General features: G+C 38.0%; 3 protein-coding genes across 3 annotated transcripts; 2 read left to right on the forward strand and 1 right to left on the reverse strand.

Moving 5' to 3' along the window:
- Positions 1 to 8,193: 8,193 nt before the first annotated feature.
- On the forward strand, positions 8,194 to 9,888 carry LOC145765671 (uncharacterized). The gene is made up of 4 exons (XM_082577493.1): positions 8,194 to 8,555; positions 8,882 to 9,005; positions 9,132 to 9,279; positions 9,589 to 9,888. The coding sequence occupies exons 1-4, from the start codon at positions 8,477 to 8,479 to the stop codon at positions 9,886 to 9,888; spliced, it is 651 nt and encodes a 216-aa protein (XP_082433619.1). The 5' UTR covers positions 8,194 to 8,476.
- Positions 9,889 to 24,775: 14,887 nt separating this feature from the next.
- On the forward strand, positions 24,776 to 38,975 carry LOC145773755 (uncharacterized). The gene is made up of 17 exons (XM_082584889.1): positions 24,776 to 24,884; positions 25,396 to 25,541; positions 28,007 to 28,099; positions 28,414 to 28,533; positions 28,785 to 28,902; positions 31,655 to 31,737; positions 32,359 to 32,473; positions 32,796 to 32,878; positions 33,394 to 33,504; positions 34,223 to 34,301; positions 34,947 to 35,076; positions 35,443 to 35,560; positions 35,785 to 35,864; positions 36,417 to 36,535; positions 36,668 to 36,822; positions 37,610 to 37,737; positions 38,141 to 38,975. Exons 2-17 carry the CDS (start codon positions 25,464 to 25,466, stop codon positions 38,220 to 38,222), a joined length of 1,692 nt encoding a protein of 563 aa, XP_082441015.1. The 5' UTR covers positions 24,776 to 24,884; positions 25,396 to 25,463; the 3' UTR covers positions 38,223 to 38,975.
- A 1,322-nt stretch (positions 38,976 to 40,297) lies between these two features.
- Positions 40,298 to 41,893, reverse strand: LOC145771809 (actin-related protein 2/3 complex subunit 4). The gene has a single exon (XM_082583543.1). It carries the CDS (start codon positions 41,842 to 41,844, stop codon positions 41,338 to 41,340), a length of 507 nt encoding a protein of 168 aa, XP_082439669.1. The 5' UTR covers positions 41,845 to 41,893; the 3' UTR covers positions 40,298 to 41,337.
- Positions 41,894 to 50,784: the final 8,891 nt, after the last annotated feature.

The raw sequence follows: 50,784 nt of genomic DNA on the forward strand, positions 1-50,784 counted from the left end.
AAACTACAAACAGTCGCGTGAAGGAAATTTGTTGCTAATTAACTCAGTAGGAGGAATTGGAGAAGCCTACAAGGTTTTTACAATTTATATAAGTTACCAAGAGACCTAAATTAGCCGCATATTGAAATAGAGAAAAAAGCCATGAAGCTGCTTGCACTTAACAGTATTGAGTTCCACAATCCCTTGAAAAATTTATTTTGATACATTTTAACCTTCAGGGCAACATGTGTTTAAAATTGGGCAATCAAATGTGTTTAATCATTTTTCTTTAGAAATAACCCTGAAATAAAGGGCAGAAAGTGCAACTCGAGTTTGAGCTATCATTTGGGGAAATTTTGTACAATGCAACTCTATGATTAACTCTGTCCACAGTAGTTTTTTAAATTACTTTTTAATGGACACTTCACGCCTTCAGTGGAAATAAACTTTTTCAACTTTCTTTCCAAACGCGGTTAAGCCATACCTCACACTTCGACATTTGAGCTGCTGCAGTAAAATTTTCTTGTAGACTATGTAATCACCCATTGTTTGATCGAGTTCTCACGAGTGTTAATTACTGTAATGTAATTACCAGACTAGTTACATCTATTCATGGTGCAGTAATCAGCAACGCTGTAAATACTGCTTGAACGTGTGAACCATGTGGCAATTGAATTATCCAAACAAAAAGTTGCTCGAGAATAGATTATTATAGAAAGAGGTGACAAACTCACCAATCAGAGGATGACTCGTAACAAATACTATTGAGTTCTTGCCCAGACAGCAAACCAGTCGCTGTTTCACAATGTAAAAACGACTGACTTGCTGCCTGGGTACTTCTCGAGATAAACTTCTTTTGAACAGCACTAGAATATGAACATACTTGAACAATCAAGAAATGAAATATCTTCTGACAGGTGTCAAACCATCGATGGTCAAGCCCACAACAGTGCTTGATACCAACGACTCGATTACATGTCTCATAATACCAACTACACTTGTTTGGCATCATTGTAATTGTATTATTACTGCATCAATATTTGCCAGTGATATCTCAAAGGTTGCAAAGAATCTAAATCTTGAAATTATTGTGTTGTTCTGTGTGTTTCACATCATACGCGCTACGTTGCGGCAACAAATTACAATTTGTCCACTTTCACTCTTTCAAAGTTTGTTTTAACCCTGTCACAACAAAACGTTAGTTTGTTGGATTGAGATTTTTACAGTTAATCGTGGTAAAAAATGAGATAAGTATTTCCACACAAATTACATGGATGTTTCGTTTATGCACTTGTGCCTTTTCGGTTGCTCTTATGTTTTGACTCAAATCGATGACAACCCAGAAACAGCAATATGAGTATGACCAGACCACACAATACAGACTTGCTGACAGCAACTCTGATTAAAAATTGCAGAACAGCGTTGTGATGTGTGACAAAACCTGGAAATAAAGGCAACAGAGCGCTTAATCCCAGACGGAAAATGACGTTAAATCAAAGTAAAAATGGATTGATTTGCTGCTGGATGGGAAACGTCTACCACCAGTAGTTCTGGAAGAAAAAATAGTGCATGACTGCAATTGCGTCATGTGCGGTTGTACTGAGCTTGGTGTGTTTAAGAAATCCAATATTTATTGTTCGTTCTCAACAAGCCATTCATAAAAACACACTGTTGTTAAATCTAGTTTTGTGAATGACCAATCGATATCACCTCAGGTATCGCAATGTGGAGGTTGTGATAGGACGAAAACCAATGAGCTCAAGCACCTTTGTCAAAGCCAACCCGTCCAATGATGGCTCCAGAATATGTAGTTTGGCTATGGTTCAATTCAATTCCTATTTTATGTGTCATGTTTCGTCAGGAAGCGCCGAATCAACGTTAAAGCTTAGTATAGGTAGCCTAAACAGCAAACTTGTACTTTTTTACATTGATTCAACGTCAACAAAAAATGGATTTCCATAGAAAGATTTGCAACGTCTGCAAAAGATTTGCCGGTTGGGGAAATACCAGCTCAAAACTGTGCTTGGGCAGAGTAGTGAGAGTACTCTCAGGACAAGAACCAAACAACAAATAAAGTTGTTGGTGAATTGTTTTGATGGTCTTCGCACATGTAAAGTCATAGTAAAGTAGGCTGCGTGTTTTAAGCTTGAATGTTGATTCTGTGCTTTGTGACAAAATGGAAAACAAAAAATACGAAGTAAACCATAATAAAAACAACGTACATACAATTAAAGAGGCAATTATATAAGGTGCCATGCAATCTTCAGAACACACTATATCGATCAAAATTACACACTTCCGGTTTAGCACTCAGGGGAGAAGAACATTAATTAATTATTTAATGCGGCACGCCGGTGCAGATGTCACCTGTGTCATGCTTAGCTTATCACAGGACAAGAAACCTGAACTTCCCAGGCAGCAAAATCCGCCATATTTAAATTTATTTAACGTCTGCACAGTGCACACAAATAGTATCAAAAAGTGAAAAAATCGTCCTGATAATCTATGATGCTGACTATTTTGGTAACTACTACTACTACTCGTGGTTTACTGCCTACTTTGGTGCTGACTACCAAACTTTTTAACACTGAGCAACTCCACGAAAGTGACAACAAACAAAATTAATGAAACAAACAATTTTTTTGTGATCAGTGAAATAAAAGTACTGGAGGTCTGGTATTATATATACAATAACAACATATATATATGAATGGTAATTTCTGTCTCTTTGGAAGTTTGAAAAGGGTTATATCATTGTGGAAAATAAAATACACATACAACAAAAATGTTAAGGGAGAGATGAAAATTGTGATGAAAGGCATTAGTTATGGCAAAATAGAGAGCAGAAGATGGGTATGGCGGACGAGAAAAGAGCAATGGACATGCCAAGACATAAAACAAACTAACTTATCTCAATAGGATAGAAGGTTATTAATTGATGTATCAAACAAAATGCCTTGGGAATTCTTAACAACACTTCACCCAAACTTCAAGAGGATATATATGATATAAATAACCCACTAATGCTTTATGGGTCTTTCAGTTCAAAGCCAGTCTAACCACAGCCAGGAAGGCACAAATCTCCAGAGAAATATAACACATTGGCTATAGTGTTAACATTTTTGCATCAATCTAACTGTATATTCCTGAATTTTTTTGTTTTTGTCACTAACCTATTCGACCATGCATTGTGTCTCTATGTAACATTGTGTCTTCTGTGCCACAAGTTTCAAATAAAATGCAATAAGTGAACAACACTAATTTAAGAAAAGTTAAATTTAGATTCTTTTGATATTACGAATCTTTACACCACAATAATATGGTAGTTTAAACACAAATAGCGATATAGAAAGAAATCCTAAACTCATTCAGTAAAAGCATCAAGAGGCACCACTAAATGGAGGAAATGCGGAAGATTCCTTGGCGCAAAATAGTGCGTTGTTCACAGAAGTGAAAAACTAATGCCAATGTAAAAAAGGCGGAAATCCGACCTTGGCATCTAGGCTGTATTGTACAACATATAGCAATGAAGCCAGGTTAAGTAACAGCAGGCAATTCAAAATGATTTATACTTTAAAGGCAAAAAAAAATCAATCAGAAAATACAAAGAAGGAAAGTACAACGTTTGCTGTGTTGAAATAAAATCCTGGTTCTGCCTGGTTCACAACTATAGAAAAGTATAACCTAAATGAATCCATGCAGCCATAAAACGATGTTTATTTTTTTCAACATCACTTTATTGCTGTGTTGTACATTTGTACAATATAGACGCTAAGACCAAATTTCCGTCTTTTAAATCGGCATTAATTCTTCACTTTTGTGGATAATGCACCATTTTATGCAGAGGAATTTTCCGCATTTCCACCTTCTAGTGGTGCCCCGCATCATGCCTGTAAAAGGGTACCATATGCATTGTACAGCAGATATTAGGTAGTCTAAAATGAAAAGGTGAGTATGAAATGAATGCAAAGATAAAATAACCCTAAACCAAATGATTTTTGTTGAAAAGGCTGATGCTAAAAAATACTCCACAATGCAATACTATAACAAATTAATAGCTTAGAACAGTGCTTTCCAACCGGTGGGATGGTGTGCACTTCTGCAGATGAAAAAAATTGTAATGCAGATGACAAACCTAGTGCGGATGAGAATTGTGCATGACTTTGACTTTTCGTTATGTGCAATAATTCAAATAAGCTGTATTGTAACGAGCAATAGTTATTGATTTCCTCATGCTAATTCAGTCTTATATGCGGTTAACTTTATTGCAGGGTTGCCGGTTCCGATATTTTTTTGCGGAATAGGACTAGTTTTGATTTGAAATCATGAAAAAAACTCAGCAGTAGTCAAGAGTTCCACGTTTTTGGGCTAGTTTTGCTTTTTGGTTACAGTTTTGTGGTCTATGATTTAGAAGTGTGCTACTTGTTCAAGTTTGGGCCTACATAAAAAAAACGTGTCAAGTCAGTTTATGTTGCTTCAATACCACCACATATACACAAACAAGCAGAGTAAATGAAAAGTAAAAATACTGCATTGGCAGTTACAGCTGTTGATTAGACTATGGCGAAATCAGGATGGTAGCGAAAGATCATAAGTCATCATCTTGTAAGTCACAACCCCCATATTTCCATAACAATAAATCTAACTAGTTACACATTCATGCACACAGATGTGCACAGGCACTCTACTTCCGTAAATAAAATGGTTTAGCCGCTGACATTAAAAAACAAATTATTGTACAATGAACACTTGCAACAGGGACGATTATGGCGGTGTAGCTGTTTTGCAACACGTTTACAAGGCGAATGGTGTTTTTAACAGTAGAAACCATGCTGAATTTTAGGTTGGAACTGTGGATGGATTTTGAGAGACCTGGCCATCCAAGCACTCGAAGCTCCTATGCAAAATCCCAATACTTAGGCGACTTGTCTGAAAAGAAGTCTATTGCACCTCAGTTAATATTAAAACGAGAAAAAAAATTGTCTTATTAATTAGACACTTGATGACCTTATGCGAGAGGCTTTGCAGAAAGAAGTTGTGCCTAACTAGTCTGAAATTTCCAAAAACGTTCAGCAGCAAAAGAATCATTAATATATTATACTTAGATAAATAAATAAAAAATTGATAATTCTCTTAATGTAACACATTTTCCGTTATTGCTGTTAATAAAACAAAATTTCTTTCAGGTGCAAATTAGCAACAGTAGCAATTAAATTAAACAGACTTGAAATCAAATCAATCCATTGCAACTTATCCATTTAAAACAGAAAATTACATTAAATGTCTACTGAATAGAAATTTATGTTCTCTTGTAGACTGGTCCTATGGTGTAACCTAGACATGTGCAACTTGGGCCAGTGGGCCACACTGCAACCCGTTACCTTATTTCACTCAGCAATCAGCATGTTACAAGAGTATTTATCATAGAGTCGGTTAGGATAGAGAGCAATAAATTGCAAAGTATTTTGGATAATACAGTGATATCATGAGTCTGTGATAATTCAGAAGTGTCAATTAGAAAACAAGCCATTTTGAAGATGACCAATGTTTTGATTTGAGTTGGCCGTATAAGTGAGTTTAGATTGTGAAGGATATCAGTTCCATTCAGTCCGGAAACATTTTTTTTTAATTGATTCAAATTTGAAGCGACTCAATCAATTTAAGAATTACTGTGGGTAAGCTTTCGTTTGACAAAAGGGGATGTAATCACGTTTGCCAAACAAACTTGCACATGATCTTTACGATGTATGTACAGTAACTGTGTTATCGTGATCAAATTTTCTTCCTAACTTGGTTGAAAGTTTAAAGAATTAAATGAAAGTAGTTTGAAGAAATAAATGTTTAAATGCAGTAGATTTTTACTGTTAACTGGTAAGTATGATAGCTTTTTAAGAACTTAGCAAAAGCCTACCTGTTTCAAAATAAAATAGTTTTATCAATGCATTGAGTATTGACTAATTTGAAGGTTTTAATTTTGTAATTGTTTTATTGCTGCCGCCTTTGTGCATTTATTATGCATGCGTGACTTTCTGTTTCGCAAAAAGATAAAATATGAAGCTGACCTGGACAACATACCTGAAGGCATATTGAGGTCAAACATCTTGCTTGAGTAAACAGAGAAATATAGCCTCAAAGGCTACATTCACAACCTAGCGTAAATATAGTCTCTACCAAAGAAAATATATATATATACAAAATGCAATGACTACAAATAATTCATACAACAAGGATGGCAGCAAAAGAACAAAAAGTCACCAAAAAGTCACCAAAAAGTCACTAGACAGCATAATTGGTCAGTACCATTTCCCAACCAGAACAACATTTTCATACAGCAATTATCCATATATCATAATCATCGCTAGTTCAACTCTTTAGTTGGCGGCCTTGACTTTCAAATGTTTAAAAACATTTTAATTTATTAATTTTGTTAAGACAACACCTTAAAAACCAAACTGGCTGAGTGAAGAAGCAAATCATCAGAGAAATCAAAATATCTTTTTAAGCAATATGTATATACCGGTGGCGATATCAGTTTTCCTTGGGTGAAAAATAAAACTGTCAACCACCAGTATTCCGCTGGCAATGATGACCTTACTGAAAGTTCATAACTCGGATATGCCACTTCTCTCTGGGAACTGGGCAGCCTAATAAATGAAAAAGCTAGGCATAAATCCACTCAAGATAACACACCAATCCCGCATTGCGTAGTCTGCCATAGTCAGAATAATAGGCCTCGCAAATTTATTAGTCAGCAAGGCATGTACACCAATTTGTTACGCCATTGTGTTCAAGTGGAAGCTGATACTCATGCCATTCAGGGGATTTCAAAATAACAACCACCTTTAAAAAAGCGTCTTTCTCTCTTTGCAAGTGCAAGTTTGACCGAGGAGAAACCCTAAGCAAATTTTTTCAATGAGTTGCCGCTTATCTTTATGGTAAGAACCACAAGTGAAGCATGTCGCGCAACGATGCATGAATGCAGTGAAAAAATAATTTAGATTTTAGATTTGACAAACTAAATCAATCTAGTCTGAGCGTAAAATGCGAAAATATAGGGCCGCCTGGAATAAATTGCGACCTTAACAAATTTGGTATCGTTGGAAAGCTTAATTCCTCTAGTTTAGGATTATCACTCTCCTCTAACCAGGGACCCTTGGCAAAAAAAGTTGTGGCCGTTTTTTAAGCAACACCTTGCGCCGCTAGTGGCGCAACTAATCTAGCTATGTTTTCAGCAGAAACAGCAAGCCGTGTAAAATTCTGGCAGTCGAAGTTGCTCCGGTGACCACTGACCAGCTTATTAGCCATGTAGTGGTATCCATCTTGAACTCTGAGCGTTGCGCAAAAAGAAAAAAAAATAGTCATGAGGTTTGTAAGTAACTAGGCAGTAGCCTACTGAGTAGGTTTGGGACAGCAAAGATTCTTGATCTACCACTCTGCACTGGCTGCAGTACTAGCCTAAATATCACAGAACTGAGTACCGTACCAGGCAAGCCTACCGTAGTTTAATTTGTTTTGGGAACTGTTTGCAAGAACATCATTATCGGTACCGTAAGTTATGTCAGGTTATTCATTTAATTTGGTTTGCAACAGAAGTCAAAACGTTAGATAGGGTACCGGGCAGCAGGCGATACACATTACACACACAGGTGCACTAGGCCTATAACAGTTACACAGGCCTATAACAGTGTACAGTACGGTATGCTGGGCTATGATGAAAGTTAAAGGAAACAGGTCTAAATGTTTTTTACATGCAGCATGTCTTATCATCTCTAGCTTATGTTAAATTTTTGAATTTACTGTTGTTCTTTTAGTTGAGTTCTCTTTCATTTAACATCTTGGATTTTAAATGGCATTGCATGCAGGTGTGAAGTATTTGTACCAATGAATGCAGTATGGTAGTAGTAGTAGGCCACTGTTACCAGTGCACTGGTGCACAAACTGACAAAGGAAAGGTGTTTATTGAGACCTGGTAGCTTCTAGTGATATCCATGCAACAATACGTTTTCTGGTAATTGCACACACTATCAGTTAAATAAGGAGGCCAGCCTACCAGTAGGAGCTATGGTTCTTGTTACTTCTGAGACCACCTGTAAAGGCTATAACATATTCAGATATAGATTAAGTTTGAAAGAGCAAATGTTCTGTGTGGCCATTTTTTTCCTAGGTCTGATGTTAGTTTTCTCTCTTTACAGCTTTAAAGATTTTTATGAAATACCGGTAATGATTTCTAAGTTGTATAGCTTAGTTTATTAAACAGTTAGAATTGATAGACTAGTTTTCAGATGTTATGGAGATAATTGAATAATGGAAAATCAGAATCAAGCTTTTTGTAATGAAAGTTTATGCATCAAATGCCAATCTCATAATTTATCAAAGCTACAAGAAGTGAAACGAGGTGGACTGAAGACATTAATCAGCTATGCACAAAACATTGGTGACAGTCATCTTTATCAATATCTAAAAGAAAAAGAAGAGAGCGAAAGTAGTTGTAAGGTGCATGAGGTGTGTCAAAAATTACTTGCTGTTTGCTCATGCTTGGAGTGGATGTGATACAACTTCTGCAATATATCAACAAGGTACGGTACCAATATAATTAATCAGCTTTGGCAGCAGTACATTTTAATCTTGCTTTCAGTGTTTTATCTATAGTGTTTGTTACAGTGTTTTATATATTTCTGAACTGCTTACCATGCTTGTCTGAAAGTACATTTTTACCATTTTCTGATCAGCTTTTAAAAGATATGCAAGAATTCAGATGGCAGTCATTACCAAATCCACTCAATATTATTCTAATATTGTAATACTTTTATTTGGAATGCCAATGTATGGAGTGTATGCACACATAATGGAAAATCGGTTATTGGTGACAATGATTAATTATGTCATCTGTCTTGTTGCTTAGGAAAGCTAAAGATGTTCAATTACCTGAAGAAGGAAGAATTTCAACAATCTGCTGATGTATTTGGGAGATTAGATTCTACACGTGAGCAAATAGCTGATGCTGGAAGAGATTTGTTATTGAAAAGGTTAGTTACTGGGACTGTATTGGTGCACAGTTAATTAAATAAGAAGAAATGAAAATGTTGCTGAGTAGCCTACCAGTCTGAATGAGATTCACCGATAGTAATGCTATATTTTGTTGATCCATCAAGCTTTAGTGCAAAACCTGCCGATTCACTTGGCCAACTACGGTACGTCAAGTACATGCAGATGGTTGCAACAGCTTCCACTGTTCATCCTGAAAGATTGCCACCCACCGAAGCTGCAATTCGTTTTCATTCCTTCAGAGTACATTTGCAGGTGAAATAATAGTGCGTAGCCTAATGGTATTGTAACACAATACCCGTAATCATTTAGTATAAAAGCGTCTTTGCTCTATAGATTATACCACTTGAAGATATTTTTCAAGAATTGTTTATTGTCGGTAACTTCAAAATATTACAGCAAATTGCGCTATTAAACTGCGGTAAGGAAAAGATGCAAGTTATAGCAAAACAAGTTGCGTTACAATATGACTAGCATAAACATGTGGTGTAGGCTACTACAAATCAAAAATTTTATGGCAGCAAGACTTGATTTATCTAAGTTGATATAAAACTGTTGCTTCAGGTATGTCAGTGGAAGCATCTTGACACTGAAATCTTGGATCTCGCACAATGGGGATGGAAAGCTGACGCAGCAGGTGCAGTTATGCCAATAAAGGCCAATTTAGATCCGGCACCAGAATGGCTATTGAACGTTGTACGATGCAAATGCAAAGAAGGAACAAAAAATCAATGTGGTACAATGTCTTGCAGCTGCACAAAACATGGCTTAAAGTGCGTACAGCATGTGGAGAGTGTCGTGAGGAAACTTGTTGCAATCTCAGTTGTGTACAAGAAGACTGCTCTGAGGATTGCGACGGTTTGATCATGTTTCAATAAATGATCTGTTCTGCCAACAAATTAAAATCAAAATTTTACAAATGCTCCAGTGATATTAAAAACGTTCTATTCCGTTCATATTGTACTCCAATGTATGCATGTCATCTGTGGGAAAATTATCATCAACGTAACATTAATCGCCTGCGTGTTGCCTTCAATAATGCATTTAGAATTATACACAATTTGCCTAAACATTATAGCGTACGTAAACATCAAGTCTTGTGCAACATTATAACATTTGATGCATTACTTCGGAAATATGTTTTTTCTTTTGTTGGAAGATGCGAAGTATCCGAGTGGTTAGCGCGTTGGGCTCGCATTCGAGAGCCTGCATGTTCGACTCCAGCCACCCGCACTTGCTATTGTTTCTCTGGGCAAGAAACTTTACGATCATTGCCTCTACCCAGTGATCGATTTCGAGTAATGGGTAGTACCAAATTTAAGTGATAAGTAGAGTAGACAACCGGAAACAGACATTGCCGTCGGCTGCAGCGTGGGTCAGGTGTATGTCGGAAGGCGTACACCGATGCATAGCGCTCAAGTCCGCTTTCCCGCAATGCAGGATAAAAATAAACAAACAAACTCTATTGTTGCCTCCCTGATGAGGTCCGATTGCCATCGTATATCAAATTATCGTCTTCATTATAATAATTCTATGTATGCTGATATCTAGTTTTGATGGCTGCCATGTCATCTGATTGTTTTTATCGTTCTGAATACTTTCAGTTCTTCTAACTTGCAACACTACCGTACCATTGTCTGTAAACTTGTAACATTAGATAGTAGGATGTTTCATTTTTTCACGATTTTTGAAACTGAAAATGCTTGGGGTCTAATCAGATCGGATTTTGGCCACATATAGCCGATCCAAAATATTTTTTCAATCGGACGACTTTTAAAGGGTGCGCGGCCCCCCCAAAGTTTGAAAATTTGAACCATGGGAAAATTTTCAGGAATATGCGATATCTCGGTAACGGAAGGAGATAGGAAGACGGGCAAGGTGTCAACTTGTTCGGAATGGCCAACTTCCTATCTGTGCTTAATACATTTTACTACCCTATCTGCAACGGAAAAAAAATTACTTGCAAAAACTGTTTTTTTCACATTTTTGATGTTTTCTTCCCAGTTCTACAGAAGCAAAACCCTTCCAGTAACTGCAGTGATGACAAATGACATTTTTTACGAACAACAGGTTTTGTTAAATGTACTATGACCTAACAATGCAGGTGGACGACTTGTAGAATATTATACTGTGCTTTTTAAGTTTTCAGAACTACATTCTTGTTCGAGTTTGTACAGTAGAATTCGCCTATAGTGACACCTGAAGGGACCGCGAAAAAAGTGTCACCATAACCGAAATGTCACTATAGCCGAATGCTACTCAACTGTTGCGTATGCAAACGAGACTTTGCAACAGGTGTCACTATAGGCGAAGTGTCACTATAGCCAAAGTCACTATAGGCGAATTCTACTGTAGTAAGAAGATTCGTTAGTTGTAATGTATAGGGTTGTTTTGAGAAGCTCCCGTTGCAGATTGAGTCGATGTCATTCGCCATCTGCTGTTTTAATTTACCACGAATTGTCATTGCAGGTGTTAAGATTTAAGTATTGGCTATTTGTACCCAGAAGTAGTTAGTTCAATTGCTATTATGCCAGAAACAAGACTTGACGCCAGTGAGACATTGCAGAAATTTGAAAAGCTGCCAGGGAATGTATTACCCACAAACATAAGCGTTCTTCACCACTACAATTTTTTATGCAAGCAATGCAGTGAAACGAATCTCAAGTTCTTTAAGAAGCCTCCATGTTTTGCTGATGTCAAGGGACAGTTGATAAATGATATAGTTCATGTTTGGGTTAGTGCCAGCCTTCCGGTGATAAGCATCATTCGAGTTGAGACCAGGTTAAAACTGCTCATAAACAAATTTAAGGCAATCAAGAAAAGAAAACGGCCACAGATGGGAGCGACAGAAGGTATATTCCATGAGCTGTTTGATATTTGCAAGTGTAAATGTGCCATTCCATCACAGGTGAAGTTTTACAACGGCAGACTTTCTTGTAGCTGTCAACGGATGCCCCGTATCCCAGAAGAGTTTCAAGTATCCCAGAAGACTTTCTTGTAGCTGTCAACGGATGCACCGTATCCCAGAAGAGGAGGTTGAGTTTTTGCAAGATCAAAGGTCTGCCAGAAAGATGTTTATTACTGCATCTCGCGACAGATCTTTTACTTTAAGGGTAAAAAATAGATTGAGTCATCAGAGTTTTTACCAGCAAAAGTTACCAAGTGAAGATGAACCATCTTGCTCTTATTCAACCAGCTCAGAAACTTCCAACCTGGTAGCACAGGAGAGGCTAAGGCGAAGACCTGCAGGTATGATTACACCTGATATAACCGTTTCCAGCAGTGAGTCTTAGGAAGATGAGACACGAGGCTTAATTCTTGATCCTGATTTCGCCAAGAAAGCAGTAACAGGTGGCAAGATGTACACAAAAAAACGAAAAATTGCCGTAAGTTCTTTAAGCTGTATGTTAGCTGACAGGCGAAACACTTCTATTCGCCAACAATCTGACCAGTTGCTTGCATGTGCTGGTGACGATATTGCTGCCTCACCGACTACCGTGTATAGATGTAGGGAGAAAACAAGAAAGCTGTGTTTAGAAAAATGTGATGATGACATCTCTGCTTCCGATTTTCTGCAGCTTCATTATGATGGTCGAAATGTGAATGGTATGGATCGTTATGTGTGTTTGGTTCAAACGCATGATCTAGCAAAGAACAAAACTATGGAAAGAGTTATCGGAGTAAAGTCTGCGATTATTGGTGCATGTGGTGAAATATGGTAAATATGCTGCAACAAAGACAATCGAACCTGAAGCATTTCTTCACTGTTCAAAGCAAGCAAGCACCCTGTGTTTTGTTTGGGAACAGGCAGTTCTTGAAGAGCGTCAACAACCACAATAGATCAAATGAGAGGGAAATAGGGAAGCTCAAAGAATTGCTACAACGAAAGAAGATTATTGACAACTCTGATCAACAAAGCAAAGTTGATGTTAGACTGAGGTTGTATTTAAGCAATGCTGAAGAATAATCATTAAGTGTTACATGCCGGCAGTAATTTTTATTCTTGGGTAACATGCCCGATTTTTCGTTCTACATGATATTGCTTATTTGTTTTGCTTTCACTGGTCATGACTGGGGAGTGGGGATGACTGGGGAACATACTGTTGAATTTATGATTTTCTTTGCGTTCACATGGTGTATGACTCTTGATTTGTACAGCCACGTCAATGTCAACTGTTTTGTTTAATTACTCTGTGTTGGTAGCTTATGCTGAAACGTTTACATGTGAGAGACACTGCGCGATAGGAGATGACGGTATTCTAAGCCAATCGTGAAAGGAAGTCCATTGTTGTGTAAAATTCGATGCACACTTGTACCCTATGCCATAGCACATGTTGTTGCTCTCTATAACTTGTAATCACTGTAGTTACTGGTTCCAAGAGTTTTGCTTCTGTAAAACTGCGAAGAAATAATATAAAAAAACAGTTTTTTGCAATTAACTTTTTTTCCGTTGCAGATGGGGTAGCAAAATGTATTAAACTCAGATAGGAAGTTGGCCATTCCGCACAAGTTGACACCCTACACGTCTTCCTATCACTTTCCGTTACCGAGATATCGCATATTTCCTGCAAATTTTCCCACGCTTCTAATTTTCAAACTATAGGGGGGCCGCGCACCCTCTAAAAGTTGTCCGATCGAAAAAATATTTTGGATCGGCTGTTTGTGGCCAAAATCCGATCTGATTAGACCCCAAGCATTTTTGATTTCAAAAATCGTGAAAAAATGAAACATCCTATTAGATAGCCTATTTAGTGAGATTTTGTGCATTTGCAGTTTGTGTATTATTTCGTTGTTGTTGTTCGTTATTTGTGCATTTGCAGTTTGTGTATTATTTCTTTGTTTTATATATTGACAGCTTTGTCTGATGCAAATAAATATTATTATTTGTGTAGCCTATTGCCCAAATTTGAGCTACCCGAAAGATTCCACTGGATAGTTGAGCTGTACTCCTCAGACATGGCATTCCACTAGCAGTGTGAGTCGAATTTTCACCGTCGACAAGAACAATAGTTACACGCCTTGGGCACTGGCAGCAGTAACCGAGTGGTTAGCGCGTTGGGCTAGCAGTCGAGAGCCTGCATGTTCGACTCCAGCCACCCGCACTTGCTGTTGTTTCTCTGGGCAAGAAACTTTACGATAATTGCCTCTACCCAGTGATCGATTTCGAGTAATGGGTAGTACCAAATTTAAGTCATAAGTAGAGTAGACAACCGGAAACAGACCTTGCAGTCGGCTGCAGCGTGGGTCAGGTGTACGTCGGAAGGCGTACACCGATGCATAGCGCTCAAGTCCGCTTTCCCGCAATGCAGGATAAAGATAATAAAACAAAAACACTCCACGGCATAATTATTGAAGTAAAGTTTTAAAAATTTTCGCATTTTTTGTATAATGCCCATAATATACTCTAGCCACTTGTAGCGTTTAGTTTCGTCATTAAACCGGACCTGTGGTCAAAATGCCCTCTTGAATCATTATATGAAGCTCCGTTATGTCTAAAAACGATTTTTTAGAACAAATGTATTGGATCTGCAATTATCAATGGGCTGAGAGTAATAGGTAAGCAATTTTAATTTGATGACGTCAGAGTGACGTCATTTAAATATAAATAATATTTTATCAAATGTGAGTTGTCTCTTTCTTATACACATATGGAAAAAGTTAAAAATGAGCCTAAAAACTTGTGCAAAAAGAAAAATACAGTTTCGTCACTAGCGGCGCAAGGTGCTGCTTCAAAAACGGCCATAACTTTTTTTGCCAAGGGTCTCTGATTGGAGGAGAGTGAAAATCTTAATCTAGAGGAGTTAAGCTTTCCAACGATACCTAATTTGTTAAGGTCGCAATTTATTCCAGGTCAATACGTTTTACGCTTAGACTTAAACTGATGTCAACAATTCAATAGTTTTTTTAGTTGAAAAATTGAGGTGTTGGTTGTCACTAATCGCTTCTATTATGGCAATGATGTTCAGGAGCAACTATCTCACTTACACTTGATTAAATAAATAATCTGTTTGGAAACATGTGTTCCAGACGGTTGTTCGCTTGGTCAAACGTCATGTAGAAACCGTTCGGGTCTACTGAATATTACGTCATGGAAATTCCTAAAACATGAGCCAAAATTGCACCATCGTCCGTAAGACTCGTGTCAAACCTGTTTAAACCTGTTTCAGTTGAATCCTGTTTGGACATGAAATGCTGCGTCACGAACTGCTGGCGTGCCTTTGAGTTATCACAAATTTTTCTGATTCATTCTTGAAGTCGTGTGTTGGAAGTCGGTCGCACATTTAACTGGTTTATTTGGTGCTTGCTAGCTGGACAAACTCTCCGTCTTTTATCCAAGTAATCTGTATCGTAGTGACAGTTTTTAGAGGTGCAAGGCGTTGCATTTTGATTTCGATAGCCGCGGGCTAATTTTACAGGAATACACTTTTGAAAAGACGTTTCGAAAGAGTGTTTATTTTTCGGTCACCTACATGTAGACGAACGGATTCGGGAATCTTATGTTACAATTTTCCCACGAAGAGATTATGGTTTACCGCTGTGACCATAAAAAAATAAAAGACGAATTCTTGTCAGTTGGTAGGTCAAGAAGAAATTAAAACAAGAAAAATAAAAGACGAGTTCTTGTCAGTTGGTAGGTCAAGAAGAAATTAAAGCAAGAAAAATAAAAAACGATTTTGTTAGCTGGTAGGCCAAGAAGCACTTGAAGGCATAAAAATAAACGACGTGTTTGTTGTCAGCTAGTGCAGAAGAACTACTTAGAAGTACAAGAAATAATAAAAGAAGATTTGTTGGTTGGTAGTCTACACTCTTACAGAAGCAAAGAAAAGTAAAGACATTTCTTCTCAGTTTGGTACAGAAGAAAAATAACTTTGACATTCATTGGCAAGAAAGAAGATTAAAGACAATCCATCTGTGCTTGTAGATTCAAGTGGAAGAATCCAAGCAAGTTTTGTGGACTTTAGGACTTCATACCCGTACAGCTACGGTATCGTGCATTTAAATTCTTTTTTGTATTTTTACGGTCTTGGCAGTTAAGTTTTTTATAACTACTGTAGCCTAATAATTTTGTGTGTTTGTGTAACTTCATTTTTTTAATTGTTAATTTAGCCCCAACATTTAATATGTCTACACTCGGTGGCGACAAGGACTCGACCGCCGTAGACTCGACTGAGTTTAAGCCTGATGATGTTCTTTGCGGTCGGGCAGGCCATTCTGGGGAGGGACCCAATAACGATGAGGCTAAGTCAGTTCGAGAGGCCCGGCATCTTAGACGGGATATTTTGACTCAAATTGGGGAACTTTCTGTAGCCCTAGGTTCTTTGAGTGATAAGCAGGAACTGTTAATTTTTCGATCTAACTTATCTACTTTAGAAGAGGAATTACGGCATTTCCATGCTCTTTTGACTACAATCTTTAACTCTGCAATCTTGGCAGAACTTCGTGATAGGGTAGATCCCGAATTTAACTCGTTAAAAAATAACTTTGAACAAAAAGAAAGTGAGTTCTCAGACATGTTGGATGCTGACATACATCCTGAGGATAGCGCCTCAAATGTAAGCACTAGGATGTCTAAGAGTTCGTCTCGGATAGTTGCACAAATTAACCTACAGCTAAGACGAGAGGAGCTCCAGATCCAAGCTGAGGCCGAAGCAAGAGCTGCTGAGGCCATCGCGAGAGCTGAGGCCATACGAGCTGAGGCTGCCGTGAGAGCTGCTGAGGCTGCCGCGAGAGCTGAGGCCGAAGCGAGAGCTGCTGAGGCCATTCGAGCTGAGGCTGCCGCGAGAGCTGAGGCCGAAGCGAGAGCAGCTGAGGCCGCCGCGAGAGCCGAAGCTAGAGCTACTGAGTTCGCACTCAAAGACGCTCAGTTGAGGGCTGAACAACGTAAAGAGGTAGTTTTAGCTGAATATCGATCAAAGGCGGGCTCCCGGCGTAGCTCTAAGAAGAGCTCTTCTAGGCATTCCAGAAATGAACATCAATCGCAGTTTAATTTACATAACCTTTTCCAAACGCCCGTTCAACCTGTGAGTGGACCAGGGCAATCCACACGTTTTCCAGCTGTTTCAGGAGGTCTCGGGGCCGCGGCTAAGGGTCTTCCGAATGCTGTAGAGCCAAGGTCTGCGAATTACAACCGAACTCCTCCCCCAGAGCGTACAGGTCACGGGGCCGCCATTAGCAGTAATGCTTTGCCCCCTTCAAAGTTTTCTGCGCCGCTAGTTGTGGATCGCCCAGCTACACGTAATTTGGGTGGTTGTGAGAGGCGTATCGCGTCTCCTGATTTTAACGTGTGTGAGGATCGTGATCGGGCTGTGCATGTGACTGAGCCCACTCAGCCCCTTAAGGGATATAGCTTGTCTTCTCCCGCTAAATCGAGTTCTCAACAGCAGGATTGCTTTTTTGAATACCAAAATAGTAGGACGTTTTTCGATAAGGCGGCCTTAATTGGTTACGATGGTAATAATATGCCATTTATCTTCTTTAAAAATCGTGTTACGGCCTTAATGGCAGCTTCGCCCTTTAAGGGGACTCGTTTGACTTTGTTACAAGCAGCTTGTGTTAGGACAGCTGCGCAAACGATTGCTAATTTGGTTTCTGACACCCCTGGCTTGTCAGAGGAAGACAGGATAGAAATGTCGTTAGCTCGCTTGTCCTAGCGTTTTGGGGTTCGTGGAGGTCTTTTCGCAGAACCAGAAATTAGAAAGTATCGCTATGGTAGCAAATTGACTTCGACCTCTTCCAGTGATCTGAAAGAGTTTAAAGATGAATTGTCGCAGTGTTTGCTTTATGCGCAAGCTTATGGTCAGCGTGATAAATTAGAAGGACGTTTTGTTTTGGATTTGGCTAAGCGACTCCCGTTTGACGCTAAGCAGCGTTATCTTGACTTTTTAGGTGATCAGTATGGTGGCACTGATGAGCCTACCTTTCAGAGTTTGTTTGAATTTGTAGTACGGGAAGAAACGCGTAAGTCGACTGATTTTAGCATTATGCTAATGGGCGATTCTGGTGAATCGCAGCAATTTAAAAAGTTTGGCAAAGGAAAATTGCCTTCATGTCCGGTTAGGCAGACGTCCGTAAAACCCCATGATGATGTGATGTCAGGGAGTTCGCAGTACTCGACTGTTGTTGGCGCACCGCGCGGTGGTGAAGCCAGACGTAAAAACCTACCGGCATGCATTTGTTGTTCGTCACGTGGTCAAGTTGAATATCATTTTTTGTCTAATTGTTAAGAATTTTTGCGCTTGACACCTAAAGATCGGAGAGATGTCATTGTGAAAGCTGGCAAATGCTTGAATTGTTTGCGCCAGCATATGGTTAGGGATTGCGTTCATGCAAATAACTGTCGTAAGTGTGGGCCTAACAACGATAGGAAACACTATTTTCTTCTGCATGATTTTTATGTGACGTCACGTGATTCTCTGGATTCGGTTGGCAAAGATGATACTGGTGCCAGAGTTCCTGTGCGTAATGTTAAGATTGGAAATGTTAAAGCAGCCTTTAACCGCGTTACTGCTGCTCGTGTTTTGAATCCAATGACTGGCAAATCGAAGTTGGTGTATTGTCAGCATGATCCTGGTTCGCAGTTTGTTTCGAGTGATTTGGTGTGTGAACTTGATCTTAAACCGTACGATAAAGCGTCGTTTAAAATGGATACCCTGGCTGGTCAGAAAGCTACTTGTGCTGACCTTGTCAAACTCAACATCCAGTCGTTAGAGACAGATGAACTGTTTTGTGATATAACTTCGGTGGTTAACCCAGCTTGGGCTGACGATGTTAAAACTTTACCGCATAAACAAGATTTAAATGGTTTCCGTCATTTTCATGACGTGAATATGTTTCATTTGAATGATTGTAGTACTGTAGATGTACTGACTGGCAACGACAACGCTTATTTGATGTGTGCAAAAAAAGAGCGTGTTGGTGAAAATCGTAGTGAACCACATGCTTTGCTCACTCCTCTCGGCTGGTTGGCTTGTGGTGGTAAGTCACCCTTAGATGAAAGCGTTGCTAAAGTGTGCAGAGTGCAGACGTCTTCAGAGTCGGATGTCATCTCTGGCTTTCAGCGTAAAATTGAGTCTCGTGATATGGAAATAGCAGACCTGAATAAAGTCATTCAGGATTTGACGTTGCAAAATGAAACCTGTGAATTGTCTCGCAATGATAATTTGGCTAGAGAACTTGTCGAACCGAATATTGAGTTGAAAGATGGTTGATTTGAGATACCTGTTCCGTTGAAGGAAGATATTGATCTACCTAACAATTTTGTGTTGGCGTCAGATAGAGCTGCTGCTTTAAGAAAGAAAGCTTTAAAACAACCTGAACTTCGTGATTTCCTTACTGACACCATGAAAGATCTTAAATCAAATGGCTATATTGAGCGTACTGGTGAAGCAGGAAATGTCAAGGGATTTGAATGGTATTTACCATACTTTGTGACGTCACAATTAAAAAAGCGCATTGTTTACGATGGAAAGTCTGAATTTCGAGGAACTTGTGTTAATGATGTAATGTTTTCGGTTCCTGACTTGTTAAACCCTCTGGTAGATGTCTTGGCTAGATTTCGGCTTGGTAGATTTGGTCTCATGGCTGATGTGACTAAATGCTTCTTTCAAATAAAATTACCTGAGTCGCAAAGGGATTTGTTTCGTATATTGTGGTTTGAAGATGATGACCTTGAAAATGGTAGGATGGTACCATTTCGTTTTTGTGTACACCCTTGGGGAATAAAGAGTAGCCCATATATCGCTTGCTTGGCTATAAAGAAAATGATCGAGCAGAATCCCAGCAGTGCTGGTGAATTGACTCTCTGCAATATTGCAAATAATATGTACATGGATGATTTTATATTTTCGGCTGATAGCTTAGAGGAAGCTCAGCAAATCACTCATGAATCAATTGCTTTGTTTGATAGCCGTGGGTTTAAACTTGGTAAGTGGAGTGCTAACAAGGAGGCTATGATTGTCTTGTCAAATTTGGATAATGAGATGCTTTCACCTTTGATTCGTGACATTGACTTTCAGACTGAAAATATGACTTTGCCATCAGCGAAGACATTGGGTTGTGTGTGGCAAACCGAGTCTGACGAGATGCGTATCGCATGTTCCTTAAAGCCCTTAGCTAAACACACGCGCCGAAGTATGCTCAGTCAGCTTGGACAAAATTTTGATCCGCTAGGCTTTGGAGCGCCATTTTTTCTAAAAGCACGCCTTATACTTCAGCAATTGGCGATAGACAAGTTTGATTGGGACACCGAGGTCCCTGATAGCTTTGTTAAAGAGTGGGAGTCGTGGCTTCGCTCTTTGGACCTGCTTAAGGATTTTTCGTTACCGAGATGGTATTTTGCAAACTCTGGTGTGTGCAGTCCGGATGATATTGTTTCATATCAATTGCATGGGTTTAGTGATGCTTCGAATCAAGCTTTCTCTTCTGTTGTTTACTTACGTAGACTGGTTAACGGAGTTCCGAGTGTGTCTTTCGTTCTGGGTAAATCTACCATTGTTGTAAAAAATCAGTTTTCTTGGCCGATAGCTAGGAAAGAGCTTGTTGCCGCTTTGAATACAGCAAGACTCGTGAAGCAGGCCTACGAGGCATTGAAGATGCCCGACTGCCTTAAGTATTTTTGGTGTGATTCTCGTACTGTGTTGCAGTGGGTTAAAAACCCTGATTTACGTTTGAATAAGTTTATTACGCGTCGAGTTGAGCATATTTTATTGTTGTCTGGAGCCCAGGATTGGCGTTTTTGCCCTACCGATATGAACCCAGCTGATGTTGGCACAAGGCCAAATCTTATTACAAAGAAAGAATTTCGAGAGTTGTGGTTAAATGGTTCTAGTCTTCTCTACCAGTGTGAGAAAATTCCATCTGTAGAAAATGCCACTCCAGTACCTGTCCATAGCCTATATCTTCGTGACGAAGAGGAGTCGCTTGACGTTGGACAGGGTGGTCTTCACAGATTGATCGAGGCCGCACCTTCTTTGTATGTTATGAAAAAGAGAATCGCTTATTTGGTTGCTTTTGTTGAATTTTTGTGCTGTAAAACGAGAAAGCGTAGCTTTGTGAAGCCAAAACTGGATGCATCTTATCTTAACAGTGCTTCAGAGTTGGCTGTGAAGTTTGTTCAGAAGAGCGTGTATGGCGATGTGGTACATTTAATGACCAAACGATCGCCGGATGCCCTTGAGGAAGTGATAAAGCGAGGTAGTGTTGGCGCTTCACAACGTGAGAAGGAAAGCTTGAAAGAATTACGTTCACTTAAAAAGTACAGACCTTGTGTAGATGACGCTGGTGTAATCCGCATTGAAGGGCGCTTAAGTAACTCTACCGAGATCTCTCTTGAAGCAAAGCATCCGATTGTTTTGCCTTCGAAGCACCCCTTCACTAGGCTTGTTGTACTGTCGCATCATAATGGAAATGCGCACTGTGGAGTACAGCACACTTTGTTGTCTACGCGACAGAAGTTTTGGATCGCTAATGGTAATGCTTCCGTGAAGAGGTATCTTAATGACTGTGGTGTATGCGCGATTGAGAAAGCTCGACCTATAAGGCAGCTCATGTCTGATTTACCTTTGTCTCGCACAACTGCGCATAGGAAACCCTTTTTTGATTGCGGCTTAGACTATCTTGGACCTTTAACTTTTGTTGAAGGTAGAAGTCACAAAAAAGCTTGGGGACTCTTGTTCACATGTATGGCATCTCGCGCTATTCATGTTGAGCTGGTTACGTCATTGTCGCTGAGTGATTTTTTACTTGCCTTTACAAGGTTTACAGATTTACGTGGGCAGGTTAATGCTATCTATTCCGACAATGGAAGTACCTTTCAGGCAGCATCTAAGAAGTTACCCGAGTTGATAGAATCAGCTGAATTTCACAACGCCCTAAGACAGAGAGAGATAAACTGGGAATTTATACCTCCGTATGCTCCGGCGCAAGGTGGCGCCTGGGAGGCAATGGTTAAACAATTTAAAATTGCATTTTTTCACATTTTGGACTCTTCAAGTCGTAAGCCCAATTTTATTGAACTGCTTACGTACACCAGTAGTGCCGTTCGGATCGTGAACGAACGCCCTTTGGTACCTTTGAGTGACGACCCTAGGGATTTTACTGTCATCACCCCTGCCTCACTTTTGACCCCATACTTAGACCCATACTGTGCTGTTGGGCAACCACATGATCGTGACCAATTAAGAAGGGATTATCGGTTCAATTTGTCACTTTCTCATCAGTTTTGGAGTAAATGGATCGATTTTTACTTGCCAGGTCTTCAGGGCCGGAAAAAATGGCTAAAAATGGCCGACAATTTGGAGCCTGGTCAACTTGTAGTGGTAGGTTCTCTCCAGGACATTGGTAAACGTGGGAAGTATCAACTTGGGAGGGTGCATGAGGTAGTTCCACAAATTAGAAAAGGGAAGCCTGTGGTTCGTAGAGCTAAAGTTGCCGTCTGCAACTATGATGAGAGTACGGGGAAAGTGAAAGTAGACTGTGTGTTGAGGGATATTTCGTGCCTCACCCCCGTAAAGAACACCTAAGTGTTAGGGTTTGAGCCTGGTTTTGTCTGCGGTGGCCGACACTTGTCTGAGCCCAGAACAGTCGGTTATTATCGCAACCATGGTATATAGCGTCATTTTTGCGTGTACCTAATACATATGGTACCAATTTCATGTATCGTCGTGTTTATTCTTATTGCTGTTCATTCTTTGCATGCCCTTTATATTTGCATATTAATTTAAACATGAGTGATTCAAACAATTTGTGTATCATGTGTTTTTATTCATTGGCTCACAATTGTCGTCAATTCTTTTTTAGTTATGCCATGTCAGACTGTCATAACTAGGGGTCGCAATGTTCCAGACGGTTGTTCGCCTGGTCAAACGTCATGTAGAAACCGTTCGGGTCTACTGAATATTACGTCATGGAAATTCCTAAAACATGAGCCAAAATTGCACCATCGTCCGTAAGACTCGTGTCAAACCTGTTTAAACCTGTTTCAGTTGAATCCTGTTTGGACATGAAATGCTGCGTCACGAACTGCTGGCGTGCCTTTGAGTTATCACAAATTTTTCTGATTCATTCTTGAAGTCGTGTGTTGGAAGTCGGTCGCACATTTAACTGGTTTATTTGGTGCTTGCTAGCTGGACAAACTCTCCGTCTTTTATCCAAGTAATCTGTATCGTAGTGACAGTTTTTAGAGGTGCAAGGCGTTGCATTTCGATTTCGATAGCCGCGGGCTAATTTTACAGGAATACACTTTTGAAAAGACGCTTCGAAAGAGTGTTTATTTTTCGGTCACCTACATGTAGACGAACGGATTCGGGAATCTTATGTTACAATTTTCCCACGAAGAGATTATGGTTTACCGCTGTGACCAACATGTTCTGTTGTTTTTTGTTTATTTCTTGTAAAACCTATTTTGTAATAAAGAGAAAACTTTTGATTCGTCTGTTGTGAGAATCGCATAGTACAATTATACACAATACGATTAAAATAGCACTACAGCAATCTAGATACCATGCAATAAACAGGAAGCAGCGAAAAACTATATCAGTCATCAAGTCAGCTGCTTACCTGTTCTTAATGTGACAAAAGTCAAAAAAGTTGAAACCTACGGTACCGTAGTCTACTTTAAGAATCTTCAAAGGCATTAGAAAAAATTTTAATTTTTTTTTGTGCATGAAAGGTTAACCAGTCACAGAATTTTGTTTTTTTCATTGCTGCCGCTGACGCGAACATGTAGAGAACGATGAAAAGTTTATTTTTATTTTTTTGTTTTATTATCTTTATCCTGCATTGCGGGAAAGCGGACTTGAGCGCTATGCATCGGTGTACGCCTTCCGACGTACGGTACACCTAGGGACGGTACATTACGGGACGCGCAACTCCGTTGTTCCTTCAACATTAGAAGGGTCAATTGCCAATTTGACATTTTTTTTACGCTTTACTACAGGCTTGCTTTCAACTAAAAACTTTAAATTACTTTAAAACCAACTTAATTCTTCTTATATAACCCATAAAAAGTAAAATCTTTTGTAAATTAGAAAAAAAACGTAACCCTTTTAGTGTTGCGGATAAGCCAAAAGCGGATGAAGTTTCGCATCCCTATGATCTACAATCCCTAGGTACACCTGACCCATGCTGCAGCTGACTGCAATGTCTGTTTGCGGTTGTCTACTCTACTTATCACTTAAATTTGGTACTACATATTACTCGAAATCGATCACTGGGTAGAGGCAATTATCGTAAAGTTTCTTGCCCAGAGAAGCAACAGCAAGTGCGGGTGGCTGGAGTCGAACATGCAGACTCTCGACTGCGAGCCCAACGCGCTAACCACTCGGCCACTTTATAAACAATAATGTATTTTCATCAGTAAATTTTTATCTACTATATTTATTTTCATTAAACCGAATGCCCACATTTTCACCTGCCAGCTCAACATGCAAAACAACAAGTTATAAAAATATCAGAAAGTTGCGAATGACAGCAATCAATCGACTAAGTTTATTTCATTAAAGCTTCGGTTTTTAACTTGTTCTTTCCATTTATCATTGATAGCTCTTTTTCGTCTGCTTACGTATTCTTCCCCATGTGATGATCCACAATCTCTTGGAAATGGATAGACATAAATTACAAATACAAACTAAATTAAAATCATCTTCTAAAATTGAAATGTAGTCATCTCTCTTGTTTGTGAACTAGGTAAAAGAAGTCCTTTCTTACACTTATGACGTAAGAAGTAATGAGCCAATAGCAGCTCGTTGTTTGAGAAAGTCCAAAAAGGCGCTTGTTTTTGATTGAATTTGAAGGAAACACTATCTTCCAGCAGAATGCAGATTGCAGATAGGCCAATGGCCAAGGCCAAGAGATAGGCCCAGGTTAGATAAGTACCTATATTATCCGGATCCGCAAATTATGAAATTGATGTTTAAACATCATATTATGTAATATTCTACTGTAGGTTACTAAACCGAACCAACTTTTCAGTTCGACTTACCGGTAGCTCTTAAACCTTCATTAGATGCTTAGTTTCAAACCTTTTTATTTTTGTTTCTGCAGTTATTAAAGTGTGTTTCAGTTTCTATTCTTGAAATGAAATATATTTAGGTAACTCAGGCTAAATCGTAAACATGGCAGCTTATTCCAAGAAATGCCAGCTTGTGTTTCAACTCTTAACTTATTTCATTAATTGCGTAGTCACAATCTTATCAGATCTGATAAATGTATAAAATATTAATTGTGACTTATTTTGCACCCATAATGATAATGCACATGATCCAATATATTGCAAGTCACAAATGACGCATAACAGGCAGCAAAAATATGTGTAAAAAATCTATATCCTTAGAGCTTTTTATGGACCTATTAAAATGCAATCCTTTTTTACAGTGATGACACTTAACAAATGGCCTAAAAATTCTTATATTTTGAATTGATGCTATCAAGTCATAGAGAACATGTCAAATTTACAATCTCTTAAAAGAGCAGAACTTCAAAAGTTGGCTAAGAAATATGGTATCAAAGCAAATATGCGAGTAAGTAAAAATTTCTAATAAGGCTAAACTAAATGGCTTAAAAATGAGCACTTTGAGTAGAAGTATCCTGGAATTTTTTCATGATATTAGTTAGGGGTGTTCAATTTCGATTTGATTTCGATTAAGGTGATACGCGAAATTCGTTTTTCGTATCGGACATATATTCAAAATTATAGCCGCCTTTTCGGCTGAACGCGGTTGAAAGTAACGCGAGTGGCGTGAAATCTGTCTTGTCGCATTTTGCAAGCGAAAAAAGACTTCGACGCATGCGCATCGTCGATCACGTGACTATCACACGCTCTTGCGGGTCCAACGGCCGGGGATGCCAGGTTGGCATTTTTAATGCCAAATTTCTCAAGAATGAAGATAGCTAGGTTGTGCAATAGCAGAAAGTGTAGGGTGAGCTTTGTCGCAGTTTTATCCATTTTTTACCGAATCCATAGGCGCCTAAGCCGTGGGGGCAGGGCCGTAGCCAGACCGCAGAGCAAGGGGGGGGCAACTTTTTTTAGGGGGGGCCGAAAAAATTTAAATGGGCAAAATCATTATAATTGTAGCTGTTGCTCAAGAATGTTGAGATTTTGCCAAGGGGGGAGGCGAGGCTCTCGGATGGCTGGGGGCCAAGCCCCCACGCATATTTCTGTGTGGGGGCAAATTTTTATGCTGTATTGATACATAAAACAATAGATGAACTAGCGATCGGCAGCAGGAAAACACTTTTTGAATGCAAACCGCAACAGCTTCGCGATAAATAATCACTAGAACGAGTTGCGATGCTACAATCCAACACCAGACAACAAAATCTGTCATTTTTACAATGATTTAATGTCTGCAGACTTTGAATCAATCTAAAAATGACTGATTTGCTGCCTGGGACATAGCAAAAATCTACCATTTTGTGTCGATTCAATGTCATCAGATGTTGAATGCACCCAAAAACAACATAATTTGCTACGTAGACGGAGCGTGCGTTTAGCTTTATGCGCTTGCAAACATACTCGATGTCGCTTTCGGGTCGAAACCTCTGCACTCTGCAGTGAAATGTCGCTGCAGTGAATCGCTCGTTGTGAAAATGAACTTGAAGTGTTTGGGATCCCAGCGACCTCGGCTCCAGCGGAGCGATCGTTTTCAAAAGCTGGCCTGACCGTCACGAAACTGAGATCCCGACTGACGGGTGACCATGTCGATCAGCTTGTGTTCATAAACACCAACATGGGCCTGGAGCTGTAGATGTTATTTTGTGTTCTTTTTTCGCAAATTTTCATGGCTTTTTTTTGCGTTTTCTAGCGAGTTTTCATGTCGTTTCTTTCAATAAAATCACATTTTGCAGTTTGGTGAATAGTTATGATATTCGAAATCGAAAATAAATTGAATTTCACATTTCGAATATTCAAATAATCGAAATTGAACACCCCTAATATCAGTCATGCACTCAACTGTGATGATAAGAATGCTACCAGTATCCAAATTATATACATCATTATTATCTTAATATTTCAGATTTGACAGATTATGACAGATTTAATGAAATACAGTTTAAAACTGTATTGTAATTTCATTTTGTGTTGTTATGCTTGAATCAAACGTTTCGGCCTGTACAAGATTGTTTAAAAATTGTATGTTTTTTGTTTATCTCAAACAAACCTTGCAATTGTTTGCGAAAAATCAATAAAGTAACAAGTAGGCTGCAACTTGCGTGTTTTTGCTTTACTTATGGTACGGTACTCTGTGAATCATTATGGTTAACACCTCCGTTTAACTCTGAAACAATAGCCTACCCACTTTGCTTGATGTATACCCTTTGGGAGTATTTTGTCAACTTTGGTACGCAGTGTCTTTTAAGGTCTTTTGGAAAGTCCGAAATTGACATTCAAGTTAAACCAATCCTCAAAACATATCAATCCACAAATTCAGTCGATATATAGCCTACTAATAACGATGAAGTAAAACCAGTTTTATTGCATGAGATTTGGACTGAAATATTTTATTGTCAATTCTGTTTGTGGGTTAAACTTTTGGACCTTCAAATTTTCTGGTTTGTCAAACCTGAAAAAAAACACTGTTAGCGCCACAGATTGCTTGATTAAAGTAAATATTTATCTTTGAAATAGAAAATGCTTTGAAACTTAATCCTAGTTATATATATTTCACATATTTGTAGAATGTAAAAGCTGAACTATTTACTCACTATCACTGAGATTTGCAGTTTATTAATTGTCCAATCATGATTGCAGTTCAAATCAATACTTAGTCACAACTTTGTAAACTATTTTGTGACAGATTTATGCAGGTGCAACATTTTTTATATATATATGCATTCATTTTTGTGTATAAGAAAAAAAGCTGTTAATTTACTGCTTGTCTTTGAATGGCTATGCTGTGGTTACTGAGTTATATTATATACCTGTTAAAGTTCACACAATCTTTTAATGCAATGATTAAAAGTGTCACTTAAATGTATTTTTCAGAATACCAAGCTGATAGAAGCTCTTGAAGTTAAACTCACTGATGGTGAATCTAATGCAACAGAATATGCTGACACAAAATCAACCGACATTCTGGTATTGTAAATGAATTGTTGAATTCATTTTTAGGCTACTTGTAGTTTACAGAATCATACAACAAAACAAGAAAAAGTATATAACATTTTTTGAAAAAAGGGTTGAAAGATTATGCCGTTTTTACTGTATTTGGAGCTGCTACATGTGCTTGACAGGTTGCTGAAATTGTTATTTTTACTTGTTGACTTAAATGACACCTGACACAGCTTGTATCCTGTGTGGATCCTTCTTGCATGGTGGGCCAATCAGACTGATGTTTGCAAGTACACTCCTCTTTATCTTATTGTTTCGACGATTGGTTTTCTTTTGTTTAGAAACATCTTATTCCAGTCAACAGTCCTCTGTCTACAAGTGATGAGAGTATAAGCGGATTGGTGACCCTTAATTCTGTTGAGCCATTGTGGCAGGATTTGAGTAACAGCGAGTGGCTGTCGGTGAGTGAAAAATCAGACTGTGAGGTAATATTCTACTATCATTGGATTGCTGGAGATATACTTGGGTAACACTCACATCTTTAAATTATTATGATCACTAGAAATGTGCATTTTTAAACAGGTATCATATAATTAGCAATCTTGCCATACTTTGCACCTTTTTGCCATCTAAGATTTTCTCTATATTGCTTTGCCATTTTACTGAGTGAACATAAACTATTTGTGATCGACAACATGTTCTGCTTTTTTAGGAGGATTCTTTCAAATCTAAGTCACCGACGAGAAATACTTTAACAACTCGTAAAAATTCACAGGAAATGGATGATACTAAAGAAAACATTTCAACACTCCGCTCCTCAAAGACAAATGGTATTTTTGAATACTGTTTCAAAATTTTCTAGTTTGATCGATCATTATAATTATATATTCCTTGCAAAGCCAATAAAGTAAAAAGACGTTTACAGTGTGTTGCAGGCAATGCTGTGTCAGGGAAGGGGGAGGGGGCTAAGGGATGCCCGTACCATCTCAGGAGGCCCACAGATAATATTATATATATACTTTTATATTTCAGTAACAACATGTTTACCATACTTAAAACTCTCATTCTGATAGGAGTGTGGTTCGGTCAATGTTTTTTTGTAAATTGTTTGGAGCAGACTACTGCAGAGTCACTTTTGTAGACTAATGATTGGAATAGAGTGGTCACGTGTGGTAGTGATGCAAGCCGCGCCGCGGCCACTTTTAACTTTTTCGCCACGCGTGCATGGAAGGTTGAAATGACAAAGCCGCTTGCCGCGTAAACTTTCAACTTTTCAAGAAAATTAGTTATGAAACTTCAAATTTAAATTGGAAACACGGTTCAGTTTTTTTTTTCCCTTCAGAAACCCTAAGCTGGAAAGCCATGCAAATGGCTTGCAGTTGACAGGGTTTTTGGGGCTGGCTTGTGAGGGAAATTGTACGAGTGTTTTTGGTTAATAGCTTAGCTGAAAAGCTCAGCTCCCAGTTACCAGGCTATAGACCTCGCGCAACTACTGCATTAGTTACTATAACAGTTAGCCCAGTGAGTTCAGGCTGTATGTTTTACTCTTGATGTCTGTTTGTGTAGTTCATGCAACCACTGACATTAAAATTGCATTATTGCTTGCAAAAAGTGTTCAAAAGTCCTGATACTGTTCCCATGAACATTCTATTTGAAAAAGCGTGATGTCTTAGAACTTAGATGCATTGCTGATAAGAGAATATGATCTGGTTAGCCTAGTCAATTAGTGCACAACTGTACTGGTAGGTACTAGGTTACCAGTTATATGCCATCCATGGGTGTTTTTTTGCCACAATTGACTTTCTAAAAAATAACCCGTTAAAATATTTTTTTAATTTGCGGTGCGGTGCAGTGTCAAAGTTTCAGATAAATTGTGGTGCGGATAGGTGATTCAGTTGCGGTGCAGTGTGCGGGTAAAATTTTGGGTTTGCTGCATCTCTAATGTGTGGTACAGGGTTGGTAGTTAGTTTTAGCATGCATGTTCCTTGCTCTTAATTTTCTATTGTAGGTGATTCTCTAGTGTTCTTTTTGATCGGTGGTTTTAGGAGTGCGGTTGTTAGTCAATGTTATTTTCTGTCAATAATCTTTCGGTTCTTCAATCAATGTTAGTGGTTGGTAGGGGTCTGCTACTATTCGGTGAGTCCGATTCAGTGAGTTCCTAACCTCTAACCCTAAAACGGCAATTATAATTAGGCTACGGTACCCGATAATTAAAAAAAAAAAATTGAAAAAATCCCCTGTTAAGGGATCGGACTCACCGAAACAGGCCATTCCGGGTTGGTAGTTACTTTTAGAATATATGTTTTTTGCTCTTAGTTTTCTCTAGAAGGCGATTCTCTAATATTCTTTTCAATCGATAGTATTATGGGTGTGATTGTCAACTTGTCAGTCAATGATCTTTTGACTCTTCGGCAGTGTTGTACGGCTGTACGCGTCAATGAAATAAATTGACGGCGTCAGCACGAATTGCCTAAAAACTTTACGGCGTAAAGTACTGTGTAAGCTCTTAAAGAAATTGACGGCGTCAGCGCTAACTTCTAGCGCTATTTTAGCTTGGGTCTCACAAAACGGAAGTATTCGACTTCTAACGAGTTTGCTTTTTAAGACTGTTTTAAACTGTGAAAGACGATTTCGTCTTTTTTCGTCCCAGATTAACCCAGGATACGATAAACCAACTTGAAACTGCATAATTGGATAGACGAACAGCTGCCACAAAAAAGATAGTTTATTGCTATCAGTCTGAAAGTCAAAACGTCAAACAAAATTTAATTCTCATAGTGAAACGAGATTTTTCCATGAAAACGAAAAATGACGCATAGCGCTTGACGCTTAAAATCGGCAAAATAGTTGACGGCGCTATCACTTCCGTCAACTAAAAAATAAACTGACGGCGCTAGCCTCAGCGTCAACGTACAACACTGCTCTTCGGTCAATGTTTGTAGTTACTCTCAACATGCATGTTTTTTGCTCTCAGTATTCTCTAGTATTGTTTTCATTTGGTGGTATTAGATGTATGGTTTGTTCAATGTTTTTGGTGCAGAGTCACTTATAAAGTAGCCTACTGATTTAAACAATGTCAATTCTTGTCCGAGTTAAAAAAAAATCAAGTCAATTTAATGAGCATGCCAAATTTTCATGCTAGCCTGCTTCTGTGTGACATATGTTCTGGGTTGAATGACCCCAATCTTTATGACCACTGTCAGTATTTTTTGATTAATAACTTTTGATGCTTTTGGCTTTCGTTCCGAGTAAAGTATAAAAGTATCTGTATAACATAATAGACCTGTGTTTGCTATCACTTGAGCTAGCTAACTAGCCCACAATAATTTTGACCCCTGGGGCAGGGCTTATAAAGGAACACAGCACTGGTTGCAGGATAACTAAAATGGTGTTCGTTCTACTTTTGTTTACATTTGATGTACTGTTTTGTATGCATTATGCAATGCATGGTATAGGATGCATAGCATATATATATATTTATTATGTTGTTATTATCACGTGATATAGGATGATGTGTCACATGATATGGGATGCATATTGCATATTTATTGTATTGTTATTATCACAACATAATTATTGCAGGGGTTATATCTCCAAATGGTGAGCATTCAGTTATTCTTGAAAGCAATGGAAAAATACGTTCCAACGCAAAAAGAGCATCAAACGTAAATATTTTGTCACTTGCATTGACCTTATATTATAATGTACAGTGCTTCTACTGCTTATAGTGTACAGTGCACACTGTAAGGTCCTAAGTAAAAGAAATGAAACTGACCTTGTGCTTGGTGTACCAGCTTGGTAAAATAAGAAAAATTCATAATATTTCCAATCGATCCTGCCGATTTGCCAAGTCCGTGCAGTTCGATATGAAAGTTATACGCAAGCGCAGGTTGTGTGTCAACTGTCATTGTCTGTCAATGCATTGTCCATTTGCACAAAAATGCGGTTTCTGCGTGGACGTTTTCTTGCAAATTTCTGCAACTGTACGACTTTGACATTGTCCTTCTAAATTCTTCCCAGACAACAAATCAGTTGTTTTTTACATTGATTCAGCGTATGCAGACGTTGAATCAATGTAAAAAAACGACTGATTTGTTCTCTTGGTTGTCATAAAAGTAGCATGGTGCCACCACCTCGAATCGTAGTGAACAACAACCCAGATGACGTTTCAACATTAAATAAACGTAAAGTTTGCAAATAGAGCGCTGAAACTTTTTTTTGAGTTTGATAGAAAAATCCAATGTAATATATAATAACACTCAACCGTTTTCACTCTGATGTTTCAGAACGACTCTTTCAAGTCGAAATCTACGAAAAAAACTTCAAAAGCACGGAAAAGTGAAATAAAAAATGAAAATGTTATCGAAAACATGTCAACTCGGCGCTCTTCAAGAACAAAAAGTATTTTTATATAATATGGTCTATTTGTTGCTAATTTCCAAACATTAATTATGCTTACTTCTTACAACAACACACAATGCATGCTTACTTACGATTAATGCTTTTAAAATACAAGTGCAATATTTGCTTACATATTTCCTGTTTAATGAACAACGGGAAATGAATTTATGTTTAATCTAGTTTGTAACAAGTTTTCCTTTCAAATGTGTCGAAGCGTATTTCAAATTTTTATATGCTGATAATCACAATCGTTTTCAAATTTAATAACTTGAATCATTAAAAGTTTTACATTTGATATTATTATCGTTGTAAACTATTGCAGCCATTTCTTCCCCAAATGCCGATGCACCAGTTGCTCTTCGTAGCAAGGGAAAGACTCCGCCCAACGACGGGAAGGTTTTAAGCGTAAGCATTTTTCACTGATAAGTTAGGGCTTTAGGTTTAGTTTTCATCAACAAAATGTCTTTGGATGAAAGAACCAGGTGAAAAGCTCGAAACTCAAGCACACAAGTGATGAGGATCATAATATGTTCGGTTTCGTTTGCGCTTTAACCACATGTCACGATTTTAATCATTACCGCATGGATTTAGTCGATAGTGTCTATGACCAGGTTTATTGAAGAAATGATTATCTGTCTATTGCAGACTAATAAGCATATAAATGCTTTTGAAGCATGGAAACTTGCAGGGGTGCTTAGTTCTTCCAGAGAAAAGTTTACTATGAACATTCGTAATGTCTTGCACAACAGCTGGTGTTACCAGCACAGTTAAATAAATACGCCGTGGCGCGTAGGGCACTGGAAACACAAAAATTCCGACTAGAACTGTTATGATCATGTTATGATGCTCACACGTGTTTCACATTGGACTCTTTTAGCATTATGCTTAACCTTTACGTTGAACTGCCCGATGATTTCCAGGGTAAAACTTTTAGCGTTCCTAAAAGCCGAACAAGAGCTAGAATCACACCACAGGAGGAAACCCCATCGGCCAATCCTCGAAAAAGAAGACAGAGCACAGAGAATTCAAAGGTGATTTTCACGCTCCTTTGTGAGAGCGCTGAGTGTGAATATTGAATATATTTTATCAAATAAAACCGTATTGTTGGCATAACTTAGCTAATTAGCTATAGACTTGCACGGTTTTATGTATCTGATAGTGCTCTTGCAGAAAGTTTGCTTTGTTGTATTACAAACTCCTAAAACCATTTTGCACCGCGGGTTTCGAAAAAATCTTATTTTAACAGTGTAAACAAAGGTATCGTATAGCTTGCCTTTGAGAGTGAAGTAATTTTAGGATACCACAGTCGGATGATTGACAGCAGATTAACTGGATTGAATAATATTATTAAAAATATATATGTAGAATCGTTTTAAATCAATTAAAACGTTTCATAATGACCGCTTGTAACCCTTTCATGATGTTACTGTTGAAATTATTAAACGATGGACATGCACGGTTTCATCTATCTGATAGAACTCTTGCAGAAAGTTTGCTTTGTTGTATTACAAACTCCTAAAACCATTTTACACCGCGGAATTCGAAAGAATCTTTTTTAAACAAAGTAATCGTATAGTTTTGAGAAGAGAAGTAAGATAATATTTAAAAAATATATATAAAATCTAAATTAAAACGTTTTGAAATAACCGTATGTTACCCTTTCATGATGTCACTGTTTAAGTTATTAAACGGTGTCACATCGTTGAAGAATGATGACTCTTCCAAGTAACCTCTGTTTGTGACACTCAGGCAAAGCGGACAAAGCAAAGTGGAGGTGATCGGAAGAAAAACATAAGAAGAAATGTTGTGTCCGAAATTGAAAGTAAAAGTAAGCTCGTAGCAAAAAAATAAATTATCAAAGTACGTCACAACTATTGGAATCATGGTCGTTGAGAGGATATTTTGGGCAAGGTACCAATCAATTCGGTTCCCAAATCAAGACTGTTCTTTTAAAAAAGCGGATTATATCCAAAGAATACGCGGTGATTTCTTCAAGTTCCCGGGCTTTTTGGAAAGGTTCCGGGCCCCTAAATTCATCCCGGGTCCAAAAGTACCTCCTGAACCCCCTGTCAACTAGTGTCCTGAACCCCCTGTCAACGCTAGTGATTGGAATGCATGAGTTGTTGTGATTCGTGTTCACAGTTGTCTTAGCAGTTTGCAGACTGTAAGCTGGGCTAACCACAAGTTTTGAATTTTTTAACCAAATCACTTTTCAGTCTTTTGTGTTTGCTCATGTTACAATGTAATATCGGATGATGAGAAGCTAAACTGATTTTCCTTTTTTAATGAAATTGCTTAAGATGACTGACAAAACATTGGGAATGAAGCTGGTTATCATCTTAGCAGCTTAAAAGAATTTTGGTAGCTTAGCCTGGGGACACCAGAAGTTAAAGCAAACCATTTTGACATTGTATTGCTGGTAAACATATTCGTTCGGTGGTGATTGATCAACAAGAGTTTGTTCTTCATCTAGCTGGACATGCGTCTGAACTACGCAGCTTTCTTCCCGGCAGAAAAATCCCCGTCTTTTCAGCTGCAGGGGTGACAGTGGGTAAAGGAAGCACTTCACCATCAAACAAAATATTTGCAAAAATGCATGAAAAGTAAGCATACAATGGCATTGAAATGAAACTCTTATTTAATACAGTTATGAAGTGTTAACTTAATCTGACTTTCACATGGCATCTTGCACTCTTGGTTTAACCTTTTGCACGATAATAATTTTAAGAATTTCGCAACAGTTTCAGTACAACATATTCTCGGTTCTATTCTTATTTAAATAATTTCGTCGCTTACATGCCCTGAGGACTATTTTGTCACCATTGTAATAGGACGCACATGCAACAAAAAACTCATTTTAACCCTTTGGATTGTACAATATGGTATACCGTATTTCTTTTCAACAAAAATCACTATGTTACTGACTATCTGTCAATGTTTCTATTATTATATTCATCATCAATCAACAGAACCTTTGGAAAGATGGAGTCCATCGACGACTACCAAAGGAGGAAGGAACAACGGATCGAAAAGCTCTTCGGATCAACCAAAAAACGAGAGAAGTTGGATCGGTTGTCGAAACCGAAAGTGATTTCGATTCTTTAAAATATTTAAATAATATCTTAATTAAAAGGATTCCATGCATGCCAACGAACCCGCTAAAATTGTCCTTCCGACTGTGAACTTGGATAGATCTATTTAAGAGCTCGTAGAATTTTATCGGGGTCAAGTTAACCTATGTAACAGCCCGACACTGCAATCTTTTTTATACAAACGACATGATGACGAATAAGAGAATTGTTTTCTTTTAGACTCCTCGGATCGTGAAGCCCGTGACAAGACCAAAACCGAATTTCATGTCTCCCAAAAGCTTGATACCTCCTCCTAGCAGGTAATGGCGATTATACTGCATTTCGGGGCTTGGAACAACAATAAAATGGAATATATTTGAATAAACTGATTGACAGCGGTCCATTATTTTACCAGTGGCAGTAGAGTAGCCAATGTCAACTGACGCAAGCCCCGTTCTAAAAACACAAGAAAACTGAAAATTGCTCACTTGGCGCTCAATTCCTCCTAAGTTTGTTACGTAACATCAAATTATCGAGACAGTACATGTGTATCAAAGGAGAGAGTTGTTACCCCTTAATTCTACAGCTACGCTATGACCAGAGGCTTGGTCTAACTCTTACAGTACGGTTATGACAAGATTGTAAAGTGACCTAATTTTGTCAGTGATCCCGTCGACAATGCTACGATGTGTCTGGGATGAATAAACTCAACTCAGCATTACAACTTTGAGTTAGCGTATTTACCTTTTATAATTTTACGTAATATAGTCTTTAGCTTGTGTGTACTGCATTGCTAATAAGGGTAAGCCAAGCCCTCTCCTTCGAAAGACATTTGCGGTGACAACTTACATTACGTTTTAACATTTGTACAGGAAGTCATCTATAAAGCAAACCACTTTCAAGCCTACCGTCACCTCCACATCAAAGATCAACACCAACTTCACGACCAAAGCTTCCAAGTTGGTCACACCTAAAAAAGTAGCAGTTTCCTGTGAGTGTACACTTCATCGAACATGAGTTATGAAGAAGCACTGTCCCTAACTGTAGATCACTTCTTTTAAACCGAATTTACTTTTTATTTTGAGCTGCAAAATAATGTACAGTTTCATTTTCTTTGTGGCAGTCGCAAAGTCTCCAGCCAAGAAGCAGAAGAGCCCTCGCACACCGTCAGTCGCAAAGCGGACATCAACTGCCCCGAGAAAGTCTCTTACACCTTTCCGACCCAGCAACGCCTTGAACACGCCACAGTCCGCTAGAAGGAACACATTTAACTTGCAGGTGTGTACGGACTTCACCATTGCTGCTATGTGATCCGTCAGCTCAAGTGACTATCTCTGAGAAAAAAAGTAGCTGCAGTTGACTGGTAGTGAAACGCTTTCGTTTTACATCTCTCAAATGATTTCATTTTGCATTTCTCTTTTAGAATGTGATAGAAAGGAAAGGATGTTGTGAGATTAAAATACAAAGAAAAAAAACAAACAAGACTAAACCTTGTTCCGTTGCTTGCATCAATAAATACACTGATTAATGCCATGTCAATGAACGAATGAAAGCCACTTGTTTATAATCACGTAACGAGAATGACAAACAGCTGCATGTCGTATTGTTTTTTAACAGCTTTTTGCCTACTCAAATTTTCCTTGCTGTATTAGTTTCTTTTGCCTTGCGTGTCACCATCATCCAAATTTCGGTTTTGTTTAGTTGTTGTGGTCGATTCTTTCCTTGCAGCGATCGTCTTCACTCCTGTCTTCTATCTCATTTGTCAATCGCATCTTCTTTCTTCAGTCCTACCTTGTCTGCCTCATCCTTCATGTTTTTTGTTTTTTTTATACGTCCCCGTTTCCTCTTCTCATCTACCTTTAAAATCAATGCCTTTCCAAAAAAAATGCTTTCCTCCCTCTTCATCCGTCCGTAACATCATTCTCCATCTGCCCTTGCAGTCTACAATCTTGTTCATCTCTAGCATGTCCATTAGTTTTTCAGTCTTCTCCCTCCTGGTGTTCACCCCACGCATTGCTCTTTCTATGTTGTTTAGTGTTATACCATTGCTGCTTCTTTATTGTAGGAAAGTTTGAAGAAGCCTCTCACATGGGTTCCCCACAAAGGACCATTGAAAAACCTTGAAGACCGAGCTGACAAACAAAACTTCAAGGATCGCTTAAAGAATTCCAAAAACCCGAAAGTAACAACTAGGTACTGCTCCATGATGTATCAATTCTTGTCATCACATTGATGCGGTTGCCATAAACTGTTCCGAGATAGACGACAAATTATTTAGCCGCAACGCATGTCACACTGGTAGACTAATTTGTATGATGTTGTTGTAAGGCTATTGGTTGTGTATGACAGTTTGGAGAATCAGCGCATTTTCAATGTAACATGCGCATGTGATAATTTATTAGTCTTGAAATAACCACAAAGATTATGAAAGCATTAACCCAGACCGCAATATCTGTCATTTTTACATTGATACAACGTCTGCAGACTGCTAAAATGACAGATTATGCTGTCTGGGAAGTGAACTGAAACTGACTTAGCAGTAAAAGTGTCGGACACAGAAATTACGATCTTAACTTGGTCACGTGTTTGCTCTCAGGGATGACAGGAGGAAGAAAATGAAGAGCACCAGAGATGCTGCCAAGTCGGACGCGATGATGAAGAGGAGGGGCATTAAGTGACCTTGACATGAGCTGTTGGGAGACATTATTTGAACGGATAAATACGGTGTTGTAACGTCTTTTGAACAACATGATTGTTGAAGTTTGCTTGAAACCAGACTAGTTATTTCTTGTTCATCTGGTCCTTTCATTTACGATTGTAGCTGCATGTTTGATATTTTAGCAAGATGGACCTCACAAGCAAGTCTTTTTTGCTTGGACGGGTGAGGTTGCTATATACCAACAGCGTTACAAGTGCGCTACTACCTTCCCACAGCCTGCAATTTATTTCGCTACCAATGTTTCCTGGAGGAACAATAACTTATTCTACTTTTGACACTTGAAAGAAAATATACTTTCCACTGCCACTAGTTTTCTTTTTATGAGAAAGCTTCGACTATGTTTCCAATGTTATTCCGTTTATACGGTGTATTGCTGCTTTTTTGTTGATTTTCAAACAAATGCTCATACAAAAAATTCTAGAGTTTGGTCGTCGACTAGAAATAGTTATTACACAATAGGCGAGTCATAGTTATTGCGAATGTTTTGTACATACTCCATATTGACTTTCTTTGCCACCTTCAGCCAAGGCCAATTGGTCTTTTCGTAAGTGACGTCAGACCACGTGGTCACAATGCGACTCGTTCGGAGATGTTTGTTGAACTGATCTTTTTAAATTCTGCTCTTATGTCCAGAAACGTTAAAACTGGCATTGATTGATGTTGAGCATTCATCACTGACTTCTTGCATTTTGTAAATAAAGTTGTGACACAATGCTGAAATGTGTTTGGTAGCGAACAGCATAAGGAAAGGCGAAATTGAAAATTTATCTTTAAGTGGAAAAATAATAGGAAAACGGTCAAGAGGAGCTCAAAGATTCACATTTTTGCACAATTTTCAACCACAAATCAAAAACCCCACTAAAATTTGGCAAGACGCACGAGATCGATCAAACTGGAACATCATTGTTCATCGAGGGCTGTATCAGCCATGATACCTACAGAGAGCGTATTTGTAACCTAAGGGCCGCTGCAGCAGATGAGGTTTATTGATCAGAAGTCAAGATTTCAATGAGATGATTGCAGTCATCAAGTAAACGTTTCGCTGTGGGAGCTTGAGGGCTGGGGATGTAGTCGTTTCGATGACGCGGGTCCGATTCTCACCTTTGCCATCATTACTTTTTTTTTATCTTCTGTAATTACCAAACAAGGTTCAAAGCAAGAATCAACTCTCTGGCTTAGTGCTAAAAGGGTCACATTGACTGCAGATATCTGTCTTATGTTAAATTGTGTATCGGTCAAAGCACCCCGTCTACTGCAGCGACCTACAGATTACAAATACGCGCGTGTGATTTGTCTCTAGCTACTCTGCAGATCCATACAAGACGCTTCAGTTGTGACATGTCAAGCATATCAAGGAAGGATGTAAAGTGATAAACGGGGTTTTGTCGACTGCCGGGCAACGACGTGGTCAAAATAAGCGCAATATTGACCAGACCCTTTAGGCTTAACCAGCTTCAGTTGACTGTCTGTATTTGCAATCAGTATTCTGCTATCAGAGTCAGTACAACCAGCCTCAACATTGTGCATATAAAATTAGGGGCAGTCTATAAGACGTCCTCATAAAATTGCAAAAACTGACCCCACTGTAGAAACGATTTATGCAATTCCTTTCTTATTTTTTGAATGTTCTTGTTTTGCGTTCACGCTTCAGTGACCTCCACTTGAATGAGTTTGAATTAGTGTTTCATTTATCGAAAAGTGTTCTTTTTTGTGTTTCGACTTGAGCGGTGGACGGTCACATTTTTTCAATAATTTCTTTCTGATGATGGTTGGCTTGTGTGCGTGGATTACAAGTAAGTGTTTTCGTGTACTTGTATAAACATAGGTCAGCTTGAGTCAGAAGTAATCAATTGAGGTCTAACCTGGTAGCCGTTCTTGTCGGACATAATAAAGCACAACTGTCGGATGCAGGGTCCGTTAAAGACCCAGCAAAATTCGGTTGTTACACCCACCTTTCCCATGTCCGCACTGTGTCAGTAAAAAGTCAGCAATTTGCAACCCCGACTGCGGACGTCTTGGTGTAATAAACCGTTAAAGCACACAGGGGTTGCCATAGTTTAATAAGGTGACTAGTTTTATTGTATGTTTCTTGAATACACAATCAATAAGCGCTGTGAATGAATACAGAGGCATAGTAGGCGCTCTAATGCACCGATTAAACATGAATGCTTAATTATTATTGTTTACTTTAACCTTACGAAAACAAATGTATAATTTTTACAAATTTCATGTGTGAAAGAACGCTTTCAAGTACTTCGCTTAAATCAAAAAAATTGAAACACAACAACAGTCGTGCAATCGGTGACGTACAAAGCGCAGCATTTACATCACGCTTTACGATCTTCATGAGACACGGTGGAGAAGTCTATTTGAAACACCATTTACTTAAGATTGCAAAATATGACTCACAATCACATGTATAGTGGATGAAATCGGGCAACAAACTAAAATGATATTTTTTTCTACGTGACTACAAAAATGCTGTAGCTTCTATCAAATTGATTTATGCGCAGTGTAACAGAGGTTGCATGCGTCTAATGACAATTATGCAAACCAGCAACAGTATAAAATCTATTCACACATAGTACTGCAGAATCAAAATTAGATCGTGAATGGTGCATGTGTTTATCATATTTTACTCAAAATATTTTTTATAAAATTGTTTGAAGTAGACAATCACACATGGGACCTCATCACAAGATAAACATAATACGTACTACAAGCAAATAAATGCTTACGGTAGTTACATACGGTAAGCAAAACCAAGAATAATAATAGGCTTTAAAGTATTTACAGTTAATCAGTTCTGTATAAATAGGTAATAACTGTTCTAATTTTTCATTGTATTTAAACTGATGTGGTGTTTTGTGAAACAAGATTTCATTCAGTAAATCGGCTAAATAATGAAATTTGGAAGTGAACAAAGCAGTCATACTATGACTGGACTCAAAACCATAACTATTAACTAGGTTAAGTCATTAATGTTTAAAATATAAAAATGCACTTACATGACACAATAAGGGAAAATACAAGTCAGACAGAATATTGCTGGTGGCATGCTTTAATATGAGGCATTAAAATCTCTTTAAAAACTCTTCTGCAACAATACGAGCTCTGGCATTAACTGATAATTTCATTTCACTGATTTCTTTGTCGATTTCTTCCATGAAATGTATCACGAAATCAACCAATTTATGTTTCAGCATTTGTTCGGTGTGGACATTGGTTATGAGAAAACTTATGTCATAACCATCGACAGGTTTTCTTCGTAAAACAATGAAATTTTCTGCTCTCATCATCATGAAACGCATGAATTTTTGACATAGAATTTGCTCAATTTCATCGGCTTGCTTTACAGCGATGCTGACACGAATTGAATTAATAGACGACTCAATCAAAACCTTTTCCTTCTCGTTTCTTGCTATCACAAGAGGGGTGAGCAAAAGTTCTTTGCTTGTCTTCACTTCAACTTCTGGCTTTACATGACGTTCCACAACTTGTGAATTGAAGTTCTCAAGACACATCGCTGCATTTAATGTAGCTCGAACAGCATTTAAGTAAGGTTTCAATGTAGTTGACATTTTATTTGCTTTATAACATACAAAGTATTGAAAATTCCTTAAATTTGAATCACCTGTGGTAAAAGCAACAAATCAAAAATCTTACAATTTAAAGTGGTATCAGTGACCGTTCTAAATTTCTAACCGAATACTATGATCTTTGCCAAGTACAGTTTGGTCATCAGTTTATTTCATTAATGAAACCTGAAGTGGTCAAACTAATCATGGAAAAAAGTACATAAATGAGAGTAATCATATATAATAGGTTACCAGACGTGGTTAGGTTGTGACATTATGATTTTCTTATGCCATGGCTTCAAGTGCATACTTTTGCAAATCAATAATACACAATAAACTAAAAACACATGAAAAAAATGTTGAAAACATATATAAAAAAGTGGAAATTCATGTCATTAACAGGTACCAAACCAAACTGTCAAGCTGTGATAAAGTAGGGTGTATGATAAGTCATTCTTTCGAACTAGATAATGCTGGTAAATATGTACTCTAAAAGAACATTTGGCTGAGTGAACTAGAACAAACAGACAGTTGTCTGGCTAAATTACCTGTACGCCATGTGGAACTGTCCATGTGTACACATAAATCACATTAAAGTGATCATAAATCACAACAAATTATAGTTACGTTAGTAGGTTACTAGTGGCTTACATTGGGCCATGCCTCCCCTTCAAATATCAGAATGGCCCGTTTCGGTGAGTCCGATCCCTTAATGGGGGATTTTTTTTTTAAATCATTGGGTACCGTAGCCTAATTATCATTGTCGTTTTAGGGTTAGGGGTTAGGAACTCACCGAATAGTAGCAGACTCTTCAAATATGATGATTTTTTAACGTTGTTGTGATCGTGAGATGCAAACATGTGATTGTTCCAGAGTGGTCTTGGGAAGCAAGGCCGTATTAACCGTTGGCTTTTTAAGGGCCCACTCATTTTAGTTTGTTTAATGTTTTTTTGGCTACCGGTATATAAAATGAAAAAATGTTGTAAATATTGCTACAGTACAGAAGCTCGATATTCAGCTTAAATCAAGCAAGGCTCTATTTATTGTTTATAAAGCCACGGTTAGTGGGCCCACATCTCTTTTTAGGGGCTCACCTAGCTATATTCATATTTAGTTGGTGCAGTGTTTTGGTCGATTTTTAATAAAAAATGTGGCAATACTGCAACAAAAACTCGAATTTAATAGCTTGGGATGTGTAATTGTGTACTCTCTCCATGTCTTTTTAATTTGTATACAGAAATGATTTTTCGACGCATTGCTGATATGAAAGGAGTAAATGTTGGCGGTTTGAACATAACAAATTTACGCTATGCTGATGAGACTTCTGTTGGCTGAATCACAAGAAGATCTTCAAGAAATATTGGACAATGTCAACTCAATTGGCAAAGAATTTAATATGAAAATTAGCACTAAAAAGACTAAACCAACAATAATCTCAAAATCGCCGGACACTCCAGTACTCCAAAGTATAACTGACAATGTATTCATTGTCTATATATAGAAATACTGTATACCTGCAGACAGGGCACACCGTTTCGACCTTCCGGTCTCGTCAGTGCAGTGTTTACACTGGAATGGCCATGAAGGTATTTACCTCCGTCCTCCATGTGACATTTTCCTATATATACAAAAGCGAAATCTTTTTCTTATCTTGACATTTAATAACTGAAGATGGGAGGTGTGAACATATAATTGTAAAACAGATAGAAATTGCAAGAACTATATTTGGAAAAATGAAAAATGTTTTAATCAATCAAAGGTTAAATTTATCAATTCGTCAAAGGATATTAAAATACTATATCTGGTCAACCCTTTTATACAACTCTGAAACTTGGACAGTGTCACAAAAAATGGAAAAACAAACCGATGCCTTCGAGCTCTAACTGGTCATGTAGGCAAATGTTAAAAATTTCATGGAAACAAAAGATCACTAATGATGAAGTATTACCCCAATTCAATTCAAGCAAAATTCTCTTACGAATATCAAAAGAAGAAAATTGAAGTATTTCGAATACACAATAAAAAAACTCGTCACAAAGATCACTAATAGAAGGGAAGATAAACGGTAAAAGAAACAAAGGCAGACCAAGAATGATTTGGACATCAAACATCACTGAATGGACAAAATTAAGTTATGAAAATGCAGTACGAACAGCTCATGGTAGAGAACAACGACCCATTATATCCAACCCTCAATACGAGGAAGGAACATAATGATGAGGATGCATCCATCAGTTTTGTATTGCTGATTTTCATTTGGAATGACTACTTTAAATCAGCAAAATCAGTAAATCTATGTTGTTTTGTTGGAGTTTACAAAATAAATAATACTACGCTCTCGCTTTTTTGGAAAATGTCTTTCAACGGTTGATAGCACAAGAATTGTCCAAAATTAAATGCTTATGAAATGACTAAGATGTTTAATAAGGACAGCCACAGGTGTTAACAGGGATTACCCAGCGTAGCCTATACTTTTGCATTCGAGATAATTTTTTTAATTCAAAAACTCTTGAGGAGTGGAGGGGCTTGGGAAGTAAACTCGACGTCACCAAATTCTTTGTAACTACCTTGTTAAAGTAGGCTGTTTTGTGTTTGTATTTAAACTTTCACAAAAAGATTCTTCGATTGATGCTTTAATCTAAGGACATTGCCTGTTAATTAAACTATTACAGTTTTCACTGATCCATTTTTAGGCCTAATATTATGCTTTTCATATTCACATAACTAATAATTCAATCCAAAAGTACAGTGACATGTTACGCAAAGACTGTGAGAGTTTATATTTCGCCAACAGATAGCTTCGACTACCTTAAACTTTAGTCAGACTATAAGCTACTGACAGGGTAGGCTATGGAATGGAAGACGTTTTTTCAATCTTACATCCTGAGATTTTCTTCAATTTCCGTCTTAGAAATCTTCCATTCCATCTCAGAAATCTCTTCCATTCCATCTTCACATTTTGTGATCTTTGCGTTGAATATGCCACAAATTAACCTAAAAACCATAGGCTAAATTTAAGCTAAAAATTTAACAGCAGTATCTTCCTAAGGATTATGTACCGTTTGGTGTTAGAACTAGAAGCGTATGTATTGATTCTATAAATACAGAAAGAAACAACAAGTAATATTTTGTATGTCTTGATAAAGCGTTAGAAAGTTAATGATGGAATTGGGATGGAATGATATTGATAATGGAAGATAGTCTTCTATCCCATCATCAAAATCTTCCATTCCATCCTTGACGTTTTCCATCTTTTAAACCATAAACAGACATAACTCAGCAACAACACTACATTTAACATTATAAAAACAAAAAAAAGCGAACGTTTTCAGCTAGTCATATAGCCCTTTTCAAGCCTATAAGAAAAATACATTTTTAAAAGAAATGCTAAAGAATCATATAGTATCACAGCAAAAATATGGTCAAATCTAAACATTTGAGAAACTGCCTCGCTCACACAAAATGTGGCAGTTTGGCAAAGCGAGGCAGTTTCTCAAATGTTTAGATTCGACCATATTTTTGCTGTGATACTATATAATTCTTTAGCATTTCTTTTAAAAATATATTTTTCTTATAGGCTTGAAAAGGGCTATATGACTAGCCGAAAACGTTTGCTTTTTTTGTTTTTTTTTATAATGTTAAATGTAGTGTTGTTGCTGAATTATGTCTGTTTATGGTTTAAAAGAGTTACCTCTCTACCCAAATTGTATTTTCCATCTTTCATCTCAAAATCTGTCTTCCATTCCAATCCATTCCATTCCCTGGCTACCGGTACTGTAAAATACCAGACTACTCTTATGAAAAAATGTCAAATTGTATAATATCGAATGCTCCCCCTCTCCCAGTAAGAAATCCTGTTTACGCCACTGAACGTAACCTCAATATGCGTGCTTCATTGAGTTGAGTAAGGTACTTCGTCTACATAAAACATTATATGCGACGTTAAGAGTGTTATGTCACACTTTTTGTTTTCAATACAAAATCTATCTAAATGGCTGAACCAGTTGCTGCAAACTAAAAAAATTATCATTAATGCCAGCTGAGTATGGCAGGCTAATCTTTCAAAATATGACTTACTTGGCCTATGGTACTTACGGTATATGTTATGGTATACTGGTTATCATTAGCAAATAGGCGTTTTTCTCAATTTGTTTTAGTTTCAATTAAAACAAATTTTGGATGCCCCCCTTGAAAAAATCCTGCATACACCACTGGCCATTAACATCACTAAATAGACCTATAAATATATAGGCCTAAAATAAAAACAAACAGAACTGAACTATACAATGCCAGCAAGCGCTGTTCTTTTGCATAAATATGTGGCTACCTCCTATCGTACCTCTTCCAGTGCCATCGGTTTTTGTAATAATGTAGGCCCTATTTAGATGCCCCATTAGGGTTTCCTGGTCTATGTACTTAACTATGGCCTGCATAAACTAAATTTAAGAGCAGCCAACACAAAACAAAAGCGACTTAAAATTAAATCAAACCTATTGAAACAGCGAACAGACTTGATTAATGATTATTACAGGTATGTCGGAACTCGGAAATACTCTTTCTTAACTTCAGGTTCAGGAATGTTGCCACGCACAAATCTAGGAAGGACTATGACGGCAAACATTAGAACATGACCAACAAAATAACAAAGAAAAAATGAATCACCAGCGGTTGTGAAAAAGAGTAAGGTTAACAAAAATGAGATAAAAAATAAAAAGAATAACATTTAGAAAGAATAAGTAGCAAGGGAAAAAACACACTTTTTTCCCTCAAAGCTTATGCTTTAGGCCTACCAGATAGCTCAGTTAGTTAGGGCATGACTTCGTGAACGAGGAAGCTTCAAGATCAAGTAGTGCTGGTGCGGGAGAGGGTCGCAAATCCTCTCACCCGTTGGTCGACGTTGCCTTACATGCAATTTTTTTTTTGCGAGAGTGAGAGCTCCCCATGTTGGGATGCTCAGCGAAGGCAAGTCGACCCTTCTGTTCTATCAGAAACAACTTATGTTTGTGGTACGTAGGCTAACGAATTAAAGCAAAATCTCGAAAACGGATTTAACTGCTTCGTGCCACATAACTCCCCACCAGTGGCTGAGGGCTGGGTTTGCCCGAGACACGCAAAGGTAAAGTGCCATGCGCTGTTCGATCACGTCGGGGTCACCAGTGCGGGGGAGGGTCGCAAATCCTCTTACCCGTTGGTCGACGTTGCCTTACATGCGAGAGTTCAGTTCAGTTCAGTTTATTTTTTGTTTGGTTGGCGAAAAAGAAAGACACAAAAAGCAAAAACACATATAATTCGCACAACAAGGATGGCAGCGAAAGACCAAAAGGTCACCAAAGTCAGCTACCACCCAAACATTTAAACAAAAAACACAAAATTAAGAACATTAACACATATATAATATATAGCACAATACCCGCACTTTACATAATACATTAACAATGGAATAACACAGGGCAACATAAAAAAAACATTGTGTAGAGAAATAAGCGGATGATACGTTTCAGGAGTTATCATTGTACAAATTCTTTAATAATCATTTATATTTAAATTTAAAAACATTATAAGACTTTTCTTTTAGGCTATTTCTTTTGGTATTTGATTCCATAGTTTCACTCCATTAAAACATAGCATCTTTTTACCAGAGTTTGACGTTGTAGAAGGCAAATATAAATCATTCTTTTGGTTCTGACGGGTTTTATGATGGTGGATTTCGTTTACAAAAATAAAGCAGCCAGCAAAGGCCCGGGGCAGCATTTTGTGCACATATTTGTACATAAATTTTGCAGTTTCTAATGTAATAATATCGTCAATTCTGAGCACATTAAATTGGTGATAAAGAACAGTTGTATTTGTTGACCTCGGCAAAAATAAGCAGGATCGAATGAACTTGTTTTGTAACACTTGTAGTGGAGCAAGCAATGCAGAGTTTGCTCTTCCCCAATTTATAATCGAGTATTGGATCTTGGATTGAAACATAGCATAATATAAAGTTTGTAACATTGTTAAAGGGGCAATGTATCTCAGCTTAAATGCTATGCCGCAGACCTTTGCAAGCTGCTTTCTAAGATTTATAATATGACTATCCCATGTCAATCGCTCATCCAAAGTTACACCTAGATAGTTTATACATTTCTTCCTTTCGATGGATCGGTCACTGATGGACAGACTAAAATTTTCTGCTGCACTTTTTTTGTTGCAGAGGATCATATAAGTAGTTTTACTATAATTTAATGAAAGTTTATTGGATTTCATCCACACATCAATTTTTCGTATTTCTCTATTGACATTTTTTTGGAGAGATGTCAGGCATTTGTCTGACATATGAAAGTTTGAGTCATCAGCAAAAAGTGTAGTTGAAAAAGAAGATGCATTTGGAAGATCATTCACATAAAGAAAAAGCAAGGGACCAAGGATTGACCCCTGTGGGACACCACATTTAACAACATTGAAATTAGAATTCTTTCCATTATCTTTTGTACTTTGCATTCTATTTGTTAGATAAGATGTTAAAACGTTTAAAAACTTGCCACGAAAGCCATAATGGCGAAGTTTTTTTTAAAAGTATGCCATGATCAACTGTATCGAAAGCTTTACTTAAATCAACAAAAACCGAGCATGTGTATTTGTGATCATTCAAGTTAGAAAGTAAATCATCATAAATTTTTGTCAATGCTAAGCTTGTTGAATCACTTTCACGAAAACCATGTTGAGCTGGGGTTAAAATATTATATTTGTCAATAACATTCATCATCCGTTTATATAAAAAATTTTCGAAAATTTTGGCAAAAGTTGGCAATAAAGAAATTGGTCGCAAATCTGTAAAGTGTAAAGGTGAACTAACTTTTGGTACAGGTATTATTAGACTCTTTTTGAGTACATCAGGAAAGATTTCTTGCAAAACACATTTATTCAGTACTTTGGTGAAAAAAGGGCATATAATTACATTAGCCATTTTGATAAATTTAGAAGGAAAATGCCTGAAGCTTTATTTGCTTTGAGGCTCTTTATAGCATCAAATACTTCTATCTCATTTATATCAGGAAAGCCAAAAGAAGAACATTTTCTGTTTAGCATGAATGATTCAAAATTTACATTTGAATAGAGCTGAGAGTGGGAGCTCTTGATGTTGGGGTGCTCAGCGAAGGCAAGTCGACCGTTGTGTTCTATCAGAAACAACTTAGGTTTGTGGTACGTAACGAAGTAAAGCAAAATCACGAAAACGGATTTAGCTGCTTCGTGCCACACTGGTTCAACTCTTGAGGTGTACTCTTGAGAAACGCGTTCTAGCCTACGAACTGCTCTTCATTCAGCAGCACCTAATGGATGAGTAGCGGACGTCTGATTACAAACAGAATGAAATGAACTGAATCGAAATCATGATTCAGAACATAAAATTAAACTACTAGTGGCGTAGCCAAGGGGGAGGGTTTCAACCCCTCCTTTGGCACGTTTGTGACGTCGATCACGATATTGAGAGTGATGCTTTCAGTTTCTTTATGTCTCTAAAACAAAGTTTGCCTAATTTTAAACAAAACTGCTATAAAAGAGCGAGTTTTGCCAATAGGCTACCAAACATTCAAATATCTCAGCCAGAAATTTGCAACAAGAAGACATAGAAACTTTGCTTTATTTCCGAAAAATGCCGAAGAAAACATGATCCTATCCTTTTGCTATGCCACCGGACAGCACCATTTTACAGGAATATTCATACCCACATTTTTGCTGAAAATGCTCTCAGAATGTAGGCTACCAATTTCAAAGCAATTTTTCAAAAATTTCTGGGGGAGGCTCCCAGACCGCTCGCCACTGGGTGTCATCTTAGGCAAACACGCCGTCGGGCTACGCCCACCGGCCGTGAACCCTTTCTTTCAAAATTCCTGGCTACGCCACTGACTACTACCATAACTGAACTGACACTATGACTTTCAAAAAAAGTAACTGTGGTAAACTGACTGAAAATAACGCACCACCTGATGACTGAGAAAAACCATATTGATTTTAATTTCACGCTAGACGGTTCAGTTGGTTAGCCCTGATAGCTCAGTTGGTGAGCGCGTGACCTCTGGAACGAAGAAGCTTCAAGATCAAGCGGCGATGATTCGACTCTCGGGGTGTGCGCTTGAGCAACACACGTTAAGTACGGTAGGCCTACTGCTCTCTATTCAGCAGCATCTAATGAATTAAATAATTACCCGGCAACAAGACTTCAACAATCGGCAACTTCACTCTGTCAATTTAGGTGACCGGGCCTGCGTCAGTGATGCAAATCCTCTACAAGTATGCGAAACTGCCAGGATTAAGCTCTTCAAGAAGCTTTTCCAGTCCGAGGATAAAGATTCAATCAATCAATCAATTGGAAACTCAGTGTGATTAGAACTTTCAAATATATTCAACAACAGCAGTCCTTATAATGCGTTTCTCAAGCGCACACGTCAAAAGTCGCACCAGCGCCGCTTGACCTTGAAGTCTCTTGTTCGTACAGTCAGGCCCTCAACTGAGTTTCAGGAGCGGACTAATTAAATGAAGAAAAATTATAGCCTATAACTACCACAACGTAGCAGTTAAGAAATCTATATGGGTTTCTAATGAACTAATAAAAAGTTTCAAATAATAGGCATAATGGGAGTTTGACTCCCAAAACCCCTCAACTCTGGTCGTCAGACCACTCTTCATGCGAAACTCAGCAAGTGCTTTAACTCGGCAAATTTCAGCTACCGTAGGCTATTGTCCAAGTCAGCAAATGAGATTTTAAGCTGGAATCAGACTTGCTTTGTCATTGCTTGCTAAACTGAATTTGATGAATTGTGACATGTCATGTTTCGGCGTGCTCAGTCCACTCAGTTGTTACTTGCTCAATTGATATTTGCTCAGTTCAACTCACTGGAGAGTTGGAGACTCTCAAGTCTAGCTTGAAACAAAAAAAAAATGTGGAAACGCTGCTTCAAT

Source organism: Aplidium turbinatum, chromosome 1 (genome assembly GCF_918807975.1).
Source record: "Aplidium turbinatum chromosome 1, kaAplTurb1.1, whole genome shotgun sequence".
Classification (NCBI taxonomy): domain Eukaryota; kingdom Metazoa; phylum Chordata; class Ascidiacea; order Aplousobranchia; family Polyclinidae; genus Aplidium; species Aplidium turbinatum.

Bases quoted from the DNA above. Each gene is read 5' to 3' on its own strand.
- LOC145773755 (XM_082584889.1), top strand. From the start codon at position 25,464: ATGTCAAATTTACAATCTCTTAAAAGAGCAGAACTTCAAAAGTTGGCT. The intron at 35,865-36,416 runs GTAATGGCGATT...ACATTTGTACAG, and splicing joins TTGATACCTCCTCCTAGCAG to GAAGTCATCTATAAAGCAAA. The intron at 36,536-36,667 runs GTGAGTGTACAC...TCTTTGTGGCAG, and splicing joins TAAAAAAGTAGCAGTTTCCT to TCGCAAAGTCTCCAGCCAAG.
- LOC145771809 (XM_082583543.1), bottom strand. From the start codon at position 41,844: ATGTCAACTACATTGAAACCTTACTTAAATGCTGTTCGAGCTACATTA.
- LOC145765671 (XM_082577493.1), top strand. From the start codon at position 8,477: ATGAGGTGTGTCAAAAATTACTTGCTGTTTGCTCATGCTTGGAGTGGA. The intron at 9,006-9,131 runs GTTAGTTACTGG...TGATCCATCAAG, and splicing joins AGAGATTTGTTATTGAAAAG to CTTTAGTGCAAAACCTGCCG. The intron at 9,280-9,588 runs GTGAAATAATAG...CTGTTGCTTCAG, and splicing joins CCTTCAGAGTACATTTGCAG to GTATGTCAGTGGAAGCATCT.